Source organism: Rattus norvegicus, chromosome 14 (genome assembly GCF_021556685.1).
Source record: "Rattus norvegicus strain SHRSP/BbbUtx chromosome 14, alternate assembly SHRSP_T2T, whole genome shotgun sequence".
In the NCBI taxonomy this organism is placed as follows: Eukaryota; Metazoa; Chordata; class Mammalia; order Rodentia; family Muridae; genus Rattus; species Rattus norvegicus.
Genome location: NC_141547.1, coordinates 155,764 through 227,852, shown reverse-complemented (window position 1 = coordinate 227,852; position 72,089 = coordinate 155,764). Strand labels below are relative to the sequence as shown.

Genomic DNA, 72,089 nt, shown 5'->3' with positions numbered 1-72,089 from the left:
GTCCACAAAAAAAAAAAAAAGAAAAAAGCCCACACTTTTTTTTTTTTTTGCCAATGGTACTTTTAATATAAATGTATACAGTAAATTAATATAGAGCTGTTTTTTTTTCTTTTTTTAAACTTTATTAACTTGAGTATTTCTTATTTACATTTCTTTTTTTTTTTTTTTATTAACTTGAGTATTTCTTATATACATTTCGAGTGTTATTCCCTTTCCCGGTTTCCGGGCAAACATCCCCCTCCCCCCTCCCCTTCCTTATGGGTGTTCCCCTCCCAACCCTCCCCCCATTGCCGCCCTCCCCCCATAGACTAGTTCACTGTGGGTTCAGTCTTAGCAGGACCCAGGGCTTCCCCTTCCACTGGTGCTCTTACTAGGATATTCATTGCTACCTATGGGGTCAGAGTCCAGGGTCAGTCCATGTATAGTCTTTAGGTAGTGGCTTAGTCCCTGGAAGCTCTGGTTGCTTGGCATTGTTGTACTTTTGGGGTCTCGAGCCCCTTTAAGCTCTTCCAGTTCTTTCTCTGATTCCTTCAATAGGGGACCTATTCTCAGTTCAGTGGTTTGCTGCTGGCATTCGCCTCTATATTTGCTGTATTCTGGCTGTGTCTCTCAGGAGCGATCTACATCCGGCTCCTGTCGGTCTGCACTTCTTTGCTTCATCCATCTTGTCTAATTGGGTGGCTGTATATGTATGGGCCACATGTGGGGCAGGCTCTGAATGGGTGTTCCTTCAGTCTTTGTTTTAATCTTTGCCTCTCCCTTCCCTGCCAAGGGTATTCTTTTTCCTCATTTAAAGAAGGAGTGAAGCATTCACATTTTGATCATCCGTCTTGAGTTTCGTTTGTTCTAGGGATCTAGGGTAATTCAAGCATTTGGGCTAATAGCCACTTATCAATGAGTGCATACCATGTATGTCTTTCTGTGATTGGGTTAGCTCACTCAGGATGATATTTTCCAGTTCCAACCATTTGCCTACGAATTTCATAAACTCGTTGTTTTTGATAGCTGAGTAATATTCCATTGTGTAGATGTCCCACATTTTCTGTATCCATTCCTCTGTTGAAGGGCATCTGGGTTCTTTCCATTTTCTGGCTATTATAAATAAGGCTGCGATGAACATAGTGGAGCACGTGTCTCTTTTATATGTTGAGGCATCTTTTGGGTATATGCCCAAGAGAGGTATAGCTGGATCATCAGGCAGTTCAATGTCCAATTTTCTGAGGAACCTCCAGACTGATTTCCAGAATGGTTTTACCAGTCTGCAATCCCACCAACAATGGAGGAGTGTTCCTCTTTCTCCACATCCTCGCCAGCATCTGCTGTCACCTGAGTTTTTGATCTTAGCCAATCGCACTGGTGTGAGGTGAAATCTCAGGGTTGTTTTGATTTGCATTTCCCTTATGACTAAAGATGTTGAACATTTCTTTAGGTGTTTCTCAGCCATTCGGCATTCCTCAGCTGTGAATTCTTTGTTTAGCTCTGAACCCCATTTTTTAATAGGGTTATTTGTTTCCCTGCGGTCTAACTTCTTGAGTTCTTTGTATATTTTGGAAATAAGGCCTCTATCTGTTGTAGGATTGGTAAAGATCTTTTCCCAATCTGTTGGTTGCCGTTTTGTCCTAACCACAGTGTCCTTTGCCTTACAGAAGCTTTGCAGTTTTATGAGATCCCATTTGTCTATTCTTGATCTTAGAGCATAAGCCATTGGTGTTTTGTTCAGGAAATTTTTTCCAGTGCCCATGTGTTCCAGATGCTTCCCTAGTTTTTCTTCTATTAGTTTGAGTGTGTCTGGTTTGATGTGGAGGTCCTTGATCCACTTGGACTTAAGCTTTGTACAGGGTGATAAGGATGGATCGATCTGCATTCTTCTACATGTTGCCCTCCAGTTGAACCAGCACCATTTGCTGAAAATACTATCTTTTTTCCATTGGATGGTTTTGGCTCCTTTGTCAAAAATCAAGTGACCATAGGTGTGTGGGTTCATTTCTGGGTCTTCAATTCTATTCCATTGGTCTATCTGTCTGTCTCTGTACCAATACCATGCAGTTTTTATCACTATTGCTCTGTAATACTGCTTGAGTTCAGGGATAGTGATTCCCCCTGAAGTCCTTTTATTGTTGAGGATAGCTTTAGCTATCCTAGGTTTTTTGTTATTCCAGATGAATTTGCAAATTGTTCTGTCTAACTCTTTGAAGAATTGGATTGGTATTTTGATGGGGATTGCATTGAATCTGTAGATTGCTTTTGGTAAAATGGCCATTTTTACCATATTAATCCTGCCAATCCATGAGCATGGGAGATCGTTCCATCTTCTGAGGTCTTCTTCAATTTCTTTCCTCAGTGTCTTGAAGTTCTTATTGTACAGATCTTTTACTTGCTTGGTTAAAGTCACACCGAGGTACTTTATATTATTTGGGTCTATTATGAAGGGTGTCGTTTCCCTAATTTCTTTCTCGGCTTGTTTCTCTTTTGTATAGAGGAAGGCAACTGATTTATTTGAGTTAATTTTATACCCAGCCACTTTGCTGAAGTTGTTTATCAGCTTTAGTAGTTCTCTGGTGGAACTTTTGGGATCACTTAAATATACTATCATGTCATCTGCAAATAGTGATATTTTGACCTCTTCTTTTCCGATCTGTATCCCTTTGATCTCCTTTTGTTGTCTGATTGCTCTGGCTAGAACTTCAAGAACTATATTGAATAAGTAGGGAGAGAGTGGGCAGCCTTGTCTAGTCCCTGATTTTAGTGGGATTGCTTCAAGTTTCTCTCCATTTAGTTTAATGTTAGCAACTGGTTTGCTGTATATGGCTTTTACTATGTTTAGGTATGGGGCTTGAATTCCTATTCTTTCCAGGACTTTTATCATGAAGGGGTGTTGAATTTTGTCAAATGCTTTCTCAGCATCTAATGAAATGATCATGTGGTTCTGTTCTTTCAGTTTGTTTATATAATGGATCACGTTGATGGTTTTCCGTATATTAAACCATCCCTGCATGCCTGGGATGAAGCCTACTTGATCATGGTGGATGATTGTTTTGATGTGCTCTTGAATTCGGTTTGCCAGAATTTTATTGAGTATTTTTGCGTCGATATTCATAAGGGAAATTGGTCTGAAGTTCTCTTTCTTTGTTGTGTCTTTGTGTGGTTTAGGTATAAGAGTAATTGGGGCTTCATAGAAGGAATTCGGTAGGGCTCCATCTGTTTCAATTTTGTGGAATAGTTTGGATAATATTGGCATGAGGTCTTCTATGAAGGTTTGATAGAATTCTGCACTAAACCCGTCTGGACCTGGGCTCTTTTTGGTTGGGAGACCTTTAATGACTGCTTCTATTTCCTTAGGAGTTATGGGGTTGTTTAACTGGTTTATCTGTTCCTGATTTAACTTCGATACCTGGTATCTGTCTAGGAAATTGTCCATTTCCTGAAGATTTTCAAATTTTGTTGAATATAGGTTTTTATAGTAAGATCTGATGATTTTTTGAATTTCCTCCGAATCTGTAGTTATGTCTCCCTTTTCATTTCTGATTTTGTTAATTTGGACACACTCTCTGTGTCCTCTCGTTAGTCTGGCTAAGGGTTTATCTATCTTGTTGATTTTCTCAAAGAACCAACTTTTGGTTCTGTTGATTCTTTCTATGGTCCTTTTTGTTTCTACTTGGTTGATTTTAGCTCTGAGTTTATTTCCTGCCTTCTACTCCTCCTGGGTGTATTTGCTTCTTTTTGTTCTAGAGCTTTTAGGTGTGCTGTCAAGCTGCTGACATATGCTCTTTCCTGTTTCTTTCTGCAGGCACTCAGCGCTATGAGTGTTCCTCTTAGCACAGCTTTCATTGTGTCCCATAAGTTTGAGTATGTTGTATCTTCATTTTCATTAAATTCTAAAAAGTTTTTAATTTCTTTCTTTATTTCTTCCTTGACCAGGTTATCATTGAGTAGAGCATTGTTCAATTTCCACGTATATGTGGGCATTCTTCCCTTATTGTTATTGAAGACCAGTTTTAGGCCGTGGTGGTCCGATAGCACGCATGGGATTATTTCTATCTTTCTGTACCTGTTGAGGCCCGTTTTTTGACCAATTATATGGTCAATTTTGGAGAAAGTACCATGAGGAGCTGAGAAGAAGGTATATCCTTTTGCTTTAGGATAGAATGTTCTATAAATATCCGTTAAGTCCATTTGGCTCATGACTTCTCTTAGTCTGTCTACATCACTGTTTAATTTCTGTTTCCATGATCTGTCCATTGATGAGAGTGGGGTGTTGAAATCTCCCACTATTATTGTGTGAGGTGCAATGTGTGTTTTGAGCTTTAGTAAGGTTTCTTTTACATATGTAGGTGCCCTTGTATTTGGGGCATAGATATTTAGGATTGAGAGTTCATCTTGGTTGATTTTTCCTTTGATGAATATGAAGTGTCCTTCCTTATCTTTTTTGATGACTTTTAGTTGGAAATTGATTTTATTTGATATTAGAATGGCTACTCCAGCTTGCTTCTTCTGACCATTTGCTTGGAAAGTTGTTTTCCAGCCTTTCACTCTGAGGTAGTGTCTGTCTTTGTCTCTGAGGTGTGTTTCCTGTAGGCAGCAGAATGCAGGGTCCTCGTTGCGTATCCAGTTTGTTAATCTATGTCTTTTTATTGGGGAGTTGAGGCCATTGATATTGAGAGATATTAAGGAATAGTGATTATTGCTTCCCGTTATATTCATATTTGATGTGAGGTTATGTTTGTGTGCTTTCATTCTCTTTGTTTTGTTGCCAAGACGATTAGTTTCTTGCTTCTTCTAGGGTATAGCTTGCCTCCTTATGTTGGGCTTTACCCTTTATTATCCTTTGTAGTGCTGGATTTGTAGAAAGATATTGTGTAAATTTGGTTTTGTCATGGAATATCTTGGTTTCTCCATCAATGTTAATTGAGAGTTTTGCTGGATACAGTAATCTGGGCTGGCATTTGTGTTCTCTTAGGGTCTGTATAACATCAGTCCAGGATCTTCTGGCCTTCATAGTTTCTGGCGAGAAGTCTGGTGTGATTCTGATAGGTCTCCCTTTATATGTTACTTGACCTTTTTCCCTTAGTGCTTTTAATATTCTTTCTTTATTTTGTGCGTTTGGTGTTTTGACAATTATGTGACGGGAGGTGTTTCTTTTCTGGTCCAATCTATTTGGAGTTCTGTAGGCTTCCTGTATGTCTATGGGTATCTCTTTTTTTAGGTTAGGGAAGTTTTCTTCTATGATTTTGTTGAAGATATTTACTGGTCCTTTGAGCTGGGAGTCTTCACTCTCTTCTATACCTATTATCCTTAGGTTTGATCTTCTCATTGAGTCCTGGATTTCCTGTATGTTTTGGACCAGTAGCTTTTTCCGCTTTACATTATCTTTGACAGTTGAGTCAATGATTTCTATGGAATCTTCTGCTCCTGAGATTCTCTCTTCCATCTCTTGTATTCTGTTGGTGAAGCTTGTATCTACAGCTCCTTGTCTCTTCTTTTGGTTTTCTATATCCAGAGTTGTTTCCATGTGTTCTTTCTTGATTGCTTCTATTTCCATTTTTAATTCCTTCAACTGTTTGATTGTGTTTTCCTGGAATTCTTTCAGGGATTTTTGCGATTCCTCTCTGTAGGCTTTTACTTGTTTATTAATGTTTTCCTGTGCTTCCCTAAGTGTGTTCAGGTCTTTCCTGAAGTCCTCCAGCATCATGATCAAATATGATTTTGAAACTAGATCTTGCTTTTCTGGTGTGTTTGGATATTCCATGTTTGTTTTGGTGGGAGAATTGGGCTCCGATGATGGCATGTAGTCTTGGTTTCTGTTGCTTGGGTTCCTGCGCTTGCCTCTCGCCATCAGATTATCTCTAGTGTTACTTTGTTCTGCTATTTCTGACAGTGGCTAGACTGTCCTATAAGCCTGTGTGTCAGGAGTGCTGTAGACCTGTTTTCCTCTCTTTCAGTCAGTTATGGGGACAGAGTGTTCTGCTTTCGGGCGTGTAGTTTTTCCTCTCTACAGGTCTTCAGCTGTTCCTGTGGGCCTGTGTCTTGAGTTCACCAGGCAGCTTTCTTGCAGAAGAAAATTTGGTCTTACCTGTGGTCCCGAGGCTCAGGTTTGCTCGTGGGGTGCTGTCCAGGGGCTCTCTGCAGCGGCAGCAACCAGGAAGACCTGTGCCGCCGTTTCCGGGAGCTTCAGTGCACCAGGGTTCCAGATGGTCTTTGGCTTTTTCCTCTGGCGTCCGAGATGTGTGTGTAGAGAGCAGTCTCTTCTGGTTTCCCAGGCTTGTCTGCCTCTCTGAAGGTTCAGCTCTCCCTCCCACGGGATTTGGGTGCAGAGAACTGTTTATCCGGTCTGTTTCCTTCTGGTTCTGGTGGTGTCTTAGGCACAGGGGTCCTGCCGCTCCTGGGCCCTCCCCCACGGGAGCCCAGAGGCCTTATACAGTTTCCTCTTGGGCCAGGGATGTGGGCAGGGGTGAGCAGTGTTGGTGGTCTCTTCCGCTCTGCAGCCTCAGGAGTGCCCACCTGACCAGGCAGTTGGGTCTCTCTCTCACCGGGTCTGGGAGCAGAGAGCTGCTGCGGGCCGGGATCCGCGGGTGTGGGACTTCCGGTAAACACAGAACGTGCCCGGTTCTAGAGAAATTCTGCTTCCGTGTGTCCCAAGCTCACCAGGCAGCTTTCTTGCAGCAGAAAATTTGGTCTTACCTGTGGTCTCAAGGCTCAAGTTCGCTCGTGGGGTGCTGCCCAGGGGCTCTCTGCAGAGGCAGCAACCAGGAAGCTCTTATTTACATTTCAATTGTTATTCCCCTTCCCGGTTTCTGGGCCAACATCCCCCTAGCCCCTCCCCTCCCCTTCTCTATCGGTGTTCCCCTCCCCATCCTCCCCCCATTACCACCTTCCTCCCAACAATCACGTTCACTGGGGGTTCAGTCTTGGCAGGGCCAAGAAAAGCCCGCACTTTTAATCTATCTTTAAAAACAAAAATATCATATAAAATGCAATATTAAGGCAAGCTGACGACTGTTTTTTTTTTCTTTTTAATTATTTTTAGTATGTGTGTGTGAGGGTAGGGACACCCTCAGAGACTAGAAGTGTCTGGTCCCCTGGAGCTGGAGTTAGAAGCAGTTGTGAATTTCCAATGTGGGTGCTTTGTGATTTAGCAATTAAGAGCTAGAAGACATGTACAGTACAACAGGTGTCCCTCTAACTGTCCTCAGCCTTCTGTCAGAATTACATCAGATTTAGTAATGGAGCCCTCAGATGGGATGTTCTCAAAGGTTGGACACAATATTACCCACCAACGTGGGGAAGAGAGCTGAACACCCAGAAGTGTAGACATCCTGAGACCGCAGAACAGACTGCCACCTCTGCACACTTCTGCCAACATCCCCAGTCCAAGAGGAAACTGCACAGTGCTTCTGGACACAGGGATATAGGAACAGACAGCTGTGGGTACGCAGGGTTCTGGTCTGTGTCCAGAACCAAACTGAACTGGCCAACACTTGCTGCACCCAAATCCCACAGGGAAGAGAGCTGAACCCTCAGAAGTGTGCATACTCCTGAGAAGTTAGAGGAGAATACCCTCTACCCACAGTCCAGACCCAAGAGGGAATCGCATAGTGCCAAATGTGCCCACTGGGTGCAAGGACCTAGGAGCAATCAGGAGCAGGACCCATTGATTCCTGCCCATGCCTAGAGCTGGAAGACAGTCTCCAGAAGCGCCACCACAGCTCAGAGCAGAGGTAAGACCCACTTTTCTGCTACCAAGTGGCCTGCCTGGTGGATTCAGGATACGCAGAGGCAGAAGTCCTCTGGGTCAGGGCACTTCCTGTTCCTGGCTCTACCCGGAAGTGATCTGATACCATCCCACAGTTCCCTGTACCCAAGTCCTGTGGGGAAGAGAGCTGAACAACCAGGAGTGCAGACATCCTGAGACCACAGAACAGACTGAAACCTCTGCACACCTCTGCCCACATCCCTGCTCCAAGGGGAAACTGCACAGTGCCTCTGGACATAGGGATATAGGAACAGACAGCCACCGATTCTGATCTGCGTCCAGAACTGAACTGAACCTGCCAAAGAGCTCCCATGGGGGAGAGAGCTGAACCCTCAAAAGTGTGGACAATACTGAGAAGTCAGAGGAGACAACCGTCTGGCCACAGTCCAGACCCAAGAAGGAATCACCTAGTGCCAACAGTGCCCCTGGGTACAAGGACGTAGGAGAAATCAGGAACAGGACCCATTGATTCCTGCCCATGCCTTGGCCTGAAAGACAGTCTTCAGAGGTGCTGTCACACCTGAAATCAGAACACCTGATCTGAGAAAAGGCTGGAAGAAAACAGGAAAACAGTTCTACAGGAGTGCTGACAAAGAACTCTATAGCAGGGTCAAGTCACTCTCAGAAACAGCAAGACAAGCAAATACCAGACACAACCCAATGGCTAGACACAAGCACAGGAAACTAAGCAACAGAAGCCAAGACTGCTTGGCATCATCAGAGCCTAGTTCTCCCACCAAAGAAAATATTGGATATCCAAACACACTAGAAAAGTAAAATTTAGATTTAAAATCACATTTATTGATAATGATGGAGGACTTTAAGAAGGACATAAAGAATTCTCTTAAAGAAATGCAGGAAAACACAAGTAAACAAGTAGAAACCATTAAAGAGGAAACACAAAAATCCCTGAAAGAATTATAGGAAAACAAAAACAAACAGGTGAGCAAATTGAAAGTGGAAATAGAAACAATAAAAAAAGCACAATGGGAGAAAACCCTGGATATAGAAAACCTAAGGAAGAGACAAGGAGCCGTAGATAAAAGCATCACCAACAGAATACAAGAGATAGAAGAGAGAATCTCAGGAGCAGAAGATACCATAGAAAATATCGACGCAACTGTGAAAGATAATGTAAAACACACAAAGCTCCTAGCACAAAACATACAGGAAATCCAGGACACAATGAGGAGATCAAACCCAAGGATAATAGGTATAGAAGAAAATGAAGACTCCCAGCTCAAAGGACCAATAAATATCTTCAACAAAATCATAGAAGAAAACTTCCCTAACCTAAAGAAAGAGATGCCCATAAACACAAGAAGCCTACAGAACTCCAAAGAGATTGGACCAGAAAAGAAACTCCTCCTGTCATGTAAGAGTCAAAACACCAAATGCACAAAACAAAGAAAGAATATTAAAAGCAGTAAGGGGAAAAGGTCAAGTAACATATAAAGGCAGACCTATCAGAATTACACCAGAGACTATGAAAGCCAGAAGATCCTGGACAGATGTCATACAGAGCCTAAGAGAACACAAATGCCAGCCCAGGTTACTGTATCCAGCAAAGCTCTCAATTTACATAAATGGAGAAACCAAGATATTCCATGACAAAAACCAAATTTACATAATATCTTTCTACAAATCCAGCCCTAAAAAAGATAATAGATTGAAAACTCCAACACAAGGAGAGAAACTATAACATATAGAAAGCAAGAATCTAATTTCCTTGCAATGAAACCAAGAGAGACAAGCAAATATAATTCCACCTCTAACAACAAAAATAATAGGAAGCAACAATCACTATTCCTTAATATTTCTCAAAATGAATGGACTCAATTCCCTAATAAAAAGACATAGACTACCAGACTGGGTACATGAGGACCCAGCATTTTGATGCATGCAGGAAACACACCTCAGAGACAAAGACAGACAATACCTAAGAGTAAATGGCTGGAAAACAACTTTCCAAGCAAATGACATGAAGAAACAAGTTGGAGTTGCCATTCTAATATCAAATAAAATTGACTTTCAACCAAAAGTCTTTTAAAAAGATGAGGAAGGATGCTTCATATTCATCAAAGGAAAAAATCCACCCAGATGAACTCTCAATCCTAAATATCTGTGCTCCAAATGCAAGGGCACCTACATCCATAAAAGAAACCTTACTAAAGCACAAAGCACACATTGTACCTCACACGATAGTAGTAGGGGATTTCAGCAACCCACTCTCATCAATGGACAGATCATGGAAACAGAAATTAGACAGAGACAGAGAGAAACTAACCGGAGTTATGAACCAAATGGATTTAACAGATATTTATAGAACATTTCATCCTAAAGAAAATACAAACAAACAAATAAAAAAAAAAAAAGGACATACCTTCTTCTTAGCACCTCATGGAACTTTCTCAAAAATTGACCATATAGTCAGTCAAAAAACAGGCCTCAACAGATACAGAAAGAAAGAAATAATCCCATGCATCCTATCAGATCACCACAGACTAAGACTGGTCTTCAATAACAACAATAATGACAGAAGGCCAACATATACATGGAAGTTGAACAATGCTCTACTCAATGACAACTTTGTCAAGAAAGAAATAAAGAAAGAAATTAAACACTTCTTAGAATTTAATAAAAATGAAGATAAAACATACCCAAACTTATGGGACACAAGGAAAGCAGTGCTAAGAGGAAAACTCATAGCAAAAAGAAACAGGAGAGAGCATATGTCCGCAGCTTGACAGCACACCTTAAAGCTCTAGAACAAAAAGAAAGAAATAAACCCAAGAGGAGTGGAAAGCAGGAAATAATCAAACTCATGACTGAAATCAAGTACAAACAAAAAGGACTATACAAAGAATCAAGAAAAGCAGGAGCTGGTTCTATGAGAAAATCAACAAGATAGATAAATCGTTAGAGAGACTAACCAGAAGTCACAGAGAATGTATCCAAATTAACAAAATCAGAAATGAAAAGGGAAACATAACTACAGAATCTGAAGACATTAAAAAAAATCATCAGGGGTTTGGGGATTTAGCTCAGTGGTAGAGCGCTTGCCTAGGAAGCACAAGGCCCTGGGTTCGGTCCCCAGCTCCGAAAAAAAAAAAACATCAGATCCTACTACAAAAGCCTATATTCAACAAAACTGGAAAATCTGGAGGAAATGGACAATTTTCTAGACAGATACCAGGTACTAAAGTTAAATCAGGAACAAATAAACCATCTAAACACCCCATAAATCCTAAAAAAAAAAAAAAAAAAATAGAAGCAGTTATTAAAAAATCTCCAAAAAGAGCCCAGGTCCAAATGGGTTCAGTTCAGAATTCTATCAGACCTTCATAGAAAACCTCATACCAATACTATCCAAACTATTCCACAAAATTGAAACAGATGGAGCGCTACCAAATTCCTTCTATGAAACCACAATTACTCTTATACTGAAACCACACAAAGACCCAGCAAAGAAGAGAATTTCAGACCAATTTCCCTTATGAATATTGCCGCAAAAATACTCAATAAAATTCTTGCAAACTGAATCCAAGAACACATTAAAACTATCATCCATCATGATCAAGCAGACTTCATCCCAGGGATGCAGGGATGGTTTAATATATGGAAATCCATCAACGTAATCCACTATTTAAACAAACTCAAACATAAGAACCACATGGTCATTTCATTAGATGCTGAGAAAGCATTTGACAAAATTCAACACCCCTTCATGATAAAAGTCCTGGAAAGAATAGGAATTCAAGGCCCATACCTAAACATAGTAAAAACAATGTACAACAAACCAGTAGCTAACATCAAACTAAATGGAGAGAAACTTGAAGCGATCCCACTAAAATCAGGCACTAGACAAGGCTGCCCACTCTCTCCCTACTTATTCAATATAGTTCTTGAAGTTCTAGCCAGGGCAATCAGACAACAAAAGGAGATCAAGGGGATACAGATCGGAAAAGAAGAAGTCAAAATATCACTATTTGCAGATGATGTGATAGCATACTTACATGACCCCAAAAGTTCCACCAAAACTAGATAAGATTGATGAAGCTAAAAAATGCATGCTGAAAGGGACCAGATATAGATCTCTCCTGAGAGACACATCCAGAACATGTCCAATACAGAGGTCAATGCTAGCAGCAAACCACAGAACACTGAGCAAGACCCTCTTGGGGGTAATTAGAGGAAGTACTGAAAGAGTTGAAGGAGCTTGCAACGCCATAAAAACAACAATGCCAACCAACAACAGCTTCCAGGGACTAAACCACCACCAAAAAACTATACATGGTCTGACCCAGGGTTCCAACTACATATGTAGCAGAGAATAGCCTTGTTGGGGCACCAGTGGAATGGGAAGCCCTTGGTCCTGCCAAGGTTGGACCCCCAGTGCAGAGGAATATAGGAGAGCATGCAGTAAGGGGGATGTATGGTGGGAATACCTGTATGGGGGAGGGTTAGGAGAGGGGATGAAAGCTTATGGACAGGAAACCAGGAAGGGGAATAACATTTGAAATGTATGTAAAGAAATATTATCTAATAAAAATTTTTTTAAAAAACAAGAGAAAACAAAGAAGCTCAGGAAAATGTATTCAAATAAATATTTTCCAAATATGTAATGTTCTACCCAAAAAATAAAAGTTAAAAAAAGAACTGGATTCTGCAATTAAACCTGAGTCCCTGTCCCCAAGTTAATTCTGATTGGTAAATAAAGATGTGAACAACCAATAGCTGATCAGGAGAGACAAAGGTGGGGTTTAGGTTTCCAGGCTTAGGATCCAGGAAGAACCATGAGGAGAAGAAGGTGGTGCATGAGGGAGAAGAAGTTCCTGCCAAAGGTTAGGTGAGCCATAATCACATGACTGAGGACTGGCAAATTAGAGTGAAGAGCAGTGCAGATGAAAAGTGGTAAATATAAGTAATATTTGGGGTTATCAATAAGTAGATTCTAATAACAAAGGTGGTAGGTATCATTCCAGATATATACAAGGATTGTGCTGAATATTTTAGCACCTAATCCTTCTAAATTCCTTATAGACTAATAATATTCTGGCAGGGAAGTACATTTAATGACATTACTCAATACCTTATTTTAGGAAAGGCCAATTGGTAAAAATAATAAGCACATTTTAAGTGCTGACCAGAAAAGTCTTTCGCTAAGTGTCCAAACATGTTGATCACAGCCCAAATACAGGGGATGAAATTCTTTCAAGCTTGTGGCCTGGTAAAACTGTTTTTTCAATATTCCAGTGGAGCTTCAGTATACTTACTGGGTAAGCCAACACATTGGGTAATTATGTTTGACAAATTGGGTCCCGTCTTAAGTTCCACTTCCAAGGCATCAGGCACCCCAGTTTTATTGAGTACAATAGTTGTTTCTCTGACTGTTGGAATCCTTAAAGTGGAGCCACCTTTTAGGACATTCTTCTCCAGATACAAAAGTTGCTCGCTGTTAAAAAAGTTTTATGCCACTATTGTCTGATGAATTGTACTACATCTTTATATTTCATTCCACCTTCAATTCATGCTAGGGCAACAAGCCTCAGAGGCCTGCCAAGGCCTGCGACACAATGGACAGCAAAACCGCAACCAGGTTCTTCAAAAAACTTAATCTTCACAAGACTTTTTTTTTTAGTTTTTTTTAATTAATTTTTTTCTCCATCTTTATTAAATTGGGTATTTCTTATTTACATTTCAAGTGCTATTCCCTTTTCCGGTTTCCAGGCCAATATCCCCCTAACCCCTCCCCCTCCCCTTCTCTATGGGTGTTCCCCGCCCCATCCTCCCCCCATTACCGCCCTCCCTGCAAGAATCCCGTTCACTGAGGGTTTAGCTTGGCAGGGCCAAGGGCTTCCCCTTCCACTGGTGCTCTTACTAGGCTATTCATTGCTTCCTATGAGGTCAGAGTCCAGGGTCAGTCCATGTATAGTCTTTAGGTAGTGGCTTAGTACCTGGAAGCTCTAGTTGCTTGGCATTGTTGTTCATAAGGGGTCTCGAGCCCCTTCAAGCTCTTCCAGTCCTTTCTCTGATTCCTTCAACAGGGGTCCCATTCTCAGTTCAGTGGTTTGCTGCTGGCATTCGCCTCTGTATTTGCTGTATTCTGGCTGTTTCTCTCAGGAGAGATCTACATCCGTTTCCTGTTGGCCTGCACTTCTTTGCTTCATCCATCTTATCTAATTGGGTGGCTGTATATGTATGGGCCACATGTGAGGCTCTGAATGGGTGTTCCTTCTGTCTCTGTTTTAATCTTTGCCTCCCAATGCCCTCCTAAGGGTATTCTTCTTCCGCTTTTAAAGGAGGAGTGAAGCATCCACATTTTTGTCATCCTTCTTGAGTTCCATGTGTTCTTTGCATCTTGGGTAATTCGAGCATTTGGGCTACTATCCACTTATCAGTGAGTGCATACTATGTGTCTTTTGCTGTGATTGGGTTACCTCACTCAGGATGATATTTTCCAGTCCCATCCATTTGCCTATGAATTTCATAAAGTCATTGTTTTTGATAGCTGACTATTATTCCATTGTATAGATGTACCACATTTTCTGTATCCATTCTTCTGTCGAAGGGCATCTGGGTTCTTTCCAGCTTCTAGGTATTATAAGTAAGGCTGCTATGAACATAGTGGAGCATGTGTCTTTGCTGTATCTTGGAGCATCTTTTGGGTATATGCCCAAGAGAGGTATAGCTGGGTCCTCTGGTAGTGCAATGTCCAATTTTCTGAGGAACCTCCAGACTGAACCTCCAGAAGGGTTGTACCAGTTTGCAACCCCACCAACAATGGAGAAGTGGTCCTCATTCTCCACATCTTTGCCAGCATCTGCTGTTGCCGGAGATTTTGATCTTAACCAATCTGACTGGTGTGAGGTGGAATCTCAGGGTTGTTTTGATTTGCATTTCCCTGATGACTAAGGATGTTGAACATTTCTTTAGGTGCTTGTTGGCCATTAGATTATCCTCAGCTGAGAATGTTTTGTTTAGCTCTGTACCCCATTTCTTATTAGGGTGATTTGACTTTCTGGAGTCTAACTTCTAGAGTTCTTTGTATATTTTGGATATAAGCCCTCTATCAGTTGTAGGATTGGTAAAGATCTTTTCCCAATCTGTTGGTTGTCGTTTTGTCCTAATAACAGTGTCCTTTGCCTTACAGAAGCTTTGCAGTTTTATGAGATCCCATTTGTCCATTCTTGATCTTAGAACATAAGCCATTGGTGTTTTGTTTAGGAAATTTTCCCCAGTGCCCATGTCTTCAAGACTCTTCCTCAATTTTTCTTCACACCAAGATATTTTATATTATTTGGGACTATTGTGAAGGGTGTCATTTCCCTAATTTCTTTCTCAGCTTGTTTATCCTTTGAGTAGAGAAAGGCTACTGATTTGTTTGAGTTAATTTTATACCCTGACACTTTGCTGAAGTTGTTTATCAGGTTAAGTAGTTCTCTGGTGGAACTTTTGGAGTCACTTAAGTACACTATCATATTATCTGCAAATAGTGATATTTTGATTTCTTCCCTTCTAATTTGTATCCCTTTGATACCTTTCACTGTCTGATTGCTCTGGCTAGGACTTCAAGTACTATATTGGAGGTTATGGATCTTAACCGAGGATCTACTCCTGATATTGTATAACTCTTTCCTCACTGAAACCTTCCAACATCCATGCCATAAAATGTGTGTTGGGATTGTTTAGGGTTTTCTATTGCTGTGAAGATATACCATGACAATGGAAACAACTGAAAAAAAAAACATTTAGGTCTAGCTCACAGATTCCAAGATTGAATCCATTGTCATCCATGCAAGAAGCATTCTGGAACACAGGCAGCATCATGGTAGAGAAAGAACCAAGTTTTCTACTTATAAGCTAGCAGGAAAGAGAAATAGAGAAACATCCTGATCTCAGTTGAGCATATGGCCACTCCTAATTCAACAAGGACTCACACTTTTCATTGTTATTGTTATTAGTTTTTAATTATTTTTTGAGGGTGCAGCGAATTATTGATGGTATTCAAGAGAGAAGGGAGGGCTCCCTAGGTCCCTCCTGTTATTATGGGGTCTGGGATGAAATTGTGAGGGAGATGCTCAGTGTTGGGGGCTGAGTTGGGATGGGGACTCCTCAGCAACTGAGGGCACCTCTCTTGCTCTCAGTCTCCTTGCTGGGCTGGGTGGTCCAGGGTTTCTTACTCCTTGGAGACCTTGGAGGCCATGAGGTCCACCACCCTGTTGCTGTAGCCATATTCATTGTCATACCAGGAAATGAGCTTTACAAAGTTGTCGTTGAGAGCAATGCCAGCCCCAGCATCAAAGGTGGAAGAGTGGGAGTTGCTGTTGAAGTTGCAGGAGACAACCTGGTCCTCAGTGTAGCCCAGGATGCCCTTTAGTGGGCCCTCGGATGCCTGCTTCACCACTTTCTTGATGTCATCATACTTGGCAGGTTTCTCCAGGTGGCATGTCAGATCCACAATGGATACATTGGGGGTAGGAACACAGAAGGCCATGCCAGTGAGCTTCCCGTTCAGCTCTGGGATGACCTTGCCCACAGCCTTGGCAGCACCAGTGGATGCAGGGATGATGTTCTGGGCTGCCCCACGGCCATCACGCCACAGCTTTCCAGAGGGGCCATCCACAGTCTTCTGAGTGGCAGTGATGGCATGGACTGTGGTCATGAGCCCTTCCACGAGGCCAAAGTTGTCATGGATGACCTTGGCCAGGGGGGCTAAGCAGTTGGTGGTGCAGGGTGCACTGCTGACAATTTTGAGGGAGTTGTCATATTTCTCGTGGTTCACACCCATCACAAACATGGGGGCATCAGAGGAAGGGGCGGAGATGATGACCCTTTTGCCCCACCCTTCAGGTGAGCTTCAATCTTCTCCATGGTGGTGAAGACGCCAGTAGACTCCACGACATACTCAGCACCAGCGTCACCCCATTTGATGTTAGCGGGATCTCGCTCCTGGAAGATGGTGATGGCCTTCCCGTTGATGACAAGCTTCCCATTCTCAGCCTTGACTGTGCCGTTGAACTTGCCATGGGTAGAGTTGTACTGGAACATGTAGACCATGTAGTTGAGGTCAATGAAGGGGCAACAATATGCACTTTGTCAGAAGAGAAGGCAGCCCTGGTAACCAGGCGCCCAATACGGCCAAATCCGTTCACACTGACCTTCACCATCTTGTCTATGAGACAAGGCTGGCACTGCACAAGAAGATGCGGCTGTCTCTGGAACAGGGAGGAGCAGAGAGCCTAATTTTTTTTTTACACTCCAGATTTTATTTCCCTCATGGTCACCTTCACTCTGACAGATCCACATTCCTCCTTGTGTCTCCACAAGGATATACTCATCCCATCCACATGAGCAGACCTCTAAACTTCCTGGGGCATCCAGTCTTTTCAGAGTTAGGTGCATCTTTTCTGACTGAACCTAGACCCAGGAGTCCTCTACTATAATTGGTTGGAGGCTTCATCTCAGCTGGTGTACACTGCTTAGTTGGTGATCCAGTGTCTGAGATATCTTCAGAGTCCAGGTTAATTGAGACTGCAGGTCCCCCTACAGTCTTGTCTTCCTCCTCAGCTTCCTCCAGCTTTTCTTTAATTCAACCAGAGGGGTCAGCAGCTTCTATTCATTGGATGGGTGCATATATTTGTATCTGACTCTTCCAGCTCCTTGTTGGTTTTTTTGGAGGGCAATCATGCTAGGTCCCTATTTGTTAATGCCCCATAACCTCAGTAATGGTGTCAGGTCCTAGGTCCTCCCCTTGAGCTGGATCCTAACTTGGGCCTGTCACTGGATTTTCTTTTCCTTGGGATCCTCTCCATTTCCATGTCTGCATTTCATTCAGACAGGAAGAATTATGGGTCAGAGCTTTTACTGTGGAATAGCAACCCCACTCTCACTTGATGCCCTGTCTTTCTGCTTGATGTGGTTTCAATAAGTTCCCTCTCCTCACTGTAGGGCATTTCATCTAGAGTCCCTCCCTTCAATTTCTGACAATCTCTCACATTCCTGGTATCTGGTACATTCTAGAGTTACTTCCCAACCTACTTCCTCCTGAGGTTGCCTGTTTCCCTGCTTTCTGCTGGCCCTCAGGACTTCAGTCCTTTTCTGCCCCCCACCCAATAGCAGATCATGTTCTCCTCTTCCCCCAACACCATCCCTTTTCCCTCCCCTGTTACACCACCCCCGTATAGTTGTGTTCTTCTCCCCCCCCCACCAAAGTGGGACTGAGGTGTCCTCACTTGGGCCCTTCTGTTTCATGACCTTTTTGAGTTCTGTGAACTGTATCTTGGGTATTCTGTACTTTGTACTTAGGCTAGTATCTACTTATTAATGATAACATACCGTGCATGTCCTTTTGGGTCTGAGTTACCTCACTCAGGATAACATTTTCTAGTTCCATCCATTTGCCTGCAAAACTCAAGGGGTCCTCATTCTTAATAGCTGAGTAGTATTCCATTGTGTAAATGAACCACATTTTCTGTATCCATTCTTCTGCCGTGAGACATCTGGGTTGTTTCCAGATTCTGGCTGGAAAAAAAGGTCACTATGAACATAGTGGAACATGTGACTCTGCAGCATGGTAGGGCATCTTTTTGGTATATTCCTGAAAGTGGTATTTCTGGGTCCTTAGGTAGGTCTATTTCAATTTTCTGAGGAACTTCCAAATTGATTTTCAAAGAGGTTGTACCAGTTTGTAATCCCATCAGCAATGGAGAAGTGTTCCTCTTTCTCCACATCTTAGCCATTCTGACTCCTGTATGGTGGAATCTCAGTGTCGATTTGATTTTCATTTCTCTTATCATTATGGATTTTGAACATTTCTCTCTTTTTGTCATGTTTCTTTTTCTTCTTTTACACCTATATTCAAATTAGCAAGTAAAATAACAAGTTTCATTATGACATTATGAAACATGTATGGCACTGTACTCAGATGCATGCTGAATACCCTTGTATCCCATTCCCCCGCTATTCTTCTTCTTCCTCTTCCATTCTTCTTTTTTTTATTGGATATTTTTTTATTTACATTTCAAATGTTATTCCCTTTCCTGCTTTCCTGTCCATAAGCCCCCTATAGCATCTCCCTCCCCTTCTTCTATAAGGGTGTTCCACCTCCCCAACCACCCCCCCTTCCTGCCTCCCTGCTCTGACATTCCCCTACACTGGGGGGTCCAGCCTTGGCAAGACCAAGGGCTTCTCATCCCATTGATGCCCAACAGCGCCATCTTCTGCTAAATATGCAGCTGGAGCCATGGATCTGTCCAAGAGTAATTTTTGAATAGTGGTTTACTCCTTGGGAGCTCTGGTTGGTTGGTATTGTTGTTCTTATGAGGTTGCAAGCCCCTTCAGCTCCTTCAATCCTTTCTCTAACTCCTCCAACAGGGACCCAGATTTCAGTTCAGTGGTTTGCTCTGAGCATTTCCTTCTGTATTTATTACACTCAGATTGAGCCACTCAGGAGACCGCTATATCAGGCACCTGTCAGCACGGACTTCTTGGCTTCATCAACCATGTCTAGTTTTGGTGGCTGTACATATATATATATATATATATATATATATATATATATATATATATGTACATATATATATATATATATATATATATATATATATATATATATATATAGGCTGGATTCACAGGTGGGGCAGGCCCTGAGTGGCCATTCCTTCAGTCTCTGCTCCAAACTTTGTCTCCATTTCTCCTCCTATAAATGTTTTTGTTCCCCCTTTTAAGAAGGACTGAAACATCTGCACTTGGGTCATCCTACTTCTTGAGCTTCATGTGGTCTGTGGATTGTATCTTGGGTAATTTGAGCTTTTAGGCTAAATCCACTTATCAATGAGTGCATACCATGTGTGGGGTTTTTTTGTGATTGGGTTAGTTCACACAGGATGATATTTTCTAATTCCATCCACTTGCCTATGAATTTCATGAAGTTATTGTTTTTGATAGTTGAGTTTCTATATCCATTCCTCTGTTGAGGGCATCTGGATTCTTTCCAGCTGCTGGCTATTATAAATAGGGCTGCTATGAACATAGTAGAGCATGTCTTTTGGTTGTATGTTGGCACATAATTTGGGTATATGCCCAGGAATGGCATAAGTGGATCCTCAGGTGGTACAATACCCAAATTGCTGAGGAATCCCCAGACTGATTTTAAGAGTGGTTGTGTCAGCTTGCAATCACCCCAAAATGGAGGACTGTTCCTCTTTCTCCACATCCTCAGCAGCATGTATTGTCACCTAAATTTTGATCTTAACCAATCTGAGTGGTATGAGGTAGAATCTTGGGGGTTGTGTTGATTTGCATTTTTCTGATGACTAAGAGTGTTGAACATTTCTTTAGGTATTTCTCAGGCATTTGATATTCCTCAGCTGATAATTCTCTCTTTTGCTCTGTACCCCATTTTCTAATAGGGTTATTTGACTCTCTGGAGTCTAACTTCCTGAGTTCTTTTTATAAATTGAATATTAGTCCTCTATCAGATGTAGGATTGGTAAAGATCTTTTCCCAATCTGTTTGCTGTCCGAATGACAGTGTCCTTTTTCTTACAGAAGTTTTGCAGTTTTTTGAGGTCCCATTTGTCTTTTCCTGATCTTAAAGCATAAGCCATTGGTGTTTTGTTCAGGAAATTTTCCCTAGTGCCCATGTGTTCGAGACTCTTCCCCACTTTTCCTTCAATTAGTTTGAGTGTATCTGGCTTTATGTGGAGGTTCTTGATCCACTTGGACTTGAGTTTTGTACAGGAATTGCATTAATTTGCATTCTTCTACATGCTGACCTCCAGTTGAAACAGCACCATTTGTTGAAAGTGCTATCTTTCTTCCATTGGATGGTTTTAGCTCCTTTGTCAAAGATCAAGTGAACATAGGTGTGTGGGTTCATTTCTGGGTTTTCAATACTGTTCCACTGATCTATCTGCCTGTCTCTATAACAATACCATACAGTTTTAATGACTATTGCTCTGTAATATTGCTTGAGGTCAGGGATGGTGAGTCCCCCAGAAATTTGTTTATTGTTGAGAATAGGTTTCGGTATCCTGTTTTTTTGTTTTGTTTTTGTTGTTGTTGTTATTACAAATGAATTTGCAAATTGCTCTTTCTAACTCTATGAAGAGTTGAGTTGAAATTTTGGTGGGGATTGCATTGAATCTGTAGATTACTTTTGATGAAATGGCCATTTTTACAATATTAGTCCCACCAATCCATGAGCATGGGAGATCTTTCCATCTTCTGAGATCTTCTTCAGTTTCTTACTTCAGAGACTTGAGGTTCTTGTCATAAAATGTTTCAGTTGCTTGGATAAAGTCATACCGAGGTATTTCATGTTATTTGGGACTATTGTGAAGGATGTCATTTTCTGAATTTCTTTCTCAACCTGTGTATCCTTTGAGTACAGGAAGGCTACTGATTTATTTGAGTTACTTTTATACCCAGCCACTTTTTTGAAATTGTTTATTAGGAATAGTAGTTCTCTGTGAAACTTTTGGGGTCACTTAAGTATACGATCATATCATCTGCAAATAGTGATATTTTGACTTCTTCCTTCCCAATTTGTATCCTTTTGACCTTCTTTTGCTGTCTGATTGCTCTGGCTAGGACTCTGAGTACTATAGTAAATAAGCTGGGAGAGAGTGGGCAGCCTTGTCTAGTCCCTGATTTTAGTGGGATTGCTTCAGGTTTCTCTACGTTCCGTTTAATGTTGGCTACTAATTTGCTATATATTGCTTTTAGATTTTTTAGGTAAAAAGTGTTATTGAATTTTGTCAAATGCTTTCTCAGCATCTAATGAAATGATCATGTGTTTCCCCCTTTGAGTTGGTTTATATAGTGGAATACTTAGATGGATTTCTGTATTTGAACCATTCCTGCATCCCTGGGATGAAGCCTACTTGATCATGATGGATGATCGTTTTGATTTGTTCTTGGATTTGGTTTGTGAGAATTTTACTGATTGTGTTTTGTATCAATATTCATAAGGGAAATTGGTCTCAAGTTGTCTTTCTTGGTTGGGTCTTTGTGTGGTTTAGGTTAAGCTTAATTGTGGCTTCATAGAAGGAATTTGGTAGTGCTCTGGCTCTTCCTCTTTTGTGGAATAGTTTAGACAGTATTGGTATGAGGTCTTCTATGAAGGTCTGATAGAATTCTGCCCTAAACACATTTGTCCTGGGCTATTTATGGTTAGGAGACTTTGAATAATTGCTTCCATTTTTTAGGAGTTATAGGACAGTTTAGATGTTTTATCTAATCCTGATTTGATTTGGTACCTGGTATCTGTCTAGAAAATTGTCCATTCTTCCAGATTTTCCAGTTTTGTTGAATATAGGCTTTTGTAGTAGGATATAGTGATTTTTTTTAATTTCTTCTGATTCTTACGTTTTGTCTCCCTTTTCATTTCTGTGCTGGGGGCCAGTTCCACCACGTGTCTTCTTTCTGGTTAGTTCTTCTTGGGGCAGTAGAAGGGGAAAAGTGATTCCATAGAAATAATCGACACAACGGTCAAAGATAATGTAAAACAGAAAAAGCTACTGGTCCAAAACATACAGGAAACCCAGGACACAATGAGAAGATCAAACCTAAGGATAATAGTTATAGAAGAGAGTGAAGATTCCCAGCTCAAAGGACCAGTAAATATCTTCAACAAAATCATAGAAGAAAACTTCCCTACCCTAAAGAAAGAGATGCCCATAAACATACAAGAAGCCTACAGAACTCCAAATAGATTGGACCAGAAAATAAACTCCTCCCGTCACATAATAGTCAAAACACCAAATGCACAAAATAAAGAGAAAATATTAAAAGCAGTAAGGGAAAAAGGTCAAGTAACATATAAAGGCAGACCTATCAGAATCACACCAGAATTCTCACCAGAGACTATGAAAGAAGATCCTAGACAGATGTCATACACACTAAGATAACACAAATGCTAGCCCAGGTTACTGTATGCAGCAAAACTCTCAATTAACATAGATGGAGAAACCAAGATATTCCATGAAAAAACCAAATTTACACAATATCTTTCTACAAATCCAGCCCTGCAAAGGATAATAAATGGTAAAGCCCAGCATAAGGAGGAAAGTTGCACCCTAGAAAAAGCAAGAAACTAATCGTCTTGGCAACAAAACTAAGAGAAGAAAAGTACACAAACATAACCTCACATCCAAATATGAATATAACAGAAAGCAATAATAACTATTCCTTAATATCTCTCAACATCAATGGTCTCATCTCCTCAATAAAAAGGCATAGCTTAACAAACTGGATACGCAATGAGGACGCTGCATTCTGCTACCTACATGAAACACACCTCAGAGACAAAGACAGACACTACCTCAGAGTCAAAGGCTGGAAAACAATTTTCCACGCAAATGGTCAGAAGAAGCAAGCTGGAGTAGCCATTCTTTTTTTTTTTTTTTTGGTTCTTTTTTTCGGAGCTGGGGACCGAACCCAGGGCCTTGTGCTTCCTAGGTAAGCGCTCTACCACTGAGCTAAATCCCCAGCCCCTGGAGTAGCCATTCTAATATCGAATAAAATCGATTTTCAACTAAAAGTCATCAAAAAAGATAAGGAAGGACATTTCATATTCATCAAAGGAAAAATCCACCAAGATGAACTCTCAATCCTAAATATCTATGCTCCAAATACAAGGGCACCTACATACATAAAAAAAAACCTGACTAAAGCTCAAAACACACCATGTACCTCACACAAAAATAGTAGGAGATTTCAATACCCCACTCTCAACAATGGACAGATCATGGAAATACAAATTAAACAAGACATAGACAGACTAAGAGAAGTCATGAACCAAATGGACTTATCAGATATTTTTAGAACATTCTATCCTAAAGCAAAAGGATATACGTTCTTCTCACCACCTCATAGTACGTTCTCCAAAATTGACTATATAATTGGTCATAAAACAGCCCTCAACAGATACAGAAAGATAGAAATAATCCCATGCGTCCTATCAGACCACCATGGGCTAAAGCTGGTCTTCAATAACAATAAGGGAAGAACGCCCACATATACATGGAAGTTGAACAATGCTCTACTCAATGATAACCTGGTCAAGAACAAAAACAAAGAAATTAAAGACTTCTTAGAATTTAATGAAAATTAAGGTACAACATACTAAAATATATGGGTCACAATGAAAGTTGTGCTAAGAGGAAAACCCATAGCTCTGAGTGCCTGCAAAAGGAAACAGGAGAGAGCATATGTCAGCAGATTGACAGCACACCTAAAAGCTCTACAACAAAAAGAAGCGAATACACCCAAGATAGAGTAGAAGGCAGGGAATAATCAAACTCAGAGCTGAAATCAACCAAGTAGAAACAAAAAGGACCATAGAAAGAATCAACAGAACCAAAAGTTGTTTCTTTGAGAAAATCAACAAGATAGATAAACCCTTAGCCAGAATAACTGGAGGACATGGAGAGTTTGTCCAAATTAACAAAATCAGAAATGAAAAGGGAGACATAACTACAGAATCAGAGGAAATTCAAAAAATCATCATGTCCTACTACAAAAGCCTATATTCAACAAAACTTGAAAATCTGTAGCAAATGGACAATTTCCTAGACAGATACCAGGTACCGAAGTTAAATCAGGAACAGATAAACCATTTAAACAACCCCATAACTCCTAAAGAAATAGAAGCAGTCATTAAAGGTCTCCCAACCAAAAAGAGCCCAGGTCCATAGGGGTTTCGTGCAGAATTCTATCAGACCTTCATATAAGACCTCATACCAATACTATCCAAATTATTAGACAAAATTGAAACAGATGGAGCACTACAGAATTCCTTCTATGAAGCCACAATTACTCTTATACCTAAACCACACAAAGACCCAACAAAGAAAGAAAACTTCAGACCAATTTCCCTTATGAATATTGACGCTAAAATACTCAATAAAATTCTGGCAAACCGAATCCAAGAGCACATCAAAACAATCATCCACCATGGTCAATTAGGCTTCATCCCACGCATGCAGGGATGATTTAATATATGGAAAACCATCAATGTGATCCATTATATAAACAAACTGAAAGAACAAAACCACATGATCATTTCATTAGATGCTGAGAAAGCATTTGACAAAATTCAACACCCCTTCATGATAAAAGTCCTGGAAAGAATAGGAATTCAAGGCCCATACCTAAACATAGTAAAAGCCATATACAGCAAACCAGTTGCTAACATTAAACTAAATGGAGAGAAACTTGAAGCAATCCCACTAAAATCAGGGACTAGACAAGGCTGCCCACTCTCTCCCTACTTATTAAATCAATAGAGCTCTTGAAGTTCTAGCCAGAGCAATCAGACAACAAAAGGAGATCAAAGGGATATGGATTGGAAAAGAAGTCAAAATATCACTATTTGCAGATGATATGATAGTATATTTAAGTGATCCCAAAAGTTCCACCAGAGAACTACTAAAGCTGATAAACACCTTCAGCAAAGTGGCTCGGTGTAAAATTAACTCAAATAAATCAGTAGCCTTCCTCTACACAAAAGAGAAACAAGCCGAGAAAGAAATTAGGGAAATGACACCCTTCATAATAGTTCCAAATAATATAAAATACCTCGGTGTGACTTTAACCAAGCAAGTAAAAGATCTGTACAATAAGAACTTCAAGCCTCTGAAGAAAGAAATTGAAGAAGACCTCAGAAGATAGAAAGATCTCCCATGCTCATGGATTGCCAGGATTAATATAGTAAAAATGGCCATTTTACCAAAAGTGATCTAAAGATTCAGTGCAATCCCCATCAAAATACCAATCCAATTCTTCAAAGAGTTAGACAGAACAATTTGCAAATTCATCTGGAATAACAAAAAACCCAGGATAGCTAAAACTATCCTCAACAATGATAGGACTTCTGGGGGAATCACTATCCCTGAACTCAAGCAATATTACACAGCAATAGTGATTAAAAACTGCATGGTATTGGTACAGAGACAGACAGATAGACTAGTGGAATAGAATTGAAGACCCAGAAATGAACCCACACATCTATGGTCACTTGATTTTTGACAAAGGAGCCAAAATCATCCAATGGAAAAAAGATAGCATTTTCAGCAAATGGTGCTGGTTCAACTGGAGGTCAACATGTAGAAGAATGCAGATCGATCCATGCTTATCACCCTATACAAAGCTTAAATTCAAGTGGCTTAAGAACCTCCACATCAAACCAGATACACTCAAACTAACAGAAGAAAAAGTGGGGAAGCATCTCGAACACATGGGCACTGGAAAAAATTTCCTGAACAAAACACCAATGGCTTATGCTCTAAGATCAAGAATGGACAAATGGGATCTCATAAAACTGCAAAGCTTCTGTAAGGCAAAGGACACTGTGGTTAGGACAAAACGACAACCAACAGATTGGGAAAAGATCTTTACCAATCCTACAGCAGACAGAGGGCTTATATCCAAAATATACAAAGAAATCAAGAAATTAGACCACAGGGAGACAAATAACCCTATTAAAAAATGGAGTTCAGAGCTAAACAAAGAATTCACAACTGAGGAATGCCGAATGGCTAAGAAACACCTAAAGAAATGTTCAACATCTTTAGTCATAAGGGAAATGGAAATCAAAACAACCCTGAGATTTCATCTCACACCAGTGAGAATGGCTAAGATCAAAAAATCAGGTGACAGCAAATGCTGGCGAGGATGTGGAGAAAGAGGAACACTCCTCCATTGTTGGTGGGATTGCAGACTGGTACAACCATTCTGGAAATCAGTCTGGAGGTTCTTCAGAAAATTGGACATTCAGCTATCTGAGGACCTAGCTATACCTCTCCTGGGCATATACCCAAAAGATGCCCCAACATATAACAAAGACACGTGCTCCACTATGTTCATATCTTCCTTATTTATAATAGTCAGAAGCTGGAAAGAACCCAGATGCCCTTCAACAGGGGAATGGATACAGAAAATGTGGTACATCTACACAATGGAATATTACTCAGCTATCAAAAACAATGACTTTATGAAATTCATAGGCAAATGGATGGAACTGGAAAATATCATCCTGAGTGAGATAACCCAATCACAGAAAAACACACATGCTATGCATGCATTGATAAGTGGCTATTAGCCCAAATGCTTGAATTGCCCTAGATGCACAGAACACATGAAATTCAAGAGGGATGACCAAAATGTGAATGCTTCACTCCTTCTTTAAAAGGGGAACAAGAATACCCTTGGCAGGGAATAGGGAGGCAAAGTTTAGAACAGAGGCAGAAGGAACACCTATTCAGAGCCTGCCCCACATGTGGCCCATACATATACAGCCACCAAACTAGATAATATGGACGAACCAAAGAAGTGCAGGCTGACAGGAACTGGATGTAGATCTCTCCTGAGAGACACAGCCACAATACAGCAAACACATAGGCAAATACCAGCAGCAAACCACTGAACTGAGAACAGGACCTCCATTGAAGGAATCAGAGAAAGAACTGGAAGAGCTTGAAGGGGCTCGAGATCCCATATGAACAACAATGCCAACTAACCAGAGTTTCCAGGGACTAAGCCACTACCCAAAGACTATACATGGACTGACCCTGGACTCTGACCTCATAGGTAGCACTGAATATACTAATAAGATCACCAGTGTAAGGGGAAGCCCTGGGTCCTGCTAAGACTGAACCCCCAGTGAACGTGATTGTTGGGGGGAGGGCGGCAATGGGGGGGAGGATGGGAGGGGAACACCCATAAAGAAGGGGAGGGGGAGGGGTTGGGGGATGTTGGCCCGGAAACCGGGAAAGTGAGTAACACTCGAAATGTGAATAAGAAATACTCAAGTTAATAAAAAAAATGATCTTGGTGGAAAAAATTGACATATTTTGATGCTGGTAGAAAAAATATAGATGAAAATAGATTTGTAATTTGGAAATTGAGCATGCACACAGAAAGTCATGAAGGGAAAAGAAGGTTTATTGAAATGAGAAATGAGATACTAGCAAGGTCGGCAACAGATAATGGTGATGTAGGTGCTGAAACCAGCAATGTACTTGCTACATTTGTGTCAGTGTGCCATAATGAAATCCAAATTAAAAGAAATAATAATTATTAATGACAAAACCATGGATAAATCTGTACTACTGGAAATTTCATTCGCACTTTTTTTTTGGTTATTTTATTTATATAAGTTCCAATGTTATCCCTCTCCCAGGTTTCCACTCGACAAACCCCTATACCATTCCCCCTCCCTACTGCTTCAATGATGGTATGCCCCCATCCACCTACTCACTACTGCCTCACAGCCCTAGCATTCTCCTATACTGGGGCATTGAGCCTTCACAAGATCAAGATCCTCCCCTCCCACTGGTTGTAGATAAGGTTATCTTTCACTACATATGCAGACAAAGCAATTGGTCCCTCCATGTGCACTCTGGTTGGCTGTTTAGTCTGTGGGAGCTCTGGGCTGTCTGGTTGGTTGATATCATTGTTCTTCCTATGGAGTTGCAAACCCCTTCAGCTCCTTCCTCCTTCCCCTAACTCCTCCATTGGGGTCCCTGTGTTCTGTCTGATGGTTGGCTGCAAACATTCACATATGTATTGGTCAAGCACTGACACAGCCTCTCAAGGGACAGCTATATTAGGCTCTTGTCAGCAAGTACTTCTAGGGAAAAAGCAATAGTAACTGCCTATGACAGGAATTCCCAGGAGGGGCAGTTTCTGGATGGCCTTTCCTTCCCTCTCTCCTCCATTCTTTGTTCCTGTATTTCCTTTAGACAGGAGCAATTCTGGGCTAAAATTTTTGACATGGGTGGGTGGTCCCTCACTCTTGAAAGACAACTTTATATTCTTATGAAAGAATTCTTTTTTTTTTTTTTGGTTCTTTTTTTCGGAGCTGGGGACCGAACCCAGGGCCTTGAGCCTCCTAGGCAAGTGCCCTACCACTGAGCTAAATCCCCAACCCCATGAAAGAATTCTTTATTCACATTTGTATAGATACAGGTCTCAGCACTCTAGGACAGCCTTTAACAACCAGAAATCATGTATATGAAAAACACTGACTTTGAAGTGTTCAGCAATATCCAGTGCAAAACACTAAAATTATATGTGTCATTAAAACACATAATGGGGCATATCATAATCCAAACCAATGAGTTGCCTACATATGCTCTGCTTTCTTATAGTCCAAATTCACTGAAAGAGGTTCATGAGTGTATAATCCTCAAGAAACTCTCCAATGGTCAGTGTTGATTCTAGAATGCTAGCAAAAATAGATGGGTAGAAAGATTTTTTTAATCAAAGTTTACACATTAGAACACAGTGATGCTTCACAGTCACTATTTAATTCTAAGATACTAAGAAGATATTTCTAAACAACACTTCCTCACCCCCAGTACTGTAGTGTAAAATGAGAAAAACAAAGATAATGTAGAATATTTGGGTCAGCCATATTATTAAATTGAAATATCTGAGGATCAGGGAGGAAGATGATCATTTGGAATTCAAATATTAAGACACCTTTCACATTGTTATTGATTGTTTGAAAAGTAGAGTTCCAGCAACTGAACCACCAACCAGAGAGCACACACAGGGACTCACAGTTCCATCTGGATATGTAGCAGAGGTCTTTCTTATCTAGCATCACGGGAAGGGGTGCTGCTTGGTATTGTAGAGGCTTGATGACCCAGGGTAGGGGGATGATAGGGTGCTGAGCAGGAGTGGGTGGGTGGATGGGGTATACCCTCATAGAGGTATGGAGAGGATGGAGGGACAATGATATCAACCAACCAGACCCCCCCCCCAGAGCTCCTATGGACTAAACAGCCAACCAAAGAGTACACATGAAGGAACCAATTGTTTTGTTTGTGATGGAAGCAACTGGGAAGAATCATAAAATGTGAGATGTAAATAAATAAAATAACCAATAAAAAGAGAGAAAAAAAGAAAGAAAGCACACAGCATGGCACTGTGTCTGGATCTTGTTGAACCTTTAAAACTCAATCTTTGTCATAGAAATTAAGTGTGGATCTGTGAAGAACTGTATAATTTTGGATAGAAATGGATTAAATATGTTTCTGATTTAGTCTGTTTCTTGATTCTCAAGACAATGGAAGCACAGGCTTTGTTTAGATAATCTGTTCATATCACTGCTGTGACATAGTTCATACTGTGCATGATCTGTGGATCTCAATGAGTATATACATGAGACTTCCTTTCTCTGCCTTGAACTTTGTAATACAATGTCTTGTGTTTCCCTAGTAGCTCCAATTGTTGTATTACTGGATGTCTCACTGTGAAACGTCTAATAAAATCCAGTAACATCATTTCAAATTGTGCTCACATAATCATGTTGTTAAAAATTTCCAAGAACCAAATTTGAACACAAGGGCTTTTTTCCAGGTGCTCCTAAACATGAGGATATCATGGCACCTGAGAATAAATTATCCTCCAAAGTATTTACCTACCTGTTTTTATTACATGTGCTGTGGACACCTGTGGCAGGGCTCCAGGGGAAAAAATGTTTGTTTCCTCCAGAGCTCAGGAGCAATCTGAAAAATAAAAAATCAAAAATAAAAAAACAATGAATCATGATTAAGCAACAAACCTCTCCTTTGCCCAGTGAAATAAAAGTTGGTACAAATTTGATGTGCATGGCACTTCACAATCCACTCTGTCAGGGTTTAAGGAAGGAAAAACATGTTCCTTCTGATGGTAGTATTCTTCCTTCTTAACATTCCATTTCTCCTGGCAAATTTCAAGGATCCCAGATGCTTTTGGAGAATAAATTTGAATGAAGTCAAGGATGAAGCCCTTGGGATGACTTGTTCCTTCATCCTCGGAACAGTTCAGAAGCCTATGGACAAAGATTATTTCAACCAGACTCTGAATGTCCTGTAAGTGCATTTGTATTTTCCGTGTAAATGACAACTTGAGTATTTGTTAAGTGCTCTGAGGGCGAAGATTAGGCAATTCCTTGAGTCTTCTGTCCTGTTGCTAAGTCTGAACACCAAGAAACAACATTGATTCTTTTACAAATTCAACCCTATTTTCTCCTTTTAATTAATCCAGTGAAGACTGTTTTTCTTCCAGGTGGATTCTTACACAAAGCCTGGAAGCTGAGAAATAAAGGAGTATATACACTGATCCTTCACATAAAGCCCTCCTTATACAATTTATATTGCACTCTAGACAGTGATGACTTATTGCATTCGATCCCATAATATTTCGTTGTGTTTTATCCCAAGTACATGCAAATAAATGGTCATAAACTTTGCTGACAGTCCTGCTATCAGTGTGCTGAACCAAAACCATATGCTGGTTCCAGTAACACTTCTGGTACACATAGTAGTCAAGAACTTATATACACACAAACTTACTCTCTCAAAATCATTGCATGCAGTCACTTCTTGCCTTCTAAACTTCAAGTTTGCAATAAGAATATCTTTACACTGAGAAATTCATACTTCCTATGAATGCCTAGATAGATATTTTTGTATGCATATGAGCAAGGAATATTTAGGGAATTAGAGGGCAAGACATCCAAGTGTTTTAAAAGATGAAATCCAAAATACCTGTGGCTTCATGCTTTACACTGTTCATGTACAATCACTGGCTTTTATGTTTTACAAAGTTCAGTTAGGCACTTTCTCTTTAGAGAAAAACATTGTTTAAACATATGTAATCAAATGATATGTTTACATTCTTTGATTGGTGAGACTATCAATAACAGTAGTGACTGTCTATGTACCTTGTCACTGGCATGGGTGAGAGTTGTTATGTAGAATAGTCAGAATATTGAAGAACAATGGTACAGGGGTTGTCTATTATTTTTGTCAGTATTTAAGAAACATGTTTTCCCTTTTAATGTCTAAGATGATTAAACTCTGACCATTTTGTCATATTTATATCTTGTGGACCTTTTTCCATAATTTTAGTAAATATAGATGCAAATGTTGCCAATATGATAGCAATATGAATTTTGGGGATTGCTGGTAGGTGTTTTAAAACAGCCCTTTTACTTCTAGACAGGCTAAGTAACTGATGTTTCCTAAAGTTTATCTGTAGAAAGTAGTTTGAGCATTGTACAACACTTAATCTCAAATTTCTTTTGTGTATTAGTAAAAGTTTTGAGATTTTTGTGTGTGGTAATAAAGAATAGTATAATATGTCCTACTTTATAGAGTATAGAATGTAAATATCATAGGGGTACAATGTTTGATTAAAACCTGATTGTATTTACCTCAATTTAATAATTAACTATATGAGTATGTTAGTGTTTATTGATCAGATTTTGTAAAATGGCAAGAATGAGACAGGAGATAATATTCTTTATATAAACATAAATACAATATGGTATTATTCTAGTCCCACTGTTATGTGACCCACTTTTATTACAAAAATGAGCATATTCTAGACTGTGTACACCAAAAAATGTCTTTTATAAGCATATAATACTGGCACACACAAATATCACTGCAGTTTCCTTATTTTCCTAGTTCCCAGTGGGATGCTAGTATTATTTTTGTGTAACTGTAAAGGATCAAAGATGTTTCCTAGAAACTAATTTATAATGATAAGAAGTACTGAGAGTGAATATATCACATTCTTTTGTAAATAGAAAGTAGGTGAATAGTATTTTGGTGGTGGGACAAGCCTTTAATCTGTGCACTGAGTACCTAGCACAAGTATATACCTGCACATTTGAAGCAACATCAATTTGGATATATTGCCCTCTTATAACCTAAATGAATCGTGCTCAAATAATACAAATATATGTATAGACATGTATCATTTACCAAATGAATATTGAATATTTGAATTTATTTAAAAATAAATCTTTAAAAAAGATTTTCCTCCAGCAAAAGATTGAAAGAAAAAATTAACAAGATGAGAATAGATATGAGGGGAAATGTTAAGAATATTGGCCACTAAATATAAGTGATTGTTAGTACAGGAACCAAATGTTGCTTCAAAAAGACGACTATGCACTGATAAATCATGTTTACACTTCCTTAATGATTATGTTAACTTCCCCAAAAAATCATGAACTCAATGACTCCCATGCATTTTTATATTGCTCAATAATTTCAAATGGAAGACATGATTAAAATTACTGCTTTGTCAATATATGTGGTTTTCTCTTTACCTTCTGATCAAGCACTCAAAAACAGACATAGAAATGCTCTCTGTGGATGAGAGCAACACCATACCTTATTTATGGGAGACATAGTCATGAATTTTTAAAGTGTTTGGTATTTTCCACGTTCTCATGTCAATCCAACCTCACAACAAAAGTCATTTGGTTCCATCAAATGATGTCAGAAGCAGAAATTTTCATTATAGAATAGTGCTTCTATTGAGTACAAATGATTATGTATAGACATCTGTCCATAATAAACACTGTACTCTTTTACAGAAAAACAACTACAAACCACACATTTGCTTTGGCATTGGCCTTTGCAGTGGATGAAATCAACAGTAATCCTGATCTTTTACCAAATATGTCTCTGATTATAAAATACAATTTGGGCCATTGTGATGGACAAACACCAACAATTCCACCCGATTTATTTTACCCAAATAATCATCAGCCTTTCCCTAATTATTTCTGTAATGAAGAGATTATGTGTTTGGTTCTGCTTACAGGACCACACTGGAGCCCATCTTTATATCTCTGGATATTCGTGTATGTCTACTTTTCTCCACATGTGAGTTGTTATAGTCCAGGAATTCTTTTTTTTTTTTTATTAACTTGAGTATTTCTTATATACATTTCAAGTGTTATTCCCTTTCCCGGTTTCCGGGCAAACATCCCCCTCCCCCCTCCCCTTCCTTATGGGTGTTCCCCTCCCAACCCTCCCCCCATTGCCGCCCTCCCCCCATTGACTAGTTCACTGGGGGTTCAGTCTTAGCAGGAACCCAGGGCTTCCCCTTCCACTGGTGCTCTTACTAGGATATTCATTGCTACCTATGGGGTCAGAGTCCAGGGTCAGTCCATGTATAGTCTTTAGGTAGTGGCTTAGTCCCTGGAAGCTCTGGTTGCTTGGCATTGTTGTACATATGGGGTCTCGAGCCCCTTCAAGCTCTTCCAGTTCTTTCTCTGATTCCTTCAACGGGGGTCCTATTCTCAGTTCAGTGGTTTGCTGCTGGAATTCGCCTCTGTATTTGCTGTATTCTGGCTGTGTCTCTCAGGAGCAATCTACATCCGGCTCCTGTCCGTCTGCACTTCTTTGCTTCATCCATCTTGTCTAATTGGGTGGCTCTATATGTATGGGCCACATGTGGGGCAGGCTCTGAATGGGTGTTCCTTCAGTCTCTGTTTTAATCTTTGCCTCTCCCTTCCCTGCCAAGGGTATTCTTTTTCCTCATTTAAAGAAGGAGTGAAGCATTCACATTTTGATCATCCGTCTTGAGTTTCCTTTGTTCTAGGGATCTAGGGTAATTCAAGCATTTGGGCTAATAGCCACTTATCAATGAGTGCATACCATGTATGTCTTTCTGTGATTGGGTTAGCTCACTCAGGATGATATTTTCCAGTTCCAACCATTTGCCTACGAATTTCATAAACTCGTTGTTTTTGATAGCTGAGTAATATTCCATTGTGTAGATGTACCACATTTTCTGTATCCATTCCTCTGTTGAAGGGCATCTGGGTTCTTTCCATTTTCTGGCTATTATAAATAAGGCTGCGATGAACATAGTGGAGCATGTGTCTCTTTTATATGTTGAGGCATCTTTTGGGTATATGCCCAAGAGAGGTATAGCTGGATCCTCAGGCAGTTCAATGTCCAATTTTCTGAGGAACCTCCAGACTGATTTCCAGAATGGTTTTACCAGTCTGCAATCCCACCAACAATGGAGGAGTGTTCCTCTTTCTCCACATCCTCGCCAGCATCTGCTGTCACCTGAGTTTTTGATCTTAGCCATTCTCACTGGTGTGAGGTGAAATCTCAGGGTTGTTTTGATTTGCATTTCCCTTATGACTAAAGATGTTGAACATTTCTTTAGGTGTTTCTCAGCCATTCGGCATTCCTCAGCTGTGAATTCTTTGTTTAGCTCTGAACCCCATTTTTTAATAGGGTTATTTGTTTCCCTGCGGTCTAACTTCTTGAGTTCTTTGTATATTTTGGATATAAGGCCTCTATCTGTTGTAGGATTGGTAAAGATCTTTTCCCAATCTGTTGGTTGCCGTTTTGTCCTAACCACAGTGTCCTTTGCCTTACAGAAGCTTTGCAGTTTTATGAGATCCCATTTGTCGATTCTTGATCTTAGAGCATAAGCCATTGGTGTTTTGTTCAGGAAATTTTTTCCAGTACCCATGTGTTCCAGATGCTTCCCTAGTTTTTCTTCTATTAGTTTGAGTGTGTCTGGTTTGATGTGGAAGTCCTTGATCCACTTAGTCCAGGAATTCTTAACACCATGTCTCTCTGGGGGACTTTGATAGATATAAAGAAAGTTAATGAATGAGATTGGACTTATGCTTCTGTCAATCTATGTAGTTCCAGGGCACTTACTAATCAGAGATATGATAGGCCTTCTTCTAGGAGCCATCACCAGAAGTTTCCAGAAAGGAGGAATAGAGGAGGTTATGAAGAATTGAGTCTGGCATGGTGGTAGAGAGAATCTTGAAGCCTTGAGTAACTGACAATCAGAGTGTTTCTTTATGCAAATCTCAGTAAGCAGAGGCTAATTCACATTGTTCCACATCATAGAAATATTATTTTTGTCCTCAGATATGTTTTATCTTAATCTTGGTTATAAATTTTAATTATCATTGGTAAACTGTGAAATAAAAGCTATCATTTACAATCATGGAGGTGTTTAGTCATCAGTGATAAACTGATGGAACAGAATTATATTTTGAAAACATTTTTCTCTATAGCCCAATTTTAATTATCTGGAGTATTTTTTGCAAAGTTATGGCAGACCATTCTTAGCCTGGCAGCTTGTGATATTTCAGTGGCATTAGATAGGATGAAAACCTCCAATCCAGTCTGTGGAGTTAGCCATTTTACTACCAACGATAGAGTCAGTGTGCCAATTGCCATTAGATCCTGCGGCAAAAATTTTAGCAACATACTGCTATAGTTGTTACAAGTCGTTTTCTTTAATAATGTAATGATTATGTCATATTTTTGTGGAACTTACACATATGTCTAATCATGATTTTCTTTGGTTTCCTTGACCTAAAATACAAGAGGGGATCTTCACACGTGCACTTTCCTAAGAAAGAGGGATTACGAGGTTCTGATTACTTCTTCTTTCATATTTTTCAATATGATTATCTTTCCACCATTATAAGAAACTTTGTGTGGAAGAGAAACTTCCACACTATCTAACTTTATTTCTGTATATTTTCTTCAAGAGGTACAATTTATGAGTCCTATATATTTTGCATAATAATTGCCTAGGTATTTACTACTATGAATTTTTTAATCTAATCTAGTGCTAACTTTTTTTCCTCCATCTTTATTAAATTGGGTAGTTCTTCCTTACATTTCAATTGTGATTCCCTTTCCGGTTCCCAGGCCAACGTCCCCCTAAACGCTCCCCCTCCCCTACTATATGGGTTTCCCCCTCTCCATCCTCCCCTCTTTACGGCCCCCCCAAAATCACGTTCACTGGGGGTTCAGTCTTGGCAGGACCAAGGGCTTCCCCTTCCACTGGTGCTCTTACTAGGCTATTCATTGCTACCTATGCAGTTGGAGCCCAGGGTCAGTCCATGTAGAGTCTTTAGGTAGTGGCTTAGTCCCTGGAAGCTCTGGTTGTTTGGCATTGTTGTTCATATGGGGTCTCAAGCACCTTCAAGCTCTTTCAGTTCTTTCTCTGATTCCTTCAACAGGGGGTCTCATTCTCAATTCAGTGATTTGCTGATGGCATTTGCCTATGTATTTGCTGTATTCTGCCTGTGTCTCTCAGGAGAGATCTACATCCTGTTCCTGTCGGCCTGCACTTCTTTGCTTCATCCATCTTATCTAGTTTGATGGCTGTATATATATGGGCCACAAGTGGGGCAGGCTCTGAATGGGTGTTCCTTCTGCCTCTGTTCTAAACTTTGCCCCCTATTCCCTCTCAAGGGTATTCTTGTTCCCCTTTTTAAAGAAAAATCACATTTTCTACATCCTTCTTGAGTTTCATGTGTTCTGTGCATTTAAGGTAATTCGAATATTTGGGCTAATATCCAAGTATCAATGAATGCATACCATGTGTGTTTTTCTGTGATTGGGTTACCTCATTCAGGATGATATTTTCCAGTGTCATCCATTTCCAATGAATTTCATAAAGTCATTGCTTTCGATAGCAGAGTAGTATTCCATTGTATAGATGTACCACATTTTCTGTATCCATTCCTCTGTTGAAGGGCATCTAGGTTCTTTCCAGCTCCTGGATATTATAAATGAGGCTGCTATGAACATAGTGGAGCACGTGTATTTTTTATATGTTGGGGCATCTTTTGGGTATGTGCCCAAGAGAGATATAGCTGGGTCCTCAGGAAGTTCAATGTCCAATTTTCTGAGGAACCTCCAGACTGATTTCCAGAGTGGTTGTACCAGTCTGCAATCCCACCAACAATGGAGGAGTGTTCCTCTTTCTCCGCATCCTCGCCAGCATCTGCTGTCACCTGAGTTTTTGATCTTAGCCATTCTCAATGGTGTGAGGTGAAATCTCAGGGTTGTTTTGATTTGCATTGCCCTTATGACTAAAGATGTTGAACATTTCTTTAGGTGCCTCTCAGCCATTCAGCACTCGTCCGCTGTGAATTCTTTGTTTAGCTCTGAACCTCATTTTTAATAGGGTTATTTGTCTCCCTTCATTCTAACTTCTTGAGTGCTTTGTATATTTTGGATATGAGACTTCTATCAGTTATAGGATTGGTAAAGATCTTTTCCCAATCTGTTGGTTGCCGTTTCATCCTAACAACAGTCTCCTTTGCCTTACATTATCTTCGCAGTTTTATGAGATCCGATTTGTAGATTCTTGATCTTAGAGAATATGCCATTGGTGTTTTGTTCAGGAAATTTTCTCCAGTGCCCATGTGTGCCAGATGCTTCTTCACTTTTTCTTCTATTAGTTTGAGTGTATCTGGTTTGATGTGGAGGTCCTTGATCCATTTGGACTTAAGCTTTGTACAGGGCGATAAGAATGGATCGATCTGCATTCTTCTACATGTTGACCTCCAGTTGAACCAGCACCATTTGCTGAAAATGCTATCTTTTTTCCATTGGATGGTTTTGGCTCTTTTGTCAAAAATCAAGTGCCCATAGGTGTGTGGGTTCATTTCTGGGTCCTCAATTCTATTCCACTTGTCTATCTGTCTGTCTCTGTACCAATACCATACAGTTTTTATTACTATTGCTCTGAAATACTACTTAAGTTCAGGAATAGTGATTCCCCTGGAAGTCCTTTTATACTTGAGGATAGTTTTAGCTATCCCAGGTTTTTTTTATTCCGGATAAATTTGCAAAATATTCTGTCTAACTCTATGAAGAGTTGGGTTGGAATTTTGATGGGGATTGCATTGAATCTGTAGATCGCTTTTGATAAAGTGGCCATTTTTACTATATTAATCCTGGCAATCCATGAGCATGTGAGATCTTTCCATCCTCTGAGATCTTCTTTAATTTCTTTCTTCAGAGGCTTGATGTTCTTATCATACAGATTTTTCACTTGCTTGGTTAAAGCCACATCGAAGTATTTTATATTATTTGGGACTGTTATGTTGGGTGTCATTTCCCTAAATTCTTTCTCAGTTTGTTTCTCTTTTGTGTAGAGGAAGACTACTGATTTATTTGAGTGAATTTTATACCCAGTCACTTTGCTGAAGGTGTTTATCAGCTTTAGTAGTTCTCTGGTGGAACTTTTGGGATCACTTAAATATACTATCATATCATCTGCAAATAGTGATATTTTGACTTCTTATTTTTTAGTCTGTATCCCTTTGATCTCCTTTTGTTGTCTGATTGCTCTGGTTAGGACTTCGAGAACTATATTGAATAAGTAGGGAGAGAGTGGGCAGCCTTGTCTATTCCCTGATTTTAGTGGGATTGCTTCAAGTTTCTCTCCATTTAGTTTAATGTTAGCAACTGGTTTGCTGTATATGGCTTTTACTATGTTTAGGTATGGGCCTTGAATTCCTATTCTTTCCAGGACTTTTATCATGAAGGGGTGTTGAATTTTGTCAAATGCTTTCTCAGCGTCTAATGAAATGATCATGTGGTTTTGTTCTTTCAGTTTGTTTATATAATGGATCACGTTGATGGTTTTCTGTATATTAAACCATCCCTGCATGCCTGGGATGAAGCCTACTTGATCATGGTGGATGATTGTTTTGATGTGCTCTTGGATTCGGTTTGCCAGAATTTTATTGAGTATTTTAGCGTCAATATTCATAAGGGAAATTGGTCTGAGGTTCTTTTTTGTTGTGTCTTTGTGTGGTTTAGGTATTAGAGTAATTGGGGCTTCATAGAAGGAATTTGATAGCGCTCCATCTGTTTCAATTTCGTGGAATAGTTTGGATAGTAAGGGTATGAGGTCTTCTATGAAGGCCTGATAGAATTCTGTACTGAACTTGTCTGAACCTGGGCACTTTTTGGTTGGGAGACTTTTAATGACTACTTCTATTTAGGAGTTATGGGGTTGTTTAAATGGTTTATCTGTTCCTGATTTAACTTTGGTACCTGGTATCTGTCTAGGAAATTGTCCATTTCCTACAGATTTTCAAGTTTTGTTGAATATAGGCTTTTGTAGTAGGATCCGATGATTTTTTTTTAATTTCCTCTGTTTCTGTAGTTATGTCTCCCTTTTCATTTCTGATTTTGTTAATTTGGACACACTCTCTGTGTCCTCTCGTTAGTCTGGCTAAGGGTTTATCTATCTTGTTGATTTTCTCAAAGAACCAACTTTTGGTTCTGTTTATTCTTTCTATGGTCCTTTTTGTTTATATTCGGCTGATTTCAGCTCTGAGTTTGATTATTTCCTGCCTTCTTCTCCTCCTGGGTGTGTTCGCATCTTTTTGTTCTAGAGTTTTAGGTGTGCTGTCTAGCTCCTCATATATGCTCGCTCCTGTTTCTTTCTGCAGTCACTCAGAACTATGAGTTTTCCTCTTAGCACAGCTTTCATTGTCTCCCATAAGTTTGGGTATGTTGTACCTTCATTTTCATTAAATTCTAAGAAGTCTTTAATTTCTTTCTTTTTTGATCCTTGACCAGGTTATCCTTAGGTAAAGCATTGTTCAATTTCCATGTATATGTGTGTATTCTTTCCTTATTGTTATTGAAGACCAGCTTTAGCCCATGATGGTCTAATAGGACACATGGGATTATTTCTATTTTTTCTTTATCATTTGAAGCCGTTTTATGACCGATTATATGGACAATTTTGGAGAAAGTACCATGAGGTGGTGAGAAGAAGGTATATCCTTTTCTTTTAGGATAGAATAATCTATAAATATCTGTTAAATCCATTTGGTTCATGATTTCTGTTAGTCTGTCTGTGTCTCTGTTTAATTTCTGTTTCCATGATCTGTCCATTAATGAGAGTGGGGTGTTGAAATCTCCTACTATTATTGTGTGAGGTGCAATGTGTGCTTTGATCTTTAGTAAGGTTTCTTTTATGTATATAGGTGCCCTTGTATTTGGAGCATAGATATTTAGGATTGAGAATTTATCTTGGTGGATTTTTCCTTTGATGAATATGAAGTGTCCTTCCTTATCTTTTTTGATGACTTTTGGTTGAAAATCAATTTTATTCGATGTTAGAATGGCTACTCTAGCTTGCTTCTTCAAACCATTTGTTTGGAAAGTTGTTTTTCAGCCTTTGACTCTGAGGTAGTATCTGTCTTTGTCTCTGAGGTGTGTTTCCTGTAGGCAGCAAAATGTTGGGTCCTCATTGCATATCCAGTTTGTCAATCTGTGTCTTTTAATGGGGAATTGAGTCCATTGATGTTGAGAGATATTAAGGAATAGTGATCTTTGCTTCCTGTTATATTCATATTTGGATGTGAGGTTATGTTTGTGTGCTTTTCTTCTCTTTGTTTTGTTGCCAGATGATTAGTTTCTTGCTTTTTCTAGGGTGTAGCTTGTCTCTTTGTGTTGGGCTTTACCATTTATCATCTTTTGTAGGGCTGGATTTGTAGAAAGATATTGTGTAAATTTGGTTTTGTCGTGGAATATCTTGGTTTCTCCATCTATGTTAATTGAGAGTTTTGCTGGATTGGAGTAATTGGAGTAATCTGGGCTGGCATTTGTGTTCTCTCAGGGTCTGTATGACATCTGTCCAGGATCTTCTGGCTTTCATAGTCTCTGGTGAGAAGTCTGGTGTAATTCTGATAGGTCTGTCTTTTTATGTTACTTGAACTTTTTCCCTTAATGCTTTTACTATTCTTTCTTTTTGTGTGTGTGCATTTGGTGTTTTGACTATTATGTGACGGGAGGAGTTTCTTTTCTGTCCCAATCTATTTGGAGTTCGTTGGCTTTTTGTATGTTTATGGGCTTCTCTTTCTTTAGGTTAGGAAAGTTTTCTTCTATGATTTTGTTGAAGATATTTACTGGTCCTTTGAGTTGGGAGTCTTCACTCTCTTCTATACCTATTATCCTTAGGTTTGATCTTCTCATTATGTCCTAGATTTCCTATATATTTTGAGTCAGTACCTTTTTCCGTTTTACATTATCTTTGACCATTGTGTCGATGATTTCTATGGAATCTTCTGCTCCTGAGATTCTCTATTCTATCTCTTGCATTCTATTGGTAATGCTAATCTCTACGGCTCCTTGTCTCTTCCTTTGGTTTTCTATATCCAGGGTTGTCTCCCTTTGTGCTTTCTTTATTGCTTCTATTTCTATTTTTAATTCCTTCACCTGTTTGATTGTGTTTTCCTGTAATTTTTTCAGGGATTTTTGCATTTTCTCTCTATAGGCTTCTGCTTGTTTATTTGTGTTTTCCTGTATTTCTCTAAGGGAGTTCTTTATGTCTTTGTTGAAGTCCTCCACAATCAATGTGATTTTAAATCTAGATCTTGCTTTTCTGGTGTGTTTGGATATTCAGTGTTTCCTTTGGTGGGAAGATTGGGCTCCGATGATGTCATGTAGTCTTGGTTTCTGTTGCTTGGGTTCCTTTGCTTGGCTCTTGCCATCACTTTGTCTCTTGTATTACCTTGTTCTGCTATTTCTGACAGTGGTTAGACCATACTATAGTCCTGTGTTTCAGGAGTGCTGTAGACCTGTTTTCCTGCTCTCTTACAGCCAGTTATGTGAACAGAGTGTTCTGCTTTCAGGCGTGTAGTCCTTCCTGTCTACTGGTCTTCAGGTGTTCATGTGGGCGTGTGTCCTAAGTTCAGCAGGCAGGTCACTTAGAGCAGAAAATTTGGTCTTACCTCTGGTCTTGGGCCTGGAGTCACTCCTCAGAGCCAGGTTTCAACTCTCTGGGTGGGCAGCAACTAGAAGGGCCTGCCCCGCCTTCACTCAGGACCCTGTGCACAAGGGGCCCGGATGGTGCTAGGCGTTTTCCTCTGGAGTCAGAAATGTGGGCAGAGAGTACTCTCCTCTGACATGCCAAGCGTGTCTGCCCCTTTGAATGTCTAGCTTTCCCTCCCATGGTATTTGGGTGCAGGGAGCTGTTTGACCAGATCCCTTCAGATCCAGGCAGTGTTGTCTGCAGCGTTAAGTGCTCCTATCTTCCTGTTCCCAGAGGCCCTATTCAGTTTCCTCTTGGGCCAGGGATGTGGGCAAGGCTGGGCAGTACTGGCGGTCTCTCCTGCCCTGCAGTCCCAGGAGTGCCCACCTATCTGGGCTTTCTCTCCCTCGGGGTTTGAGAGCAGGGAGCTGTGGGCCGGAATCGGTGAGGTTTGGGCCCCAGCTAGAAACCATAGTGCTAACATTTTTACACTGCCAAAATTTGCTTATAATTTTAAATTTACTTTTTTTCTGATTAACCGTTTCCTGGGGAAGCACAGAGGTATATATTCTCAGAGTATTTTGGAGCCCTGTCCTAAAAAGTTGATCTCTGAAATCTTTACATGAGTCATAACCTCTAGTATACAAAGAATAGCTTCAAGTAGTTCAAGATATATATGTGAATATATATATGCACATGTGTGTGTGTGTGTGTATTTCTGAATGCTAAAGCAGTATTATGTATATGACTTTCCTGTTAAATCATACAAGTATTTCTGGATTAGGTCATGAATGTCTTTTTTAAAAAATATTATTAGTCAAATATCCACAAGTTGTAAGTATATTAAAATCCCTAAAAACATTGAAAACAAAGATATTGAGACTAAAACTGAAAGACAGAACGTAAGTCATTATAACATGCGAATACATTTTATTTCATCTTTGTCAAACAGCTATTCCTGCTGTTCCCATTAGATATCCATGTACCAGGCTTCCATATTTGGTCATTTGAATCAGAGGTGAGAGGAAAAGTCATAGGTAATCAAATATTTGCAGGCAAAGTTGATTACAAATTTTTTAATGCACTTTTCCTCATGCTCTGTGTGTTACAGTTCCTTCAGCTTTCCTATGGACCTTTCTACTCCATCTTCAGTGATAATGAACAATATCCATATCTCTATCAGATGGGCCCAAAGGACTCATCACTAGCATTGGCAATGGTCTCCTTCATACTTTACTTCAAGTGGAACTGGGTTGGACTATTTATCTCAGATGATGATCAAGGCAATCAATTTCTCTCAGAGTTGAAAAAAGAGAGCCAAACCAAGGACATTTGCTTTGCCTTTGTGAACATGGTATCAATCAGTGATGTTTCATACTATCATAAAACTGAAATGTACTACAATTTTGTGATGTCATCCACAAATGTTATTATCATTTATGGGGAAACAAACAGTATTATTGAATTAAGCTTCACAATGTGGTCATCTCCAGTTAAACAGAGAATATGGGTCACCACAAAACAATTTGATTTCCCTACCAGCCAGAGAGACTTAACTCATAGCACATTCTATGGAACCCTTACATTTCTACACCACTATGGTGAGATTCCTGGCTTTAAAAATTTTGTACAGACACGGTACCATCTCAGAAGCACAAATTTATATCTCAGAATACCAGAGTGGAAGTATTTTAACTATGAAGCCTCAGCATCTAACTGTAAAGTACTGAGAAACTATTTATCCAATGTCTCACTGGAATGGCTAATGGAACAGAACTTTGACATGTCCTTTAGTGATTATAGTCACAACATATACAATGCTGTGTATGCCATTGCCCATGCACTCCATGAGAATAATCTGCAAGAAGTTGAAAATCAAGCAAAAAACAATGGGAAAGGAGAAAATACTCACTGCTTGAAGGTAGACTTTCTTTATTTTTATTGGATATTTTATATATTTACATTTCCCCTGACCTTGAACATCTTTCCCCTGCTTCTATTAGGATGCTCTTACTACTACCCACCCACTCTCACATCAAAATCCTGGCATTGCCTTACATTGTCTATCTCATTCAGATTTTCTAGTTTTGCTGAGTATAGGCTTTTGTAGTAGGATCTGATGATTTTTTGTATTTCTTCAGTTTCTGTTATGTCTTTCTTTTCATTTCTGATTTTAATTTGGATACTGCTTCTGTGCCCTCTGTCTGGCTAAGGGTTTATCTATCTTGCTGATTTTCTCAAAGAACAGATTCCTTGTCTTGTTGACTTTTTATATAGTTCTCCTTGTTTCTACTTGTTTGATTTCAGCCATGTATTTGATTATTTCCTGCCATCTTTTCCTCTTGGGTGTTTATGCTCCTTTTTATTCTAGATCTTTAATGTGTGCTGTCAATCTGCTAGGATATGCACTCTCTGGTTTCTTCTTGGAAGTATTCAGAGCTATGAGTATTCCTCCTAGTACTGCTTTTATGGTGTCACATAAGTTTGGGTATGTTGTGCTTTATTTTCATTGAATTCTTAAGAGTCTTTAATTACTTTATCCCTTCCTTAACCAAGTTATTCTTGAGTATGGCATTGTACAGCTTCCATGTTTATGTGAGCTTTTTTTCATTGTTGTTATTTTTGAACACCAGCCTTAGCCCGTGGTGATCCAATAGGATGCATATTATTTCAATCTTCTTGTACTTGTTTTGTGACCAATTATATGGTCAATTTTAGAAAGGACCATCTGGTTCTGAGAAGAATGTATATTCTTCTGTTTTTGGATCAAGTGTTCTATAAATATCTGTTAAATCCATTTGGTTCATAATTTGTGATAGTTTCATTGTATCTCTGTTTCCATGATATTTCCATTAATGAGAGTGGGGAGTTGAAGTCTCCCACTATTATTGTGTGTGGTACAATGTATGCTTTCGGCTTTAGTAATTTTAGTAATGAATGTGGGTTCATTTGCATTTAGAACATAGATGTTCAGATAGAGAGTTCATCTTGGTAGATCTTTCCGTTGATGACTATGAAATGTCCTTCCTTAATTTTTCTGATAACTTTTGCTTGAAAGTCGATTTTGTTCAATATTAGAATGGTTACTTCAGCTTGTTCCATGGGAACATTTGCTTGGAAAAAATTTCCCAGCCTAGTATTCTGAGGTAATGTCTGTCTTTACATATTCAATTCTCACTGAGGTATGGTTCCTGTATGCATCAAAATGCTGGGTCTTTTTTATATATCCATTCTCTTAGTTTAGGTCTTTTTGCTGGGGAATTAAGTCCAATGATGTTAAGAGATATTAAGGAATACTGGCTGTTGCTTTGTGTTATTTTTGTTATTTGATGTAACTATGTTTCTGTGGCTGCTATCTTTTTTTGGGTTTTTTTGAAACAAGATTACTTCCTAGCTTTTTCTAATATGTAATTTCCTCCCTTTTGTTGGAGTTTTTCATCTATTTTCCTTTGTAGGGCTGGATTCGTGGAAAGATCTTGTGTAAATTTGGTTTTGTCATGGAATATCTTGGTTTCTCCATCTACGTTGAGAATATAGCTGGATATAGTAGCCTGGGCTGGCATTTGTGTTTTCTTAGGGTCTGTCTGACATCTGCCCAGGATCTTCTTTCTTTTTTCTCACTGTTGAGAAGTCTGGTGTAATTCTGACAGGTCTGCTTTTATATGTTACTTGACCATTTTCTCTTACTACTTTCAGTAATCTTTATTTGTTTTTTGCATTTGGTGTTTTAACTATTATGTGATGGTAGAAATTTCTTTTCCAGTCCAATCTCTTTGGAGTTCTGTAGGTGTCTTGTATGTTAATGTGCATCTCTTCTTCAGGTTAGGGAAGTTTTCTTCTATAAATTTTGTCGAATATATTTACTGGTCCTTTAAGTTGGGAGTCTTTACTTTCTTCTATACCTATTATTCTTAGATTTGATCTTCTCATTCTGTCCTGGATTACTTGGATTTCTACATTAGGAGCTGTTTGTATTTTGCATTGTCTTTGACTACTGTGCCAATGTTTTCTATGGTATCTTCTGTCCCTGAGATTCTCTCTTTTATCTCTTGTATTCTGTGGTTGATGCTTCCATCTAAGATTCCTGATCTCTTTCCTAGGTTTTCTTTCTTCAGGATTGTCTTCGTGATTTCTTTATTGTTTCTATTTCCATTTTTAGATCCTGTAAGGTTTTGTTTAATTCCTTCACCTGTTGGATGTGTATTCCCTTTAAGGGCTTCTACCTGTATTCTCCTGTATTTCTTTAAGGGAGTTCTTTATGTTCTTCTTAAAGTCCTCTATCATCATCATAATATGTGATTTTAAATAAGAATCTTATTTTTCCCTTATGTTGGGGTATCCAGGACTTGCTCTGTGGGAGAACTGGGTCCTGATGATACCAAGTAGCTTTGATTTCTGTTGCTTCATTCCTTGCACTGACCTCTTACCTTCTAGTAATCTCTGATGTTAGTTGATCTTGCTGTCTCTGACTGAGGATTGTCCCTCCTGTGGGTCTGTGAGCCTGTGTTCTTAGGAGTGAAAGCACTCCTGGGAGACCAGCTCTATCTGGGCTGAATTTGGGTTCAGAGGGCAGTGGGACAGCCTTATCTCTGGGCACATATGCAGGCCAGCAAGGTCCTGTCCCAGATGGCAGGGATGTTCATGTGTCTTGATGCTCCTGGAAGGTCCCTCTTTGAACAGTTATTGGAGCTAAAGTGGGGACTCACCTGTGGATTGAGGAGTGAGATCACTCCTGGGATATCCACTCTCTCTGGGCAGGATTTGTTCTGGAGGCTGTGGGAGAGCCTTAGCTCTGGGTGCAGATGGAGACTGGAAGGATCTGTAGAGTTTCTTCTAATGGACGATGTTTGATATCTTCCATTGCCTAGACATTTAGAATCTCTCAGATGCCCACACATATTGAAATAGGAAATATTTTCCAATATAGATTGGTTTCTGAAACTTTTTTCTAAAGAAAAGGGAAATCTCGTGACTGTTATAAATGTGAATGAAAAAAAAAGGGGCACAGTTTATCAATTGAAAATTTTGGTTTCATACAGAGCACTCGAATTTCCATCAGCATACCCCTTCCAATATTTGATATAAACAGATTGTCCTCATAAATTTTCTCCATGATGAGATGAGTTTTTATTTATAGTCATCAATTATATGGAAATATTTTTAAGGAATGGTTTTCATTAGGGTCCTCCAGGGATTCTGCCCCAGTGTTGGTTCTGGGTAACTTACTTGGTATTCTGAAAGTAATTTAATGGAAGTGTTAATATTCAGTTCCATCTATAAAATTTGTTCATATGTTTGAGTGCATCTTTGTTACCGTGTATAATTATATTTTTATTCTTCCTGTGTATCTGTGTTTATATGTTTTGCTTTGTACATACATGTTTATCTCTCTGTATGACTATGGAAGTGAATAACTATTTTTCTATGTATTAATTCCTTTCTATAAGTGTGGCTTTTTATGTGTGTGGTTTTTTGTGTTTTTGCCAGAGAATGTGTCTTTGTGTGCCACTGAATGTATTTTGTAATGTTTTGAATGTGCTTACACATATTTGTATCTGCTTTACTGTTACGTGTCTGCCTATTTCTTTGTGGTTATCTTGGGCTTTGCCTGCCTTTTTGTTATTATGAGTGAGTAAAAAATTCTTTGTGAGTCAGTACCATTTTGGGCTGGAACATATATTTATGCCTCTCCTTGTATGTTGCTGTCAAGCTGTTCTGTGTGCGTGTCAGTGTGTGTAGATATGTGCATGTACATGTGGGGGGTGTCAGTGTATGTATTTTGTGTGATTTCATATCTATGTTTTTAGTTGAGTGCATATGTATGTCTCTTTGTGCCTGGATTTTTACACATTGTGTCAACATATATGTATATTTCTATGGAAATAAGTTTACAGGTGTACTTTATATGTGCCTCAGAAAAGACCTGCGTCTCTCTGTGTGTAAATATGTGTGTGTGTGTGTGTGTTTATGTGTGTGTTACCAACCTGTTTTGTTTCTGTATTTATGTCTGTTTTTGTTTGGTAGTCTTCTCTGAGAGAAATGAATTTCATGGAATATTATGATAATTTCATTTATCCAATACCTTTGTTGTTATTTTCTTTTTCATTTTTTGAATGATATTGCCTTTGTTATGAAATTAGAATATATTTTATGACTTTAAGGAACGGTATATACATTATACTGAAATGCTTGTCTTTTAGCTAAACTCATTTCTGAGAAAGACCCACTTCACTAATCCTCTTGGGAACAGAGTGATTATGAAACAGAGAGAAATAGTGCATGAAGACTATGACATTTTTCACATGTGGAATTTCTCACAACGCCTTGGGATTAAGGTGAAGATAGGACAATTCAGCCCATATTTTCCACAGGGTCAACAGTTACACTTATATGTAGACATGACTGAATTGGCTACAGGAAGTAGAAAGGTAGGTGTGTATTAAATTATCGATTTATAATACAGAGTAGTAAACACTTTCATGTGGATACACTATAACATATTGAAATGAAATATTTTGTCACATCAGGAACCAATTTCTAGGTTCCTGTATTTTGTTTCTTTATTCATTTTTGACATATATTTACTAATTCTTTGAAAATTTTCTACATGCATAAAATATACCTTTTTCTTATCAGAAAAATTTTCTGAAATTTAAGGACTATAAAAATTTCTTCACCACAGTTTGATACTCTTTTCTTAAATTTAAATAATATTCTCTTCATATAATTTTTGTTGTTATACAATTATCTCCTCCATTACCTTAAACATCTGGAACACAAATTGATAAGAGTGAGACTAATGTTACAGTAATGAAACCATAAGATTCATAATTGCTAACACTTGTCATTAACCCAAAAATGTTTTTCCATATCACAGGAAGACATTTACCAAGTTCACTAATTTACACAGTTACAGAAATTCATATTCAAAGAAACATCTTCAAGTTTTAAAAAAACTTGAAGAACCTCTTCATACTTTTAAGTAAGAAGGACAAAATTTCAAAGGAACCTATAGACAGCACTAGAACAACAGGCAAAGAAATGGCTATTAAAACACATCAAATACAGCAATAACAGCAACCAGACAAATAAAAAAATTTCAGTTATACTTGAATTTTTTTTATTAACTTGAGTATATCTTATATACATTTCGAGTGTTATTCCCTTTCCCGGTTTCCGGGCAAATATCCTCCTCCCCCCTCCCCTTCCAGATGGGTGTTCCCCTCCCAACCCTCCCCCCATTGCCGCCCTCCCCCCAACAGTCTAGTTCACTGGGGTTTCAGTCTTAGCAGGACCCAGGGCTTCCCCTTCCACTGGTGTTCTTACTAGGATATTCATTGCTACCTATGAGGTCAGAGTCCAGGGTCAGTCCATGTATAGTCTTTAGGTAGTGGCTTAGTCCCTGAAAGCTCTGGTTGGTTGGCATTGTTGTACATATGGGGTCTCAAGACCCTTCAAGCTCTTCCAGTTCTTTCTCTGATTCCTTCAACGGGGGTCCTATTCTCATTTCAGTGGTTTGCTGCTGGAATTCGCCTCTGTATTTGCTGTATTCTGGCTGTGTCTCTCAGGAGAGATCTACATCCGGCTCCTGTCGGTCTGCACTTGTTTGCTTCATCCATCTTGTCTAATTGGGTGGCTGTATATGTATGGGCCACATGTGGGGCAGGCTCTGAATGGGTGTTCCTTCAGTCTCTGTTTTAATCTTTGCCTCTCTATTCCCTGCCAAGGGTATTCTTGTTCCCCTTTTAAAGAAGGAGTGAAGCATTCACATTTTGATCATCCGTCTTGACTTTCATTTGTTCTAGGCATCTAGGGTAATTCAAGCATTTGGGCTAATAGCCACTTATGATTGAGTGCATACCATGTATGTCTTTCTGTGATTGGGTTAGCTCACTCAGGATGATATTTTCCAGTTCCAAACATTTACCTACGAATTTCATAAACTCATTGTTTTTGAGAGCTGAGTAATATTCCATTGTTTAGATGTACCACATTTTCTGTATCCATTCCTCTGTTGAAGGGCATCTGGGTTCTTTCCAGCTTCTGGCTATTATAAATAAGGCTGCATTGAACATAGTGGAGCACGTGTCTCTTTTATATGTTGAGGCATCTTTTGGGTATATGCCCAAGAGAGGTATAGCTGGATCCTCAGGCAGTTCAATGTCCAATTTTCTGAGGAACCTCCAGACTGATTTCCAGAATGGTTGTACCAGTCTGCAATCCCACCAACAATGGAGGAGTGTTCCTCTTTCTCCACATCCTCGCCAGCATCTGCTGTCACCTGAGTTTTTGATCTTAGCCATTCTCACTGGTGTGAGGTGAAATCTCAGGGTTGTTTTGATTTGCATTTCCCTTATGACTAAAGATGTTGAACATTTCTTTAGGTGTTTCTCAGCCATTCGGCATTCCTCAGCTGTGAACTGTTTGTTTAGCTCTGACCCACATTTTTTAATAGGGTTATTTGTCTCCCTGCGGTCTAACTTCTTGAGTTCTTTGTATATTTTGGATATAAGGCCTCTATCTGTTGTAGGATTGGTAAAGATCTTTTCCCAATCTGTTTGTTGCTGTTTTGTCCTAACCACAGTGTCCTTTGCCTTACAGAAGCTTTGCAGTTTTATGAGATCCCACTTGACGATTCTTGATCTTAGAGCATAAGCCATTGGTGTTTTGTTCAGGAAATTTTTTCCAGTGCCCATGTGTTCCAGATGCTTCCTTAGTTTTTCTTCTATTAGTTTGAGTGTGTCTGGTTTGATGTGGAGGTCCTTGATCCACTTGGACTTAAGCTTTGTACAGGGTGATAAGCATGGATCGATCTGCATTCTTCTACATATTGACCTCCAGTTGAACCAAACCATTTGCTGAAAATGCTCTTTTTTCCATTGGATGGTTTTGGCTCCTTTGTCAAAAATCAAGTGACCATAGGTGTGTGGGTTCATTTCTGGGTCTTCAGTTCTACTCCATTCCTCTATCTGTCTGTCTCTGTACGAATACCAGGCAGTTTTTATCACTATTGCTCTGTAATACTGCTTGAGTTCAGGGATAGTGATTCCCCCTGAAGTCCTTTTATTGTTGAGGATAGTTTTAGCTATCCTGGGTTTTTTGTTATTCCAGATGAATTTGAAAATTGTTCTGTCTAACTCTTTGAAGAATTGGATTGGTATTTTGATGGGGATTGCACTGAATCTGTACATCACTTTTGGTAAAATGGCCATTTTTACTATATTAATCCTGCCAATCCATGAGCATGGGAGATCTTTCTATCTTCTGAGGTCTTCAATTTCTTTCTTCAGAGTCTTGAAGTTCTTATTGTACAGATCTTTTACTTGCTTGGTTAAAGTGACACCGAGGTACTTTATATTATTTGGTCTATTATGAAGGGTGTCGTTTCCCTAATTTCTTGCTCGGCTTGTTTCTCTTTTGTGTAGAGGAAGGCTACTGATTTATTTGAGTTAATTTTGTACCCAGCCACTTTACTGAAGTTGTTTATCAGCTTTAGTAGTTCTCTGGTGGAACTTTTGGGATCACTTAAATATACTATCATATCATCTGCAAATAGTGATATTTTGACTTCTTCTTTTCTGATCTCTATCCCCTTGACCTCCTTTTGTTGTCTGATTGCTCTGGCCAGAACTTCAAGAACTATATTGAATAAGTAGGGAGAGAGTGGGCAGCCTTGTCTATTCCCTGATTTTAGTGGGATTGCTTCAAGTTTCTCTCCATTTAATTTAATGTTAGCAACTGGTTTGCTGTATATGGCTTTTACTATGTTTAGGTATGGGGCTTGAATTCCTATTCTTTCCAGGACTTTTATCATGAAGGGGTGTTGAATTTTGTCAAATGCTTTCTCAGCGTCTAATGAAATGATCATGTGGTTTTGTTCTTTCAGTTTGTTTATACAATGGATCACGTTGATGGTTTTCTGTATATTAAACCATCCCTGCATGCCTGGGATGAAGCCTACTTTATCATGGTGGATGATTGTTTTGATGTGCTCTTGGATTCGGTTTGCCAGAATTTTATTGAGTATTTTTGCGTCGATATTCATAAGGGAAATTGGTCTGAAGTTCTCTTTCTTTGTTGTGTCTTTGTGTGGTTTAGGTATAAGAGTAATTGTGGCTTCATAGAAGGTTTTCGGTAGTGCTCCATCTGTTTCAAATTTGTGGAATAGTTTGGATGGTATTGGTATGAGGTCTTCTATGAAGGTCTGATAGAATTCTGCACTAAACCCGTCTGGACCTGGGCTCTTTTTGGTTGGGAGACCTTTAATGACTGCTTCTATTTCCTTAGGAGTTATGGGGTTGTTTAACTGCTTTATCTGTTCCTGATTTAACTTCGGTACCTGGTATCTGTCTAGGAAATTGTCCATTTCCTACAGATTTTCAAGTTTTGTTGAATATAGGCTTTTTTTTCTTTTTTCTTTTTTTTTTATTAACTTGAGTATTTCTTATATACATTTCGAGTGTTATTCCCTTTCCCGGTATCTGGGCAAACATCACCCTCCCCCCTCCCCTTCCTTATGGGTGTTCCCCTCCCAACCCTCCCCCCATTGCCGCCCTCCCCCCATAGACTAGTTCACTGGGGGTTCAGTCTTAGCAGGACCCAGGGCTTCCCCTTCCCCTTCCCTATCTTACTAGGATATTCATTGCTACCTATGGGGTCAGAGTCCAGGGTCAGTCCATGTATAGTCTTTAGGTAGTGGCTTAGTCCCTGGAAGCTCTTGTTGCTTGGCATTGTTGTACTTTTGGGGTCTCGAGCCCCTTCAAGCTCTTCCAGTTCTTTCTCTGATTCCTTCAATAGGGGACCTATTCTCAGTTCAGTGGTTTGCTGCTGGCATTCGCCTCTGTATTTGCTGTATTCTGGCTGTGTCTCTAAGGAGCGATCTACATCGGGCTCCTGTCGGTCTGCACTTCTTTGCTTCATCCATCTTGTCTAATTGGGTGGCTCTATATGTATGGGCCACATGTGGGGCAGGCTCTAAATGGGTGTTCCTTAAGTCTCTGTTTTAATCTTTGCCTCTCCCTTCCCTGCCAAGGGTATTCTTTTTCCTCATTTAAAGAAGGAGTGAAGCATTCACATTTTGATCATCCGTCTTGAGTTTCGTTTGTTCTAGGGATCTAGGGTAATTCAAGCATTTGGGCTAATAGCCACTTATCAATGAGTGCATACCATGTATGTCTTTCTGTGATTGGGTTAGCTCACTCAGGATGATATTTTCCAGTTCCAACCATTTGCCTACGAATTTCATAAACTCGTTGTTTTTGATAGCTGAGTAATATTCCATTGTGTAGATGTACCCCATTTTCTGTATCCATTCCTCTGTTGAAGGGCATCTGGGTTCTTTCCATTTTCTGGCTATTATAAATAAGGCTGCGATGAACATAGTGGAGCACGTGTCTCTTTTATATGTTGAGGCATCTTTTGGGTATATGCCCAAGAGAGGTATAGCTGGATCCTCAGGCAGTTCAATGTCCAATTTTCTGAGGAACCTCTAGACTGATTTCCAGAATGGTTTTACCAGTCTGCAATCCCACCAACAATGGAGGAGTGTTCCTCTTTCTCCACATCCTCGCCAGCATCTGCTGTCACCTGAGTTTTTGATCTTAGCCTATCGCACTGGTGTGAGGTAAATCTCAGGGTTGTTTTGATTTGCATTTCCCTTATGACTAAAGATGTTGAACATTTCTTTAGGTGTTTCTCAGCCATTCGGCATTCCTCAGCTGTGAATTCTTTGTTTAGCTCTGAACCCCATTTTTTAATAGGGTTATTTGTTTCCCTGCGGTCTAACTGCTTGAGTTCTTTGTATATTTTGGATATAAGGCCTCTATCTGTTGTAGGATTGGTAAAGATCTTTTCCCAATCTGTTGGTTGCCGTTTTGTCCTAACCACAGTGTCCTTTGCCTTACAGAAGCTTTGCAGTTTTATGAGATCCCATTTGTCTATTCTTGATCTTAGAGCATAAGCCATTGGTGTTTTGTTCAGGAAATTTTTTCCAGTGCCCATGTGTTCCAGATGTTTCCCTAGTTTTTCTTCTATTAGTTTGAGTGTGTCTGGTTTGATGTGGAGGTCCTTGATCCACTTGGACTTAAGCTTTGTACAGGGTGATAAGCATGGATCGATCTGCATTCTTCTACATGTTGCCCTCCAGTTGAACCAGCACCATTTGCTGAAAATGCTATCTTTTTTCCATTGGATGGTTTTGGCTCCTTTGTCAAAAATCAAGTGACCATAGGTGTGTGGGTTCATTTCTGCGTCTTCAATTCTATTCCATTGGTCTATCTGTCTGTCCCTGTACCAATACCATGCAGTTTTTATCACTATTGCTATGTAATACTGCTTGAGTTCAGGGATAGTGATTCCCCCTGAAGTCCTTTTATTGTTGAGGATAGCTTTAGCTATCCTGGGTTTTTTGTTATTCCAGATGAATTTGCAAAATGTTCTGTCTAACTCTTTGAAGAATTGGATTGGTATTTTGATGGCGATTGCATTGAATCTGTAGATTGCTTTTGGTAAAATGGCCATTTTTACTATATTAATCCTGCCAATCCATGAGCATGGGAGATCTTTCCATCTTCTGAGGTCTTCTTCAATTTCTTTCCTCAGTGTCTTGAAGTTCTTATTGTACAGATCTTTTACTTGCTTGGTTAAAGTCACACCGAGGTACTTTATATTATTTGGGTCTATTATTAAGGGTGTCGTTTCCCTAATTTCTTTCTCGGCTTGTTTCTCTTTTGTATAGAGGAAGGCAACTGATTCATTTGAGTTAATTTTATACCCAGCCACTTTGCTGAAGTTGTTTATCAGCTTTAGTAGTTCTCTGGTGGAACTTTTGGGATCACTTAAATATACTATCATGTCATCTGCAAATAGTGATATTTTGACCTCTTCTTTTCCGATCTGTATCCCTTTGATCTCCTTTTGTTGTCTGATTGCTCTGGCTAGAACTTCAAGAACTATATTGAATAAGTAGGGAGAGAGTGGGCAGCCTTGTCTAGTCCCTGATTTTAGTGGCATTGCTTCAAGTTTCTCTCCATTTAGTTTAATGTTAGCAACTGGTTTGCTGTATATGGCTTTTACTATGTTTAGGTATGGGCCTTGAATTCCTATTCTTTCCAGGACTTTTATCATGAAGGGGTGTTGAATTTTGTCAAACGCTTTCTCAGCATCTAATGAAATGATCATGTGGTTCTGTTCTTTCAGTTTGTTTATATAATGGATCACGTTGATGGTTTTCCGTATATTAAACCATCCCTGCATGCCTGGGATGAAGCCTACTTCATCATGGTGGATGATTGTTTTGATGTGCTCTTGAATTCGGTTTGCCAGAATTTTATTGAGTATTTTTGCGTCGATATTCATAAGGGAAATTGGTCTGAAGTTCTCTTTCTTTGTTGTGTCTTTGTGTGGTTTAGGTATAAGAGTAATTGTGGCTTCATAGAAGGAATTCGGTAGGGCTGCATCTGTTTCAATTTTGTGGAATAGTTTGGATAATATTGGTATGAGGTCTTCTATGAAGGTTTGAAAGAATTCTGCACTAAACCCGTCTGGACCTGGGCTCTTTTTGGTTGGGAGACCTTTAATGACTGCTTCTATTTCCTTAGGAGTTATGGGGTTGTTTAACTGGTTTATCTGTTCCTGATTTAACTTCGATACCTGGTATCTGTCTAGGAAATTGTCCATTTCCTGAAGATTTTCAAATTTTGTTGAATATAGGTTTTTATAGTAAGATCTGATGATTTTTTGAATTTCCTCTGAATCTGTAGTTATGTCTCCCTTTTCATTTCTGATTTTGTTAATTTGGACGCACTCTCTGTGTCCTCTCGTTAGTCTGGCTAAGGGTTTATCTATCTTGTTGATTTTCTCAAAGAACCAACTTTTGGTTCTGTTGATTCTTTCTATAGTCCTTTTTGTTTCTACTTGGTTGATTTCAGCTCTGAGTTTGATTATTTCCTGCCTTCTACTCCTCCTGGGTGTATTTGCTTCTTTTTGTTCTAGAGCTTTTAGGTGTGCTGTCAAGCTGCTGACATATGCTCTTTCCTGTTTCTTTCTGCAGGCACTCAGCGCTATGAGTTTTCCTCTTAGCACAGCTTTCATTGTGTCCCATAAGTTTGGGTATGTTGTACCTTCATTTTCATTAAATTCTAAAAAGTTTTTAATTTCTTTCTTTATTTCTTCTTTGACCAGGTTATCGTTGAGTAGAGCATTGTTCAATTTCCACGTATATGTGGGCATTCTTCCCTTATTGTTATTGAAGACCAGTTTTAGGCCGTGGTGGTCCGATAGTACGCATGGGATTATTTCTATCTTTCTGTACCTGTTGAGGCCCGTTTTTTGACCAATTATATGGTCAATTTTGGAGAAAGTACCATGAGGAGCTGAGAAGAATGTATATCCTTTTGCTTTAGGATAGAATGTTCTATAAATATCCGTTAAGTCCATTTGGCTCATGACTTCTCTTAGTCTGTCTACGTCTCTGTTTAATTTCTGTTTCCATGATCAGTCCATTGATGAAAGTGGGGTGTTGAAATCTCCTACTATTATTGTGTGAGGTGCAATGTGTGTTTTGAGCTTTAGTAAGGTTTCTTTTACGTATGTAGGTGCCCTTGTATTTGGGGCATAGATATTTAGGATTGAGAGTTCATCTTGGTGGATTTTTCCTTTGATGAATATGAAGTGTCCTTCCTTATCTTTTTTGATTACTTTTAGTTGAAAATTGATTTTATCTGATATTAGAATGGCTACTCCAGCTTGCTTCCTCCAACCATTTGCTTGGAAAGTTGTTTTCCAGCCTTTCACTCTGAGGTAGTGTCTGTCTTTGTCTCTGATGTGTGTTTCCTGTAGGCAGCAGAATGCAGGGTCCTCGTTGCGTATCCAGTTTGTTAATCTATGTCTTTTTATTGAGGATATGAGGCCATTGATGTTGAGAGAAATTAAGGAATGGTGATTATTGCTTCCTGTTATATTCATATTTGGATGTGAGATTATGTTTGTGTGCTTTTCTTCTCTTTGTTTTGTTGCCAAGACGATTAGTTTCTTGCTTCTTCTAGGGTATAGCTTGCCTTCTTATGTTGGGCTTTACCATTTATTATCCTTTGTAGGGCTGGATTTGTGGAAAGGTATTGTGTAAATTTGGTTTTGTCATGGAATATCTTGGTTTCTCTATCTATGTTAATTGAGAGTTTTGCAGGATGCAGTAACCTGGGCTGGCATTTGTGTTCTCTTAGGGTCTGTATGACATCAGTCCAGGATCTTCTGGCCTTCATAGTTTCTGGCGAAAAGTCTGCTGTGATTCTGATAGGTCTGCCTTTATATGTTACTTGACCTTTTTCCCTTACTGCTTTTAATATTCTTTCTTTATTTTGTGCGTTTGGTGTTTTGACTATTATGTGACGGGAGGTGTTTCTTTTCTGGTCCAATCTATTTGGAGTCCTGTAGGCTTCTTGTATGCCTATGGGTATCTCTTTTTTTAGGTTAGGGAAGTTTTCTTCTATGATTTTGTTGAAGATATTTACTGGTCCTTTGAGCTGGGAGTCTTCACTCTCTTCTATACCTATTATCCTTAGGTTTGATCTTCTCATTGAGTCCTGGATTTCCTGTATGTTTTGGACCAGTAGCTTTTTCCACTTTACATTATCTTTGACAGTTGAGTCAATGATTTCTATGGAACCTTCTGCTCCTGAGATTCTCTCTTCCATCTCTTGTATTCTGTTGGTGAAGCTTGTATCTACAGTTCCTTGTCTCTTCTTTTGGTTTTCTATATCCAGGGTTGTTTCCATGTGTTCTTTCTTGATTGCTTCTATTTCTATTTTTAATTCCTTCAATTGTTTGATTGTGTTTTCCTGGAATTCTTTCAGGGATTTTTGTTACTCCTATCTATGGGCTTCTACTTGTTTATTTATGTTTTCCTGGAATTCTTTCAGGCATTTTTGCGATTCTTCTCTGTAGGCTTCTACTTGTTTATTAATGTTTTCCTGTGTTTCTCTAAGGGAGTTCCTCACATCTTTCTTGAAGTCCTCCAGCATCATGATCAAATATGATTTTGAAACTAGATCTTGCTTTTCTGGTGTGTTTGGATATTCCATGTTTGTTTTGATGGGAGAATTGGGCTCCGATGGTGCCATGTAGTCTTGGTTTCTGTTGCTTGGGTTCCTGCGCTTGCCTCTCGCCATCAGATCATCTCTAGTGTTACTTTGTTCTGCTATTTCTGACAGTGGCTAGACTGCCCTATAAGCCTGTGTTTCAGGAGTGCTGTAGACCTGTTTTCCTGTTTTCTTTCAGCCTGTTATGGGGACAGAGTGTTCTGCTTTCGGGCGTGTAGTTTTTCCTCTCTACAGGTCTTCAGCTGTTCCTGTGGGCCTGTGTCTTGAGTTCACCAGGCAGCTTTCTTGCAGCAGAAAAGTTGGTCTTACCTGTGGTCCCGAGGCTCAAGTTCGCTTGCGGGGTGTTGCCCTCGAGCTCTCTGCGGAGGCAGCAACCAGGAAGATCTGTGCCGCCATTTCCGGGATCTTCAGTGCACCAGGGTTCCAGATGGCGTTTGGTGTTTTCCTCTGGCGTCCGAGATGTGTGTGCAGAGTGCAGTCTCTTCTGGTTTCCCAGGCGTGTCTGCCTCTCTGAAGGTTTAGCTCTCCCTGCCAAGGGATTTGGGTGCAGAGAACTGTTTATCCGGTCTGTTTCCTTCAGGTTCCGGCAGTGTCTCAGACGCAGAGGTCCTACCACTCCTGGGCCCTCCCCAACGGGAACCCAGAGGCCTTATACAGTTTCCTCTTGGGCCGGGGATGTGGGCAGGGGTGGGCAGTGTTGGTGGTCTCTTCCGCTCTGCAGCCTCAGGAGTGCCCACCTGACCAGGCGGTGGGGTCTCTCTCCCACGGGGTCTGGGAGCAGAGAGCTGCTGTGGGCCGGGATCCACTGGTGTGGGACTCCCGGTAAACACAGGAGGTGCCCGGTCCTAGAGCATAGTTGAATATTTTTGATAATATTTTCTAAATCTAATCAATGACAAAAAGACTTGTTTATTTTTTAAGACATTTCTTGGTTGCCTGCAGAGGCTGTGGAGACTCATTCACATATAAGTGGAGAACTTTCCTTTCATTTATAAAAGTAGAGGAAACATTATAATGTGTAATAAGGGAAAAAAAAGAAATTAGAGAGCAAAACCTTTGATGGATATGTATGGAATAATTCTTGACTAAACACCTACCAAAAGAACATAACACGCAACAGAAAGATCATTCTCTGAGAACAAGAATTTAATCCAGGGACGCAAGTATGATTTAACATATGAAGATTCATTGAATGTAATATACCACACAATATAGAATTACATTACTTTCTGTAAATGTTCAGAAATGGCTGTTAATCAAGTGCAAAATTTATTCAGAGTTAAATAAATGTTATGGAAGTTTATATATAGAACTATATATAGTTCACGTTATAGAACAGAAGGAAAACATATTGATATGACAACATTTTATTTCACAAACCTGTTGACAGTACTATAATACATGAAAATAAAATTATTATCCTAAAAAGTCAGAAACAGTGACAAGTTTTGTTGGCTTATGTTCTTGTCCAAGCACTTTAGAGGCGGAGGCATAAAAATCACTGTTTCTTGATAATCTGCCCTATATTCTGAGTTCAAACCTGCCATGTGTGATATGGAGACACTACACTACCTTAAAGTAAATTAACATGAAGCACAAAAGTATGCCCATTTTCCTTACTCTAACTCTAACTCTAATAGTCACTAAAATATGACAGAGTGTTAACAAAAATTTAAAGAAAATGATGGGGAAAAACTGAAAGTATACTCTAATCTTTATTGAGCATATTAATTTATTGATAGTTCATTGTAAGAACCTATTTCAACAATATCAAAACATAAGAAGAATTTTTCAAATTTTCAATTAACTTTAAACAATCTAGCTTTTATCCAGCCTTTTTCAGTATGTGCAGCCTCTATAGAGCATTCTGACTTCATGAAATATTCATATTCAAGATCACTACACATCATTTTATCATTTCCAACCATATTAAACCAATGTCTGCATAATCCACTGTTTTTATATACAGTTTCTCATGCTTTGCTAGGCTAACTTATTCAAGGTAATAATAACAATACTAACTTACTTCTCAGTTGCTTTAATTAAACTTTGACCATAAGGAAAGTGAGGAGCAAGAGATAATTTAACATATAGTTTATAGTCATGGAAAGATAAGTGTGGATATCTAGAGACTGGAACTAAATAATATATCTTAAAATAACACTGCTTGCTGGCTCTACTGTCCACAGTAAGAAGGACACTCCTATATCATTTACCAATTGAAAAAAGTCTTCAAAGGTCTGAGGACAGGCTAGTGTTGGCTCAGAAAATAACCCCATTAAAGTTCCCTCTGTCTGTTCACAGTACTTAGTGCCAAATTGAAAATAATTAATTGAAAAACATCAGGTTGCAATCTCTGTAGGTTTTAGATATAGTTAACTATCAGCTCTTTTTTTCTGAATTACTAGAGATTCAGAATTTATCCAACATTTCTTCAATGTATTTTCAGTATTCATAGCTGATCATTAAAAAATGGACAGAGTGAAATGTCAATCACTTAATATACATAAAATAAACTTATTGAAAATTATACTAATACAAAATTAAAAGAAATAGCAAAAACTATTATCAGTATGTGTTTATTTTTTTCTCAGATGGCATCCTCTGTGTGCAGTGCAGATTGTCATCCTGGATTCAGAAGAATCTGGAGGGAGGAAATGGCAGCCTGCTGTTTTGTTTGCAGCCCCTGCCCTGAAAATGAAATTTCTAATGAGACAAGTGAGTGTTTGCTACTTTGATAAATCCTGAAAATATATATTCCTCTTGTGCCCCACTGGGATTGTGAAGTCAATGAAAAGGCAATTGAAAATATAGAATTATTACTTTTTAATTTATTAGTTGTAGATACAATAATTAACAAAATCCTGCCAAAATCAAACAAACAAACACATATCCCTTGTGCCTTGACTCACATATTGACTCATTGCAAATTCAATGTACATTATATTTTCACAAAGAAATACTTTAGGAAATAAAACTCCAATATGAGCGATTTCTCCACAAGATTTTTACAATAATTAATCTATTGTAAAGCCACATACATTAGATTTTATTCACAATTTTTTTAAAAATTAAATTAGTCATATTTTATCAATATATCTGTCCTATGTATGATTATTCAAACCACGTGCATATAGGAACCCACAAAGAAAAACACAACGTCAAGTCTACTGGAGTAAGTCATGAGACTGCTAGGTACAAAATCCATGTTCAGTGTAAGATTAATATACAAGACAAAAGTATTCGCAAATTTATGACAAACTGTAAAGTATGTAAAATTCTGAGGGGAATCTTCAAAGACAGATGTGGTGTGAATCCAGAGTGTAGTGGATAAGTTAACCTATGATGTAGAATATATGACAGTACTCATATTGAGGATATTTCAAACCACACCCATTATTAAAATAATTATTTAGGGTTGGCAAAATGCAAAAAGATTATGGTTAGCTTTTCAATTATTATGACTCATTTCATATAATGAATTAAGATTCTTAAAAGACATACGATGTCTGCGAATTGGTTCAACAGTTAAATCATTTGTTGCTAAGGCTTACAATCTGAGTTTATTCCCATGATGCATGTAGTAGAACCAAGCAACCTCTTCAGAAGATCTCTTTGAAGTCATGCATTCCAACAATACACTGTGCTTGAAAATAATTATTTAAAGTACACTGAATTGTTTTAGCTGTAAAAACAAAAATATATAATTAATAACTACATCAATGAATTCCACAAAAATTCAAAAAAGCATTTTATTACATCAATATTGTATGTGTGTGGGATGGGTAATACATGTATGGGTACATATAAGAGCAAACAATACCCCTGTGGTTACATTTATGTGAACTTTTAAGACATCTGACATGGGTGCTGTGATCTGAACTCAGGTTCTCTGGTAGAGCAACATATTTTATTTATATCTAAATCAACTTCTTAGGCTTTTAGGCAACTTATAAAATAATAGCTCTCCAAAAATCATTGTTCTAGATAAGAATAGTGTAAACCAAGGAACACATATCAACATTCTTTGAAATGAAATAAAAATTAAGTGCAATTAAAATCACAGCTAATATTGTAGACATGATGGAAATTACAATTTAGGAATGAGATACTATTGTTTAAGACAAACCATATGGGTAACAACTCTTGCTCAAGAATTTCTCTGTTATATTGCTGATTCTGTTTGTCATTACGTATTTATCATGCTTGAGTATATTCACAGACACTGAGACACATAGGAATGGAGATGAGGCAAGGATGAAAGTGCTCAGCATTCCAAAAACAAAAAAGAGCCCACATACACATGGAAGCTGAACAGCTCTCCACTTAATGATAAATTGGCCAAGGAAGAAATAAAGAAATTGAAGACTTTAAAATTTAATGAAAATGAAAGGAAACCATATCCAAACTTATAGGACACAATGAGAGCAGTGCTAAGAGGAAAACTAATAGCTCTTAGTGCCTCTTAAAAGAAACTGGAGAAAGCATACATTAGCAGCTTGACAACACACCTAAAAGCTCTAGAACTAAAAGGAGCAAATATATCTATGATGAGGAGTAGGTGGCAGGAAATAATCAGACTCAGGGCTGAAATCAACCAAGTAGAAACAAAAAGAACTATACAAAAAATCAACAAAACTGGGAGCTGGTTTTTTGAGAATATCAAAAAGATAGATAAACCCAGACTAACCAAAGAGTGTATCAAAATTAACATCAGAAATGAAAAGTCAGACATAACAACAGAACCTGAGGAAATTAAAAAATCAACAGATCCTACTACAAAAGGCTATATCCAACAAAACTGGAAAAACTGGATGAAATGGACAATTTTCTAGACAGATATCAGGTCTCAAATTTAAATCAGAATCAGAGAGCCATCTAAACAGTCCAATAAGTCCTAAAGAAATAGAAGCAGTCATTAAAAGACTCCCAACAAAAAAGTGTCCAGGACCAGAGGGTTTAGTGCAGAATTCTATCAGATCTTTGTAGAAGGCTTAATACCAGTACTGTCCAAACTATTCCACCAAATGGAAACAGAAAGAACACTACCCAATTCCTTCTATGAAGCCACAATTATGCTTATCCCTAAAGCACACAAAGACCCAACAAAGAAAGAGAACTTCAGACCAATTTCCTTTATGCATATCGATGCAAAAATACTCAATAAAGTGCTTGCAAACCAAAACCAAGAACATATCAAAACAATCATGATCAAGTAGGTCTCATCCCAGGGATGCAAGGATGTTTCAATATACAGAAATCAATTAATGTAACCCACTATATAAACAAGCTCAAATAAAATAAAATAAAATAACACATGATCATTTCCTTAGATGCTGAGAAAGCATTTGACAAAATTAAATACCTCTTCATCATAAAAGTCTTGGAAGGATCAGGAATTCATGGCCCATACATAAACATATTAAAAGCGATATACACCAAACCAGTAACCAACATCAAACTTCATGGAGAGAAGTTTGAAGCAATCCCACTAAAATCAGGGACTAGACAAGGATGGCCACTCTCTCCCCACCTATTCAATATAGTACTCAAAATCCTAGCCCTAGAAATCAGACAAAAAAGGAGGTCAAAGGGATACAAATTGGAAAGGAAAAAGTCAAAATATCACTATTTGGGGTTGGGGATTTAGCTCAGTGGTAGAGCGCTTGCCTAGGAAGCGCAAGGCCCTGGGTTCGGTCCCCAGCTCCGAAAAAAAGAACCAATATATATATATATATACATATATATATATATATGTATATATATATATATGTATATATATAATCTCACTATTTGCAGATCTTATGATAGTATAATTAAGTGATCCCAAAAATTCCACCGGAGAATTAGTAAGCCTGACAAACAAGTTCAGCAAAGTGACTGAATATAAAATTAATTCAAACAAATCAGTAGCCTTGCTCTACTCAAAGGATAAACAGGCTGAGATAGAAATTAGGGAAACAATACCCTTCACAATAGTCACAAATAATATAAAATAACTCCATGTGACTCTAACCAAGCAATTGAAAGATCTATATGACAAGAACATCAAGCCTCGAAGGAAAGAAATTGAAGAGGATCTCAGAAGATAGAAAGATCTCCAATGCTCATGGACTGAACGATCCATATAGTAAAAATGGCCATTTTGCAAAAAGCAATCTACCAATACAATGTGGCCCCCATCAAAATTCCAAATCAATTCTCCATAGAGTTAGAAAAAGCAATGTGCAAATTAATTTGGAGTAACAAAAAAAACCCAAGAACTTGAAAACTATCCTCAACAATAAAACCACTTCTGGGGGAATCACCGACCCTGACCTCAAGCTGTATTACAGAGTAATGGTGATCAAAACAGTATGGTATTGGTAAAGAGACAGGAAGGTAGATCAATGGAATATAATTGAAGACCCAGAACTGAACCTACACAGCTATTGTCACTTGATCTTTGACAAAGGTGCTAAAAGGACAGCATTTTCAGCAAAAGGTTGAAACTGGTGGTCAGCATGAAGAAGAATGGAAATGGAACCATTTTTATTTATTTTATTATTGCCCTGTACAAAGCTCAAATCCAAGTGGATTTTGGACCTCTGCATAAAACCAGATACACTCAAACTAATAGAAGAAAAAGTAGGGAAGAACCTGGAACACATGGGCACTGGAAAAATTTCCTTAACAGAACACCAATGGCTTATGCTCTAAGATCAAGAATCAGCAAATGGGACTTCATGAAATTGCAAAGCTTCCGTAAGGCAAAGGACAATGCCATGAGAACCAAACTGCAATCAACATATTGGGAAAAGATCTTTACCAATCCTAAATTCAATAAAAGGCTAATATCCAAAATATTCCAAGAACTCATGAAGTTAGACTCCATAGAATCATATAACTCTAATGAAAAATAGGATACAGAGCTAAACGAAGAATTCTCAGCTGAGGAACATTGAATGGTTGAGAAGCACCTAAAGAACAGTTCAAAATCCTTAGTCATCAGGGAAATGCAAATCAGAGCAACCCTGAGATTCCACCTCATACCAATCAAAAGGGCTAAGATAAAAAATTCAGGTTACAACAGATGCTGGTAGGGATGTGGAAAAAGATGAACACTCCTCCATTGTTTGTGAGATTGCAAACTGGTACCAACACTCTGGAAATCAGACTAGATGTTCCTCAGAAAATTGAGCATAGTACTATCTGAAGACCCAGCTGTACCACTCCTTGGCATATACCCACAGATGCTCCAAATTTTAACAAAGACACATGCTCTACTATGTTCATAGCAACCTTATTTATAATAGCCAGAAGCTGGAAGGAACTCAGATGTTCTTCAACAGAGGAATCCATACAAAAATGATGGTACATCTACACAATGGAGTACTACTCAGCTATCAAAAAATGACTTCATGAAATCCATAGGCAAATGGATGAAACTAGAAAATATCATCCTGAATGAGGTAACACAATCACGAAAAAAACACACAGGGTATGCACTCACTGATAAGTGGATATTACCCCAAAAACTCGAATTACTCAAGATGCAATCCACAATCACATGAAGCTCAAGAAGAAAGACGATTAAAGTGCATATGCTTCAGTCCTTCTTCGAAGGTGGATCAAAAATATTCATAGGAGAAAATATGGAGACAAAGTTTGGAGCAGAAAATGAAGAAAAGCCATCCAGAGACTGCCCCACCTGGCAATTCTAGCCCTTATACATACAACCACCAAACCCAGACAATATTGCTGATGCCAAGAAGTGCATGCGGACAGGACTGATATAGTTGTCTCCTGAGAGTCTCTGCCAGAGCATGACCAATACAGAAGTAGACACTCACACCAACCATTGAACTGAGAATTAGCCCCCATTGGAGGAGTTACAGAAAGGACTGAAGGAGGTGAAGGGGTTTCAAATCCCATATTAACAGTACCAACCAACCAGAGCTCTCAGGGATTAAACCACCATCAAAAGACAGACCCGTGGCTCCATCTGCATATGTAGAAGAGGATGGCCTTTCTGGGCATCAGTGGGAGGAGAAGTCCTTTGTCCTGCCAAGGGTCGACCCCCCCCCCCCGTGTAGGGAAATATCAGTGCTGGTAAATTGGAAAGGGTGGGTGGATGGGCAAGGGAACACCCTCATAGAAGAAGTGGGAGTAGAATAGGATAGGGGTTTTATGGAAGGGAAAATGGGATAGGAGATAACATTTGAAATGTAAATTAATTAAACAATATCCAATAAAAATGGGGGAAAAGAGAAGGGATCAAGATAAAGTACTTCTTAGTACAAAGTATCTTCACAGTTTTTTTCAGTGCTAATATTAGTGCATCTCATGAACAATAATCAGAACTTTTGTTTACTTATTGCCAGATGATGATACATCTCAGGGCTTATTTCTTTAATGTTTTCTACTTTTCAACCATTGATATTATATTACCTCTCCTTCTCTACCTTCTTCTTATTTATGTCTTATGACAGGAATAACCTAAATCCAACAATGCTATAACATTTACATGAATACATAGTTATAAATATGTACACTTACAGACAGCTTACCCGGTCAATTTAGTATTCTTTCTATGTCAGTGACTTTGAGATAATGAATTCTCAAGTAACTACTACAAGTATTGTCCCAGTAAAGTTAGAATTTCAATGTATTATTGGGAGCAAATTCATAAGAAGAGTCAATGATCTCAGAAAACTATGAGTGTTTGGTTTTGTATTTAAAAAATATACCCAACAATATTGGGTTTTATGAAGGTATCTTTTCTGAATTCAACAAACTACTTGATATTAACATAGAAACAAAAGATGGCTTTTTAAATCTTTGCTTTCTGATAACATTAAGAATGACATAATCAACAAAATTAAGTAGATAAAGAAATAATGTCATGATTTTATTTTCTGATATATCTTTATGAATTTTAAGAATTGAGAGCAATGCTGTGAATCAACTTCCTTCAAATTACATTTTCTGCATCAAAGGTAGCATTACTATGCTTCTTTTAACAGTCTTACTTAAAATAACTTGTCAACAAAATTTACAAAGTAGCACTAACTAAACTTTTCTTTGGACATCAGATATGGATCAGTGTGTGAATTGTCCAGAATACCAGTATGCCAACACAGAAAAGAACAAATGCATTCAGAAAGGTGTGATCTTTCTAAGCTATGAAGACCCCTTGGGGATGGCTCTTGCCTTAATCGCATTCTGTTTCTCTGCATTCACAGCAGTGGTACTTTGGGTCTTTGTGAAGTACCATGACACTCCTATTGTAAAGGCCAATAACAGAATCCTCAGCTACCTATTAATCGTGTCACTCATGTTCTGTTTTCTGTGCTCCTTTTTCTTCATTGGCTATCCTAACAGAGCAACCTGTATCTTACAGCAAATCACATTTGGAATTGTCTTTACTGTGGCTATTTCCACAGTTCTGGCCAAAACAATCACTGTGGTTCTGGCTTTCAAAGTCACAGACCCAGGAAGACGATTAAGAAACTTTTTGGTATCGGGGACACCCAACTACATTATCCCCATATGTTCCCTATTGCAATGTTTTCTGTGTGTAATCTGGCTAGCAATTGCTCCTCCCTTTGTCGATATTGATGAACACTCTGAGCATGGCCACATCATCATTGTGTGTAACAAGGGCTCCGTTACTGCATTCTACTGTGTCCTGGGATACTTGGCCTGCCTGGCCCTTGGAAGCTTCACTATAGCTTTCTTGGCAAAGAACCTGCCTGACACATTCAACGAAGCCAAGTTGTTGACCTTCAGCATGCTAGTGTTCTGCGCTGTCTGGGTCACCTTCCTCCCTGTCTACCATAGCACCAAGGGCAAGGTCATGGTTGCTGTAGAGATCTTCTCCATCTTGGCATCCAGTGCAGGGATGCTGGGATGCATCTTTGCACCCAAAGTTTACATCATTTTAATGAGACCAGACAGAAATTCGATCCACAAAATCAGGGAGAAATCATATTTCTGAGCAAATATTTCAGGAATTCTGTCAAATGTAAAGTTGTTACGTACACTCCAAATATTTAGCTACAGAGCATGAATTTTAGAATTTAGTTTTAGAATCACTCTTGCTGATTTCTCTAGCTATGTTTAGAAGTACCATATCTACTGATCTTGCATACATTGTCCATAAAATCTTGCAATCATTCATTTGCTTAGTATCCCCTGGGAGAACTATAATTTTCAAATAAGTAGTACAACTTTATTCATAATTTTGCTTTCATGAGGCTTTCCCCCTGATAACTTAGAGTAAATTTGATAAGGCAGTTGAATCTATAACCTTGTATAGAAAGTGAGTTCTAGGATAGACAGGGATTATACATAAAAACAAACTAACTAAAAATCAACAAAGATGAAATCAGAACACATTTTCTTATTTCCAGTAGGAGCACATGCAACAGATACTGTCTTTTTTTCAGCTGCTCTTCAAGATACTGGCCAATAGTCTAAGCTGAAAATGTTCTTTATCTACTCTCAAATACAAAAATATTATATACAACAATGAACAGAATCCAGGGACTCCTGTGGTTGTGTTAGGGAATAGTTCGAAGATACTGAGGAGGGTGACCCATAGGAATACAAACAGTCTCAACTAACCTGGACAACAAAGACACTGAGCCACTAACAAGTCAGCATACTCCAGCTGTTATAAGGCCCCCAACACATATGTAACACAGGATTGCCTGATCCAGCCTCAGCAAGAGAATACACACCTAACCACAAAGAGACTCCCCCAAGGGATTGGGGAGGTCTGGGGTTTGGAGAGTTGCAGATTGCCCCTTGATAACTGGCAGGAGGTATTGGATGAGAATAAGTCAGGGGGAAGACTAGGAAGGGAATAATGATGGAACTGTAAAAAACAATATTAAGGAATAAAAAAACAAAACAAAGGAGGCTTGTAGATATAGCAACATGATATTATATTGTAATTATGGAAAGGATTGGTAAAACTGATATTGGTTTGTACCTAATTTTTCTCAGAGTTGTTCTTGGTGTGCAGTAATGATTTGAGTCCTGGACTCACAAAATTCTAGAAGGATCGAATGGGGGCCAGATGGTTTCATTGTGCTGCTTCCTAGAAAATGAATTTTCAAAAGGAAATTGAATGTTTGCAGTTGCACTAATCCTTCACATTCATCAATTCTCCTCCCACAATGGGAGGCTGAATGGGTGTATAATGCATCAGAATTATCAAAAAATTACTTCTCTGAGTTACTCTTCATAGAAATATAATCATTAGTAATGTCCCTTTAAAGAACACATTCTGCTTTAACAGTCACATTTTACTGTATCCTGCAAAACTCTCAATTAACACAGATGGAGAAAGGAAGATATTCCATGACAAAAGCCAATTTACACAATATCTTTCTACAAATCCAGCCCTACAAAGAATAATAGATGGAAAACTCCAACATAAGGAGAGAAATTACATCATACAGAAAGAAAGAATATAATTTCCATGCAATGACACCAAAAGACAGACAAACAAGCATAATCCCACCTCTAACAACAAAAATAACAGGCACCAACAATCACTATTCCTTAATATCTTTCAACATCAATGGATTCAATTCCCCAATAAAAGGACATAGACTAACAGACTGGATATGTAAAGAGGACCCAGCATTTTGCTGCCTACAGGAAACACACCACAGAGACAAAGACAGACACTACCTCAGAGTGAAAGGCTGGAAAACAACTTTCCAAGCAAATGGACTGAAGAAACAAGCTGGAGTTGCCATTCTAACATCAAATAAAAATTACTTTCAACCAAAAGTCATTAAAAAAGACAAGGAAGGACACTTGATATTCATCAAAGGAAAAATCCACCAAGATGAACTCTCAGTTGTATCTATGCTCCAAATGCAAGGGCACCTACATTCATAAAAAAATCTTACTAAAGCTCAAAGCACACATTGAATCTCACACAATAATAGTAGGAATTTCAACACCCCACTCTCATCAATGGAAAGATCGTGGAAACAGAAATTAAACAGAGACATAGACAGACTAAGAGAAGTCATGAACCAAATGGACTTAAAAGATATTTATAGAACACTCTATCCTAAAACAAAGGGATATACCTTCTTCTCACCACCTCATGGTACTTTCTCCAAAATTGACCATAAAATTGGTCATAAAACATGCCTCAATAGATACAGAAAGATAGAAATAATCCCATGCGTCCTATCAGACCACCATGGCCTAAAGCTGGCCTTCAATAACAATAAGGGAAGAATGCCCACACATACATGGAAGTTGAACAATGCTCTACTCAGTGATAACCTGGTCGAGGAAGAAATTAAAGACTTCTTAGAATTTAATGAAAATGAAGATACAACATACCCAAACTTATGGGACACAATGAAAGCTGTGCTAAGAGGAAAACTCATAGCTCTGAGGGCCTGCAGAAAGAATCAGGAGAGAGCATTTATCACCAGCTTGACAGCACACCTAAAAGCTCTAGAACAAAAAGAAGCAAATATACTCAGGAGGAGTAGAAGGCAGGAAATAATCAAACACAGAGCTGAAATCAACCAAATAGAAACAAAAAGGACCATACAAAGAATCAACAAAACCAAAAGCTGGTTCTTTGAGAAAATCAACAAGATAGATAAACCCTTAGCCAGACTAACCAGAGGACACAGAGAGTGTGTCCAAATTAACAAAATCACAAATGAAAAGGGAGATATAACAACAGAATCTGAAGAGATTTAAAAAATCATCAGATCCTACTACAAAAGCCTATATTCAACAAAACTTGAAAATCTGGAAGAAATGGACAATTTTCTAAACAGATACCAGGTACCAAATCAGGAACAAATAAATCATCTAAACAACCCCATAACTCCTAAAGAAATAGAAGCAGTTATTAAGTCTCCCAAACAAAAGAGCTCAGGTCCAGATGTGTTCAGTGCAGAATTCTATCAGACCTTCATAGAAAACTTCATAATAATACTATCCAAACTATTCCACAAAATTGAAACAGACAGAGCACTACCAAATTCCTTCTATGAAGCCACAATTACTTATACTGAAACCACACAAAGACCCAACAAAGAAAGAGAACTTCAGACCAATTTACTTTATGAATATTGACACAAAAATACTCAATAAACTTCTTGCAAACCGAATCCAAGAACACATCAAACCAATCATCCATCATGGTCAAGTAGGCCTCATCCCAGGGATGCAGGGATGGTTTAATATACGAAAATCCATCAAAGTAATCCACTATATAAACAAATTCAAAGATAAGAACCACATCGTCATTTCATTAGATGCTGAGAAAGCATTTGACAAAATGCTTGAGGTGACCCTTTCATGATAAAAGTCCTGGAAAGATCAGGAATTCAAGGCCCATATCTAAACATAGTAAAAGCCATATACAGCTAACCAGTAGCTAACATCAAACTAAATGGAAAGAAACTTGAAGCAATCCCACTAAAATCAGGGACTAGACAAGGCTGCCCACTCTCTCCCTACTTATTCAATATACTTCTTGAAGTTCTAGCCAGAGCAATGAGACAGCAAAAGGAGGTCAAAGGGATATAAATTGGAAGGGAAGAAATCAAAAGATTACTATTTTCAGATGATATGATAGTATATTTACGTGACACCAAAAGTTCCACCAGAGAACTACTTAACCTGATAAACAACTTCAGCAAAGTGTTGGGGTATAAAATTAACACAAACAAATCAGTAGCCTTCCTCTATTCAAAGGATAAACAGGCTGAGAAAGAAATTAAGGAAATGACATCCTTCACAATAGTCCCAAATAATATAAAATATTTTGGTGTGACTTTAACCAAGCAAGTAAAAGATCTGTATGAGAAGAACTTCAACTCTCTGAAGAAAGAAATTGAG

At 38.9% G+C, this 72,089-nt stretch overlaps 1 protein-coding gene and 1 pseudogene across 2 annotated transcripts; one reads left to right on the top strand and one right to left on the bottom strand.

The window, feature by feature from the left end:
* Positions 1-15,914: 15,914 nt before the first annotated feature.
* LOC148001171 (glyceraldehyde-3-phosphate dehydrogenase pseudogene) lies at positions 15,915-16,993 on the bottom strand (annotated as a pseudogene).
* Positions 16,994-30,420: 13,427 nt separating this feature from the next.
* On the top strand, positions 30,421-68,190 carry Vom2r66 (vomeronasal 2 receptor, 66). 2 transcript variants are annotated; one of them, XM_087584622.1, is made up of 6 exons: positions 30,421-30,617; positions 33,140-33,431; positions 43,226-44,035; positions 48,315-48,542; positions 60,806-60,929; positions 67,436-68,190. In XM_087584622.1, the coding sequence occupies exons 1-6, from the start codon at positions 30,421-30,423 to the stop codon at positions 68,188-68,190; spliced, it is 2,406 nt and encodes an 801-aa protein (XP_087440748.1). The 2 variants fall into 2 exon arrangements, with proteins under 2 accessions (XP_087440748.1, XP_087440747.1); XM_087584621.1 differs by having other exon boundaries at positions 67,286-68,190.
* The last annotated feature ends 3,899 nt before the right edge of the window (positions 68,191-72,089 follow it).

Coding starts and splice junctions, on each gene's coding strand:
- Vom2r66 (XM_087584621.1), top strand. CDS start 30,421: ATGTTCCTTCTGATGGTAGTATTCTTCCTTCTTAACATTCCATTTCTC. Junction 44,036..48,314: donor AAAATACTCACTGCTTGAAG/GTAGACTTTCTT, acceptor CTTGTCTTTTAG/CTAAACTCATTTCTGAGAAA. Junction 48,543..60,805: donor TGGCTACAGGAAGTAGAAAG/GTAGGTGTGTAT, acceptor TTTTTTTCTCAG/ATGGCATCCTCTGTGTGCAG.